Source organism: Nicotiana tabacum, chromosome 23 (genome assembly GCF_000715075.1).
Source record: "Nicotiana tabacum cultivar K326 chromosome 23, ASM71507v2, whole genome shotgun sequence".
NCBI classification, from domain to species: domain Eukaryota; kingdom Viridiplantae; phylum Streptophyta; class Magnoliopsida; order Solanales; family Solanaceae; genus Nicotiana; species Nicotiana tabacum.
The window spans coordinates 5,923,975-5,996,063 of NC_134102.1; the positions used below are offsets into that span (position 1 = coordinate 5,923,975).

Genomic DNA, 72,089 nt, shown 5'->3' on the forward strand with positions numbered 1-72,089 from the left:
TTTTAAACCATTTTTAAATTATTAATAATCAAGGAAACAAAAGTGGAAGCAAAGTTTGAAATATAGTGAAATAATCCATAAAGACAACGGTGTCCAAATACCATCCCAGAATTGGTGTCACAAGTGCGCGAGCTTCTAGAATAAATACAAATAAAGGTCTGAATAAAATAAAGTTGTCTGAAAATAAACACACATCTAAAGTAAAATAGACGGGAACTTCAGAACTGCGAACGCCATGCAGTTATACCTCAAATCTCCTCTAGTAGCTGAAATCCGAGCAAGACTATGGTACTCCACTGGGACCAACTCTAAAATCTGCACAAGAAGTGCAGAGTGTAGTATCAGTACAACCGACCCCATGTACTGGTAAGTGCTGAGCCTAACCTCGACGAAGTAATGACGAGGCTAAGGCGGTTCACTTACATTAACCTGTACGCAATATTAGTAACAACAACAATAATAGAAATAAATCAGGTAACTCATTTATAATAATTGAAGCCAACTCAGCAGTCATAATCCATTATCATTTCAACCAATTCTTTTGCAGCGTGCAACCCGCTCTCACAATATATTCACACTTAATTCAGTTGCAGCGTGCAACCCGCTCTCCCAATATATATTCCTTTTAATCAAGTCTGTCATATATTTATTTTAATCAAGTATATATATATAGACTTTTAAATAAGTCTGTTGCGACGTGCAATCCGATCCCCCAATATTGACTTTTAAATAAGTCTGTTGCGGCGTGCAATCTGATCCCCCAATATTGACTTTTAAATAAGTCTATTGCGGCGTGCAATCCGATCCCCCAATATTGACTTTTAAATAAGTCTATTGCGGCGTGCAATCCGATCCCCCAATATTGATATATTTACTTTCATTTTCATTGCGGCGTGCAACCCGTTCCCCCAATATATATATATATATATATATATATATATATATATATATATATATATATATATATAAACAACATAATAATATAATTAAAAATTACTCCAATAAATACCACGTCCAATGAGAAACTATTAAGCATCAAGGCACACAATAACTATAATTTATTTATGAACCAAACAATGACAAATAACAATTTATTATGAAAATCATAGAGAAAATAGGTAGTTTAATATTTAATATGATAAATTTTAAATAACAATTAAAACACATAATTCAAATAGCATGTAACAATTAATGCATAAATTCAAGAATTAATATTTGACAAAGAATAGGAGAGAAATAATTATAATAATAATTAATTTATGATTTAAAATAATTTATAATTTTTCAAGTAAATAGGAAAATAATTAATTTGACGACGTATAGACGCTCGTCACCTCGCCTATACGTCGTTCACATGCAATTCACATAACAAATAAATTAAGGGTTCTAATCCCTCAAGTCAAGATTAACCACGACACTTACCTCGCTTTGCAAATTCCAATCAATTATTCAACTACAGCTTTTCCTTTTAATTTTGTCTCTGAAAGCATCAAATCTATTCACAAACAATTCGATATATTCAATACTAATCATAGGAATTAATTCCATATGAATTTACAAATTTTCCGGATAAAAATCTAAAATTCATTAAAATATTCGATAATAGAACCCACGTCTCAAATCCCGAAAAAACTCGCGAAATACGAACACCCGTTCCGCTACGAGTTCAACCATACAAAAATTGTCCAATTCCGATATCAAATGGACATTCAAATCTTAACTTTTCGTTTTTGAAAGATTTTATAAAAAGTTCAATTTCTTCCATCTAAATCCGAAATAAATGATGAATATAGATATGGATTTGTGAAATATAATCACTTTTGGTTAAAGAACACTTACCCAATTCAAAGTCGTAAAAATCCCCCTGGAAATCGCCCAAATCCGAGACTTGAATTTCAAAAATGAGTAAAAATGGCTAAGACTCTATTTTATGTATTCTGCCTAGCATTTTCGCATGTGCGGGCTATATTTTCACACCTGTGGTCACGCATTTGTGAGAAAAATCTCGCATTTGCGAAGTAGGGCTGCCAGGCGAGGTTATGCATCTGCGGACATTTCTCTCACACCTGCGACGTCGCAGAAGCGACCAAACGACCGCAGAAGCGGTCTCTTCCGCAGAAGCGATACAGCCTTCGCAGAAGCGGTCGAGCATTTGCGCCCCATTTCTCCGCAGAAGCGATGCAACTGGCCAGTGCCTCTTTTGCAGAAGCGACCAGCTTCTCGCAGATGCGGTTGCGCACTTGCGATCACAATTGCGCAGGTGCGATTACACCAGGTTCTACCAAGAATCTGATGCTTTCAACATGCTCTAAACAATTCGAATTTCGTCCGAAACTCACCCGAGCCCCTCGGGACCTTATCCAAATATTCCAACAAGTCCCGTAACATAATACAGACTTACTCGGGGTCTCAAATCACATCAAATAACATTGAAATTTCAATTCTCACCTCGATTCGGACTTTGAGTTTTAAACTTTTCAATTTGCAAACCTCGTGCCGAAACATATTAAATGAATTCGGATTTACTTCAAATTTGGCATACAAATCATAAATGACATAACGGAGCTGATCAAATTTCTAGAATCGAATTTCGGCTCTGATATCAAAAAGTCAACCCCGTGGTCAAACTTGGAATCTTTAGCCTTTAAATTGCTAGCTCCGTTAAATGGTCATAACTTGAGCTAGTGACCTCCAAATTAAATTTCGGGCATACGCCCAAGTCCCAAATCACGATACGGAGCTACTCGAACTGTCAAAATACTGATCCAGGTTCGTTTGCTAAAAATGTTGACCAAAGTCAACTAAGTTGGGTTTTAAAACTCTATTTCACATTTTAATCCATTTTTCATATGAAAACTTTCCGAAAATTTTTACGGACTGCGCACGCAAGTCGAGAAATAATAAATGGTACTTTTCGAGGTCTTAAAATACATAATTACTTATTAAATTTAAAGATGATATTTTGGGTCATCACAATAACCGTAACCCAAATCACACATCAATTTATATGGATATTACCACGACAACACAAAAAAATAGTTCATATTATAAATTTCCCATAGGCCACAACCAACTCTAAAGATACAGCAAAATTTATTAATTTCGTAGCAAATAGCCCAAGGCTCCACACAACGTATATAAAATATCGAAAACAAAAAGAAGGAAGGAAAAATAACTTGGCATAAGACAACACCTTCTTTAGTCCAAATTTTTGATAAATATATTAATATCTCCATTTAAACGTATTTAATTAATTATTTGCATACTGAAAAATCCATAATATAATTATTTTCAGGAAATATCAAATCAATAAATACACAAAATTCACCTAAAATTTCAAGTCGCAATCACACCAAATTATCATATAAATACAGACTCAACAAACAAAGAATGAGGCATGACAAATCAAGGATTTATTAAGTTTTAATAATTTTCCAATTTAATACATAAGGGTGTCTACGAAATTTTTTATCCGATATAGTTTGCACATATAAACCAAGTACGTACTCGTCACCTCGCGTACATGGTTTTTCGATTACACAATTTTCACATAAGACTCAATGCCTAGGGGAAATTTTCCCACTATAGGTTAGGTAAGATACTTACCTTTTGAATTTATGCCGATATTCTAAAATAACCTTTTTGCTTGAATTGACCTCCGGTACGCTCAAAACAAAGAGCTCCCTTTGAGATTCTCATGCATAGTATTATCATTGTTGCAAATAAAAATATATCCACCAACTGTTTCATTTCTTGGTAATGACTTTGATGCTGGCAATGCCTTGAACCTCTTTTCTACACCATTATTCTTATTCTCATCCTTATAATTACTCTCTCTTAATCTTGTTAGTATTATTTTTCTTCCCAAACTTATTCATAAAATAGTCAATTTCATCCTCATAACCATTTTTTCACTTTTCTTGATAACCCCTTTTGAATTCACCACAATATTTTTATTGTTATTGTTATTTTCACTACTACCCTTACTACTACTGTAACTGAAATTCAAAGGGTTTGTGTAAACCCCTTTATTGCTAAAGAGATTGTAATCTGAATTGAGATATTTTGATGGGATATTAGAACTAATAACAGAATTTATAAGCTCACCACCAACTCTAATATTAAAGTTTCTTCGTTCTTCAGGTTTTCTCTTTGATACATAATTGTTGCTCCAACTTGAATCATTTGAAGACAAATTTGCTCAGTTGGTTGTTTGTAAACGGCTTACCACTGAATTGGTAAAAAGATAATCGAGAATTCTCTATTTTTTTGTCACTTTTTCCTATACCCCAGATGATAGTTTTCTATAAAAAATTCAATCTTGGAGAAAAAGATGAAGGTTTTTCACAAATACCAAGAAGAGAAGTTGTTATAAAAATTGAATCTTGGAATAAAAGGTGAACTTTAGAGATGAACGGTATGAGAGGTTAAAGAAGAGAAATTTTATAGTATAAAGATTGAATCTTGGTCTATGTAGGAGTGCTTACTTTACTTACAGCCGAAGGATATGAGAGTTAGAGGGAGAATAAAATAGGGGGAGGTTGACGCGGTAGAGAAAATTTCGCAGAAATGGAGTTGGAGAGAAAACTTAGTCGAGGCTTAAAATCACATCAACAACGTTAAACACACGAATTTTGCATCGATTCACGCCTAATGTATTTTAAAACCTAAAATTTCTACATTTGATGCCGAAACCTATCAAATCAAGCCCGATTGACCTCAAATTTTGCACACAAAATATAATTGACATTACGGACCTACTCAAACTTTTGGAATTGGAATCCGATCCCGATATCAAAATGACCAAACTCCCGGTCATACTTTCTAAAAATCTTTCATTTTCAAACTTTCGCCAAAATGCGTCAAACTGTCCTAGAGACTTTTAAATCCAAATTCGGACATACTCCTAAGTCCAAAATCACCACACAATGCTATTGGAATCATCAAAACTCTATTTCGGAGTCGTTTGTTCAAAAGTCAAACTCCGGTCAACTCTTTTCATTTAAGTTTCAAAAATATAAATTGTTCTTTCAATTTTAATTTTGAATCTTCCGAAATTCAAACTCGACCGCACACACAAGTCACAATACATATTACGAAGTTGCTTAGGACCTTAAGTCGTTGATGTCACGACCCAAAATTTCACCACATGTGTCGTGATGACACTTAGTCTCTAAGACTAGGTAAGCTAATTACAATTACATTTTGAGCCATTTTTTTGAACATATATAATTTAATACAAATGTCGAAACTAACAGCGAAAATATTCAAACAACCTCCCAAGACTGGTAATACTGAGTCACGAACTCTAACTGAGTACATGCAGTGATCCCAAGGATCGAATATACAATACTGTGCGAATAAGAGTGGACAGTACAATAAAAATAAAAAGACTCCAAGGGGCTGCGACAACCAAGCTGCCCTACCTTTAATCCTTGCGATCACACTCTAATCTCTCTCCGAATCCGATATCTCCAATACCTAGCTCTGCACAAAAACATGCAGAAGTATAATATGAGTAGACCACGGTCGGTACTGTAATGACCCGACAGGTCGTTTTAAGAGTTATGGACCCGATTCCCTATTAACTGCTTCTTTCATATCTATTTATGCTATTGTGACTTTCCAGGAGGTTTCGTTTTGGTTTTTGGAGTGTTTTGGGACACTTAGTCCATAAATGAAAGTTTAAGCCTTAAGTTTTGGACCGTAGTCGGAACTATGTGAGGACGACTCAGGGACATGTCCGGATAGTGTTTTGGAGGTCCGTAGCTTATGTAGGTTTGAAATGGCAAAAGACGAATTTTTAGAGATTCGGACCGGCAGTGAAAATTTTGATATCGGTGTCGGATTCTGATTTTAAAAGTTGGAATAGGCCCTAATGTCGAATATGACTTGTATGCAAAATTTGAGATCAATCGGACGTGGTTTGATAGGTTTAGGCATCGGTTGTGGAAGTTCAAAACTTTCAAGTTCTTTAAGTTTGAATCGAAGGATGATTTATGATTTTAGCGTTGTTTGATGTGGTTTGAGGGCTCGACTAAGTTTGTATGGTGTTTAAGGATTGGTTGGTATATTTGGTTGAGGTCCCAGGGGCCTCGGATGAGTTTCGGGTGCTTAACGGGTGAAAGCTTGGACATAGAAGAATTTCTGTCATGGTGGTTTCTAGTGTTTATGCACCTGCATTGGGGAGTCCGTAGGTGCGGCCCCGCAGAAGCGAGGCTGGGATCGCAGGTGCGCCTTTAGGCCTGGGAGTGAATGGTCGAAGATGCGACGAGTGAGCCGCAAGAGCGGAGTCGCATCTGCAGAAGTGTACTCGCAGATGCGGAGATAAAAATGTCCCAGGGTTCCGCAGATGCAGTCGAGTAGATGCAGAAGCGCATCCACAGATGCGGACTTAGGTGCGCAGGTGAGAACTCTGGAGTTTTAATGAAAACTCGCAGGTGCAGAGTCCTAGCCACAGAAGCGGCACTGCAGGTGCGATGAAGAGGTCACAGGAGCGGGTTCGCTGGGTAGAAAAGAGAGAATTTCGAGGGCTTGATTCATTTCTTCATTTTTGGACTTGGGAGTTCGGAAATTGACGATTCTTTGAAGGATTTTCAGAGAGAGCTTTGGGATAACGATTCCTAACTCGTTTTTGGTTGTATTTCATAAATCTATTGTTATTTTCATCATTTAATTTCGAATTTGGATTGAAAAGTTGGGAAAATGGAGGAAAAGTTCTCTAACCAAATCTCTGAGTTTTGATTGGGATTTATACATCGGATTTGGTTATTTTTGGTACGAGTTAACTCGTGAGTGAACTCGTGTTCATATTTTGTGACTTTTACCCGATTCCGAGATGTGGGCCCGGGTCGACTTTTTAGGACGTATTTCGAAATTTTTATTAAATTTTGATTTCATTAATTAGATTAGTTTATTATAGTTGTATTTATGATATGTAATTATTTTTGGCTAGATTTGGACCATTCAGAGTCGGTTATTCATGGAAAAGGCATTATTACCGATTGATTGAGCTTGGTTCGAGGTAGGTGGCTTGCCTAACCTTGCGTGGGGTAAATTCCCTTAGGATTTGGTACTGTTTTGATATGTGAGCGCCGTGTACGTGAGGTGACGAGAACGTACACGGGCTAATTGTTGTAAAAACCCCGACTTATTTTACTGAGTAGTAATCTATTCTTCTTTTAAATTGAGTTATAACATTTAAATGAGTATTAGCATGTCTTCATTCTTATTTGAACTATCCCAATATGTGTAGCTATCCTGTTTAGTCTAATATCGCATGTTTACATACTTTAGCTGCTTAATTGAACCCTGTGAAGCATGCCTAGTTGATTTTCTATTTTTCCTTAACTTGTACTTAGTCTAATTTGTAAGATTTCGTGTTGTAATTGTCGAGTTCTATTGTTTGAGCTGCATATTTAATTTGGGACTACGGAACGATATTCCGGTAGATCCCCCTGCCCTGCATATTTACTTTGGAACTACGGAATGGTATTCTGGTAGATCCCCCTACTCTGTATATTTACTTTGGGACTACAAAATAGTATTCCGGTAGATCCCCCTGCTCTGCATATTACTTTGGGACTACAAAATGGTATTTTGGTAGATCCCCCTGCTCTGCATATTTACTTTGGGACTACGGAACGGTATTCCGGTAGATCCCCCCCTGTTCTGCATATTTAATTTGGGACTACGGAACGGTATTCCGGTAGACCCCCCTGCACATTTACGTTTGGGACTACGAGACGGTATCTCGGGAGATCCTCTATTGTATTTATGTGTACTGAGCTGTTACCTTCTATGAATTCTTTCTTGTTAAATTTCAGCACTTATTTTATGGCGATATTTCATTCTTTCCTTGCTTTATTATTATATATATACCAGTAGGGCCCTGACCTGACCTCGTCACTACTCGACCGAGGTTAGGCTTGGCACTTACTGGGTACCAATTGTGGTGTACTCATGCTACACTCTACACATGTCTTTTTTGTGTGCAGATCTAGGTGCTCCTTATCAGCCGCGCTATCAGTGAGCCGGGACAAATTTGGAGACTTCAAGGTATATCTGTCGCGTCCGCAGACCTCGGAGTCCCCTTCTATTCTTCCCTATGTCTATTATCTTCAGTATTATTTCTTTGTTAGACTCTGATGTATAGAGACACTAGATTTTCCTTCTCTAGGTTTTGATTCATGATGTTCCGGGTTTTGGGATTGGTTGTGTTTTTTTTTTTGAATAGTTGGTTATTGTACATGCCAAGCGGCATGGGACCCAGTTATGTTGTTATTGCTACAGTTAGTGGTTAATTTATGTTTTTATTTCATTATTCCGCAAAATATTAGGCTTACCTAGTTGTAGAGACTAGGTGTCGTCACGACGTCACACGGAAGGAAAATTGGGTCGTGACAAATTGGTATCAAAGCTCTAGGTTCATAGGTGTCGTGACTCACAAACCGGTTTAGTAGAGTCTCGCGGATCGGTACGGAGACGCCCATACTTATCTTCGGGAGGCTATGGAACTGTTAGGAAAGTTTCACTACTTTGATTCCTTGTCGTGCAAAAATTGTTGACTTCAAAAATTCTGAACTTCTGTATTCTATTCTCTCATAGATGGTGAGGACACTAACTGTAGTTATCGATGATGCTGCTCCCGGAGCAGGTGTCGCTAGAGGCAGAGACAGAGGTAGAGGCCGATAAGTAGTGTGCACCGCATCAAGAGCACCTGCCAGAGGAGCAGTTGAGGGGCCTCCAGTAGCTCCAGTTGGGGGGTAGGTACCGGAGACGCCTGTTGTTACCTCCAGACTTCAGGAAACCTTAGCACAGTTCCTGAACATGTTTGGTACATTGGTTCAGGCGGGGTTGATTCCAGTTGTACCAGCTATTTCACAGACTAGGGAAGGGACCCAGACTCCCACCGCCCACACTCCAGAGTAGCGAGTTCACGTTGGTCAGGTTCTAGGTGTCATGGCGACACAGCCCGTGGTCCCATTTCATCAGATGGGAGGGATCGCTCGCCGGGTAGAGGATAGGTGGGTCCAAGAGAGAGAGTACACGGAGGCGAGGAGACCTCGTAGACCGGGGAGATCCATTGGACCTTATTTTGGATGCAGGGTATATCATGGTAGCGGTTTTGTGGGTCAGCCAGTTCAATTTGCGTTTCAGGCTTCGCACAATGTTTCAGGTGTTCATGGGTCTCAAAGTTCCTGTACCGCAAACTTCCCATAGCCACGTCAGCAGCGAGGTTGTTTTTAGTGTGGCGACACTCGCCATGTGGTGAGGATTTACCCCAGACTTAGGAGCGGTGCACCTCCATAGGCTCCTCAGGCACTGCGTGCCCCACCGGGTCCTCAGGCCATAATTCCAATACCAGTTGCTACCCCACCTGCTCAGCCAGCCTGAGGTGGAGGTTGGGGAGGTAGAGGTCGTCCTAGAGGGGGAGGCCATGCCAGATATTATACCCTTCCTGCTAGTACAAAGGCAGTTGCTTCTCATTCTGTCATTACAGGTATTATTCTAGTCTGTCATAGAGATGTGTCAATATTATTTGACCGAGGCTCTACATATTCCTATGTGTCCTCTTATTTGCCCTGTGTTTGGGCATATCTCAGGATTCTTTGAGTTTCCCTGTTTATGTGTCTACTCCTGTGAGAGATTCTCTTGTTGTGGACCACATGTATCGGTCGTGTTTGATTGATCTTAGTGGTTTTGAGACCAGAGTCGATTTATTATTGCTCAACATAGTAGACTTTGATATTATTTTGGGCATGGACTGGTTGTCCCCCCATTATGCTATTCTTGATTATCACGCTAAGACCGTGACTATGGCTATGCCAGGATTTACGCGATTTGAGTGGAGAGGTACTTTAGAGTATACTCCCAGCAGATTTATTTCATATCTTAAAGCACAACAAATGGATTAGAAGTGGTGTGACGCGTATCTAGATTATGTGAGTGATGTCAGTATTGATACCCATGCAGTTGAGTCAGTTCTAGTAGTGAGGGAGTTTCTAGATGTGTTTCCAGCTAATCTTTCGGGCATGCCGCCCGACAGAGATATTGATTTTGGCATTGATCTGTTATCGGGCATTCAGCCCATCTCTATTCCTCCGTATTGTATGGCTCCTCTAAAATTGAATGAGTTGTTACAGGAGTTTCTTGATAAGGGCTTAATTCGGTCCAGTGTGTCACCTTGGGGTGCTCCTGTCTTATTTGTGAAGAAGAAGGATGGTTCCATGCGGATGTGTATTGATTAACTCCAGTTGAACAAAGTCACAGTGAAGAACAGGTATCCATTGCCTCATATTGATGACTTATTTGATCAATTATAGGGTGCCATAGTGTTTTCCAAGATTGACTTACTTTTAGGATATCATTAGTTGAAGATTCGAGAACCAGATATTCTGAAGACTGCTTTCAAGACCAGATATGGTCACTATGATTTTCTTGTTATGTCTTTTGGACTGACCAATATCCCAACAGCTTTTATGCACTTGATGCACAGTGTGTTCCAGCCTTATCTTGACTCATTCGTCTTTGTGTTTATTGATGACATTCTGGTGTACTCTCGGACTCGAGAAGATCATGAGCAGCACCTGAGGACTGCACTTCAGACCTTGAGAGAAAAGAAGCTATATGCAAAATTTTCAAAGTGTGAGTTTTGGCTAGACTCAGTAACATTCTTGGGTCATATAGTATCGAGTGATGGGATCCAAGTGGATCCGAAGAAGATTGAAGCAGTGCAGAGTTGGTCCAGACCGTCCTCAGCTACAGAGATCCGGAGTTTTCTTGGTTTGGCGGGGTATTATCGTCGCTTTGTAGAGGGATTCTCATCTATTGCAGCACCTATGACCAAGCTAACCCAGAAGGGTGCTCCGTTCATGTGGATAGAGGAATGTGAGGAGAGCTTTCAGAGCTCAAGACAGCTTTGACTACAGCCCAGTATTGGTATTGCCTACAGGTTCAGGGTCTTATATTGTATATTGTGATGCATCTTAGATTGGTCTCGGTGCGGTGTTGATGCAGGACGATAGGGTGATTGCCTACGCGTCCAGACAAATGAAGATACATGAAAAGCACTATCCAGTACATGACCTTGAGTTAGCGACTATTGTTCATGCCTCGAAGATTTGGCGGCATTATTTGTGTGGTGCTCCTTGTGAGATTTACACCGATCATCGGAGTTTGCAGCATCTACTTAAGCAAAAAGATCTTAACTTGCATCAGCGGAGATGGTTGGAGCTACTTAAGGATTATGATATCACTATTTTGTACCATCCTAGGAAGGCCAATGTGGTAGTCGATGCTTTGAGTTACCGGGCAGAGAGTTTGGGGAGTTTAGCATATCTACCAGCAGCAGAGAGGCCCAGGGCATTGGGTGTTCAGGCCTTATCCAGCTAGTTTGTGAGATTGGATATTTCTGAGTCGAGTCGAGTATTGGCTTGTGTGGTCTCTCGGTCTTCTCTTTATGATCGTATCAGGGAGCGTTAGTATGATGACCCCCATCTGCTTGTCCTTAAGGACACGGTTCAGCACGGTGATGCTAAGGAGGTCACTATTGGGGATGATGGCATATTGAGGATGCAAGGTAGGCTTTGTGTGCCTAATGTACATGGTTTGCGTGAGTTGATTCTTCAGGAGGCTTATAGCTCGTGGTACTCTATTTATCCAGGCGCCACGAAGATGTATCAGGACTTGAGGCAGCAGTACTGGTGTAGGAGGATGAAGAAGGACATAGTAGATTATGTGGCCCGATGTCTAAATTGCCAGCAGGTGAAGTATGAGCATCATCGGCCAGGTGGGTTGCTTCAGAAGTTGGAGATTCCGGAGTGGAAATGGGAGCAGATCACTATGGATTTCGTTGTTGGAGTCCCACGGACTCAGCGGAGGTTTGATGCAGTTTGGGTAAATGTGGATAGGCTGACCAAGTCGGTTCATTTCATTCTTGTGATGACTTCATATTCTTTCGAGCAGCTGGCTCGAATCTACATCCGTGAGATCGTCAGGCTTCATGGAGTACCGGTATCTATTATCTCTGACCGGGGTGCGTAGTTTACATCATGATTCTGGAGAGTCGTACAGTAGGAGTTAGGTACTAGAGTGGAGCTAAGCACAACATTTCACCCTCAGATGAACGGACAGTCCGAGCACACTATTCAGATACTGGAGGATATGCTCCCTGCGTGTGTGATAGATTTTGGGGGTGCTTTGGATCAGTTCTTTCTAGTTGCGGAGTTTGCCTACAACAACAGTTATTAGTCCAACATTCAGATGGCACCGTATGAGGCTCTGTATGGTAGGCGGTGTCGGTCCCCAGTGGATTGGTTCGAGCCGGGCGAGGCCAAATTAATGGGTACGAACTTGGTTCAGGATGCCTTGGAGAAGCCTAAGGTGATTCAGGATAGACTTCGCACAGCCCAGTCTATACAGAAGATTTATGTGGATCAAAAGGTTTGCGATGCTGCATTCATGGTTGGAGAGAGGGTCTTGCTTCGGGTTTCGCCTATGAAGGGCATTATGAGGTTCGGAAAGAGGGTCAAGCTGAGCCCAAGGTTTATTGGTCCCTTTGAGGTGTTGCGGCGAGTTGGGGAAGTTTCTTACGAGCTTGCCTTACCTCCCAGCCTAGCAGAAGTTCATCCGGTATTTCATGTTTCGATGCTCCGGAAGTATCATGGCGATCCGTTTCATGTGTTAAATTTCAGCTCAGTCCAATTGGACAAGGATCTATCTTATGTTGAGGAGCCAGTGGCTAATTTAGACAGGCAGGTCATAAAGCTAAGGTCAAAGAACATTGCATCCATGAAGGTTCAGTGGAGGGGACAAATGGTCGAGGAGGCAACTTGGGAGACCGAGCATGTTATGCGCAGCCGTTACTCTCACCTTTTCACCACTTCAGGTATGACTTTATGCTTGTTCGAGGATGAACGATTGTTTTTAGAGGAGAAGGATGTAATGACCCGGCCGGTCGTTTTGAGAGTTATGGCCCCGATCCCCTATTAATTGCTTTTTCCATATCTATTTCTGCTATAGTGACTTGCCATGAGATTTCATTTTGGTTTTTGGAGTGTTTTGGGACACTTAGTCCCTAAATATAGGTTTAAGCCTTAAATTTTGGACCGTAGTCAGAACTGTGTAAAGACGACTCCAGAATGGAGTTCTATCAATTCTGTTAGCCTAGTTAGGTAATTTTGGACTTAGGGGCGTGTCCGAATAGTGTTTTGGAGGTTCGTAGCTTATTTAGGCTCGAAATGGTGAAAGTTAATTTTTTGGAGATTTGGACCGGTAGTGAAAATTTTGATATCGGGGTCGGATTCCAATTCCGGAAGTTGGAGTAGGTTCGTAATGTCGAATATGACTTGTGTGCAAAATTTGAGATCAATCGGACGTGGTTTGATAGGTTTAAGCATCGATCGTGGAAGTTCGAAACTTTCAAGTTCTTTAAGTTTGAATTGGAGGATGATTTGTGATTTTAGCATTGTTTGATGTGGTTTGAGGGCTCGACTAAGTTCGTATGGTGTTTTATGATTGGTTGGTAAGTTTGGTTGAGGTCCCGGGGACCTCAGGTGAATTTCGGGTGCTTAACGGATGAATGCTTCGACTTAGAAGAATTTCTATCATGCTGGTTTCTGGTGTTTTCGCACCTGCGGTGGGGAGTTTGTAGGTGCGGCCCGCAGAAGCGAGGCTGGGATCACAGGTGCGCCTTTAGGCTTGGGAGTCAGTGGTCGCAGATGCGATGAGTGAGCCGCAGGAGCGGAGCCGTATCTGCAGAAGGGTAGTCGCAAATGCGGAGATGAGAAGGACCAAGGGTTCCGCAGAAGCGGACGAGTAGACACAGAAGTGCATCCGCTGATGCGGACTTAGGCGCGCTGGTGCGGACTCTGGAGCTTTAATGAAAACTGACAGGTGCAGAGTCCTAGCCGCAGAAGCGGCACTGCAGGTGCGGTGATGAGGTCGCAGGAGCGACTTCGCTGGGCAGAAAAGAGAGAATTTCGAGGGCTTGATTCATTTCTTCATTTTTGGACTTGGGAGCTCGGAAATTGATGATTCTTTGATGGATTTTCAGAGAGAGCTTTGGGATAACGATTCCTAACTCGTTTTTGGTTGTATTTTATTAATCTATTATTGTTTTCATCATTTAATTTTAGATTTGGATTGAAAAGTTGGGAAAATGGGGGAAGGGTTCCCTAACCGAATCTCTGAGTTTTGATTGGGATTTAGACATCGGATTTGGTTATTTTTGGTACGAGTGAACTCGTGAGTGAATGGGTATTCATATTTTGTGACTTTTACCCGATTCTGAGACATGGGCCTGGGTCGACCTTTTAGGACGAATTTCAGAATTTTTATTAAATTTTTATTTCATTAATTAGATTAGTTTATTATAGTTGTATTTATGATATGTAATTATTTTTGGCTAGATTTGGGCCATTTGGAGTCGGATATTCATGGAAAAGGCATTATTACCGATTGATTGAGCTTGGTTCGAGCTAAGTGGCTTGCCTAACCTTGCGTGGGGGAAATCCCCTTAGGATTTGGTACTGTTTTGATATGTGAGCGTTGTGTACGTGAGGTGACGAGTACGTACATGGGCTAAGTGTTGTAAAAACCTCGACTTATTTTACTGAGTAGTAATCTATTCTTCTTTTAAATTGAGTTATACCATATAAATGAGTATTAGCATATCTTCATTCTTAATTGAGTTATTCCAATATGTGTAGATATCCTGTTTAGTCTAATATCGCATGTCTAAGTGCTTTAGCTGCTTAATTGAACTCTGTGAAGCATGCCTAGTTGATTTCCTGTTTTTCCTTGACTTGTACTTAGTCTAATTTGTAAGATTTTGTGTTGTAATTTTCGAGTTCTATTGTTTGAGCTGCATATTTACTTTGGGACTACGGAACGGTATTCCGATAGATTCACCTGCTCTGCATATTTACTTTGGGACTACGGAATGGTATTCCGTTAGATTCCCCTGCTCTGCATATTTAATTTGGGACTACAGAACGGTATTCTGGTAGATCCCCCTGCTCTGCATATTTACTTTAGGACTACGGAACGGTATTCCGGTAGAACCCCCTGCTCTGCATATTTACTTTCGGATTACGAAACGGTATTCCGGTGGATCCCCCCCTGTTCTACATATTTACTTTGGGACTACGGAACGGTATTCCGGTAGATCCCCCTACACATTTACGTTTGGGACTACGAGACGGTATCTCGGGAGATCCTCTGTTGTATTTTTGTGTACTGAGTTGTTACGTTCTATGAATTCTTTCTTGTTAAATTTCAGCCTTTATTTTACTGCGATATTTCATTCTTGCCTTGCTTTATTATTATATATATACCAGCAGGGCCCTGACCTGACCTCGTCACTACTCGACCGAGGTTAGGCTTAGCACTTACTGGGTACCGATTGTGGTGTACTTATGCTACTCTCTGCACATGTTTTTGTTTGTGTGCAGATCCAGGTGCTCTTATCAGCTGCGCTATCAGTGAGTCGGGATAACTTTGGAGACTTCAACGTATATCTGCCGTGTCCGCAGACCTCAGAGTCCCCTTCTATTCTTCCTTGTGTCTATTATCTTTAGTATTTTTCTTTTGTTAGACTCTGATGTGTAGAGACACTAGATTTTCCTTCTATAGTTTGTGATTCACGGTGTTTCGGGTTTTGGGATTGGTTGTGTATTTTTTTGAATAGTTGGTTATTGTACATGCCAAGCGGCATTGTACCCAGTTATGTTGTTATTGCTACAGTTAGTGGTTAATTTATGTTTTCATTTCATTATTCCGCAAAATGTTAAGGTTACCTAGTTGTAGAGACTAGGTGCCGTCATGACGTCATACGGAGGGGAAATTGGGTCGTGATAGGTACCCAGTAAGTATCAAGACTAACCTCAGTGGGGTAGTGACGAGGTACAGTCAAGACACTCACTAGTCAAATAACATGTGCAATATAGCATACAAAAAATAATAAAAAACAAATAGCAGTGATAACAATAATAATCAATTTGTGATATAAACAGCAAGGCAACAGGAACATCATAAATATTGTTCAAACGAATAATAAATACAAGTACAACCAATTAATCAAGTCCTTCAAAATATACATCTTTTATCTATAAGTTTTTCAAATAAAAATCTTTAGAATGTAACATGTATAATTAAATATATCCCGAATATACTTCCTTCAAATAAATATCTTTCAAATATAATTCTTTCAATTAAATATCTTTCGAATATAATTCTTTCAAATAAATATCTTTCGAATATAATTCTTTCAAGTAAATATCTTTCAAATATAATTCTTTCAAGTAATAGTCACCATGTGACACCTCATTTAACTTTCCTGGTGTGAGAAATATATTCAAGATATCACATCAAATGGCACGGTAACACCTTCGTGCATTTATCTCATTAAATTCATAACTTTGCTGGTGTGAATAATATATTCAACATATCACATCGAATGGCACGGTAATACCTTCGTGCACTTGTCTCATTCTCACCCAATATATATATATATATATATATAGATAAAATCAATTGGCACAGCAACACCCTTCGTGCATTTATCTCTTTCTCACCGTCTATACATATAACAGTACCAACTAGGTGGGGGAAATGCCAATAACAATAAAAGAAATAAAGTGGGGGGCATATAGGAAGCAACAACTACTACAAGTCACATAGAAAACATAGGTGCACAATAACATCTCAAGATAAAGGCATGAATGTATACACAACGAAAAGATATCACAATATAATGTATGTCTCTTGTCCTCGCCTGTACGGAAACACCCTTCGTACCACGAACATATGATAATATAAAAATAATGGCACGACATCACCCTTCGTGCTTTTACTGTCATCCTCACGTGATAATATAATTGAAAAGGCACGGCATCACCCTTCGTACTTTACACTCTCAAATGGCACGACATCACCCTTCATGCTTTACACTCTCAAATGGCATGGCATCACCCTTCGTGCTTTACACTCTCCCTCTGTCACGACCCAAAATCCAACTAGTCGTGATGGAACCTAACCCAACCTGTTAGGTAAGCCAACTATTCACTATCCAATTCCAATTTAATTTAATAAGACAATTAAGTAAAAGAAAATATCTAAATCTTATACATTCCCCAAGAACAGGTAGTACAAATCATGAGCTTCAAAGAATAGAATTTACAAAGCTGATATGAAGTAAATACATCTTCTGTTTGAAAAGTACATAAACAGAGTTTTTATAATTTAAGGCTACCATAAACAAGAGGAAGCTACCATAAGAATGCAGGTACATCTTCAAATCCGGCAACTATCGAGCATAACAACAACAACGGTCAACATCTGCACGCAATGTGCAGAAGTGTAGTATAGTACAACCGACCCCATGTACTGAGTAAGTAGCGAACCTACCTTAGGTTGAAAGCAGTGACGAGCTTTTACCAAGGTCGGGTCCAAAACCAATAACCCACCACAGTCCATAACAACGTAAAGCAAATAATACAAGAAGTAATTCAAAGGCAAAATGCTCAGCTAAATCATGATTTCAAAAACAAAATAGTTCTTCCTTTCAAGTACATCACTGAAACCCAAAAATCATTTACCGAAGTTGCCAAAATCCTCGCAATAATAAATGAGATGTTTCATTTTCTTTCCAAATAACCCGTGTAAAAATAAATGCATCACTATGCCCATCTGTCAACATGTGTGAGAAATCATGAATGATGTGATACTGTACAACATGAGGAAAAATACATCTCTATGCCTGTAAGTTATGTGTGCATGTCAATGTGATGTAACTCAGTGATAAAATCATATGCATACTCTCAGAGTATCATTTCACTCAGTCCTCCCAGTCACTTAGTTCTCACAGTCACCCAGTCCTCAGTCACTCAGCCCTCCCAATCACTTAGTCCTCCCAATCGCTCGGCACTCGCACTCAGTAGGTACCTGTGCTCACTGTGGGTGTGTACAGACTCCGGAGGGGCACCTTCAGCCCAAGCGCTATAATCTGCACGGACAACTCACGTGTTGCACGGACAACTCAATGCTATAATAATATCTGGATCCGCACGGATAACTCACGTGCTGTACTGACAACTCACGTGCTATAATAATATCTGGATCCGTACGGACAACTCACGTGCTATAATTAACCTCACAATCAGGCCCTCGGCCTCACTCAGTCATCAATCTCTCCAGCCTCTCGGGCTCACAATGTCATGAAAATCAGCCCAAAATTGATGATATGATGTATCAATAAATAACAACAGAGACTGAGAGATAATATGAAAAGAAATGAACATGAATATGACTGAGTATGAATTTTCAATTTAAAACAAATAATTCACATCAATATGACCTATGTGGGTCTCATAATAGTTGCACATAACCTCAGCATGATTTTTAATATGCTTTTCAGCTCAATTTCTTTAACACGCAAAACCGCATGGAAATTGCCACGATTATTTAACTACAAAATTTCACAGAAACAATTATGTCACAATTTCTATAGCGCACGCCCACACGCCCGTCACCTAACATGTGCGTCACCTCCCAACAATTCACATAATGCATATATTCAGGGCTCATACCCTCAGCTCTAAGATTAGAAGAGTTGCTTACCTCGAACAAGCCAAATCCAATGACGAGCAAGCTAAGCAATGCTCCAGAAATTTCATTATGCGCATATCAACTTCCAAACGGCTCGAATCTAGTCACAATTAATTTGATTCAGCCCATAAAAATTATAGGAATGAATTGCATATCAAAATACTAATATTTTTCACAAAATCCGAAATTACGCCCCAAAACTCACCCGTGGGGCCCACATCTCGGAATTCGATGAAACTCACAAAATACGATAACCCATCCAATTACAAGTTCAACCATGCTAATTTCACTCAAATCCGACTCCGAATCGGTATTCAAAACTCAAACTTTTGTATTATGAACTTTAGGCCAACACCTCCAATTTCCTCTTTAAATTCATCAATCAATTGGTAAAAATGAATATAGATTCATGGAATATAATCACAAGGGAGTCAAGAACACCTACCCCAAGTTGTGTGGGAATATTCCTCTCCAAAATCGCTCAACCCGAGCTCCAAAATCCGAAAATGGATGAAAAATGTCGAACCCTCGAACTTAAAGGATTCTACCTAGCACTTTCGCAGATAGGGACAAGAGGTCGCACCTGCGACCCTCGCTTCTGCTGAAAACAATTTGCTTCTGCGAGAATAATATTGCCCAGCAACACCCGCACCTGCGGATACCGAATTCCACTTCTGCGATGAGCTTTGCACATGCGCTTCCAAGTCTCGCATCTGTGCGTACGCATGTGCGCTACAAAATCTGCTTCTATGGTCCATTTCAACCAGGACTTCCTTCGCTTTTGCGATCAACTGTCTGCATCTGCGGACTCGCTTCTGCATGCATTCTTCTGCAGATGCGAAAACACAAGAATTAGCAGCAGCAACATGAAGAAGAATGATCCGAAATCAAATCCGAAATACACCCGAGCCCCTCGGGACCCCGTCCAAACATACCAACAAGTTCCATATCATAATACGGGCCTACTCGGGGCCTCAAATCATATCAACCAACATCAAAACGACGAATCACATCTCAAATCAAAAATCAATGAACTTTGAACTTTAAAATTCTATATCTTGTGCCGAAACACATCAAATCAATTCGGAATGACTTCAAATTTTGCACACAAGTCACATTTCACATTACGGGCCTATTCCAATTTCCAGAATCGGATTCCGACCCTGATATCAAAAAGTCAACCCCCGGTCAAACTTCCAAAAAATTCAACTTTCGGCATTTCTAGCCTAATTCTACTACGGACCTCCAAATAATTTTCCAAACATGCTCCAAAGTCCAAAATCACCACACGGAGTACTGGAATCATCATAATTGAATTATGAGGTCGTTTACACATAAGTGAATATCCGGTCAACTTTTCCAACTTAAGCTTTTTTTAAATTATGAGACTAATTGTCTTATTTCACTACGAAATCCTTCCGGACCCAAACCAACTAACCCGATCAGTCATAAATCAACTGTAAGGCATAAATTTAGCAGTAAATAGGAAAACAGGGTTGTAATACTTAAAACGACCTGCCGGGTCGTTACATTCTCCCCCACTTAAACATACGTTAGTCCTCGAATGTGCCAAGAGTTGCCTCCAAGCCATCAAATCACTATTCCATCTTACCACGCACGTACCCGGGGGTGAACCCACGTCATCCTATTCCATATAGGCTTGACAACACAATACAACTGAAATTTAATTTCCAACCTTTAGAATTTCTTTCAAGACACGAATCTTACATTTACAACACTGTATGAGTCTGAACAAGCTGCATCGAGCTATAGCTATAATCACGGATATAATCACCCAGCATATTACACAACGCCCGCTTGTAGCACCATTCCTGATCACAGTAACTTCTCCAAACCAACCAAGTACTAGCATTAAACCCCATATCAAACAAAACCTCATCCCAACACCTTCGTACACCGTTGATAATAAAAGAAACGTGTGAAATCTCATAACATCTTGTTAGATCGACAAGTCATGGAGCTCTCTCGCCCCAACCAGAACCATAATTACTTTCTAAGCTGACTTTCAATATTATCCTCCTGAATATACCGAAATCAAACCTGATAGTACCCATTCTAGGTCTAGTGACCTTATATTATTAAACACAACTATCCCACAGACATGCCACCTCAATATAACTCAGAGCCACAGCTCGTGCCATCCGTGCGCCAATACGCAACGATTCAAATATACCCAGTCATGTAAAGTGACTCAAATGAGAGAACTGCCTCACAAGTTTAACAAGTACCGCCACAATGAAATGCTGAAAATCCATCACACACCGTAGAAACATCACACGATTATAACACAAGGTTCATACCTTAACATAACTCCGTTGCAATGCGTAACCCCATCCAAACTCTGGTCCATATTATATACCTCGAGCCACCCTGCTCAAAATCAATAACCATGGAGAAGCAAATGACACAATACCACTCAAAACCTGAAAGAATATCACCATTACGCAATCAATCATGCAATACTCAAATGCTCATCTTGTTGTATTCTGCCATGAGGCCTCCAATAGAACCGCACCATGTATACATATAACCAATGAATCACAACTCCTAGTAGCATAGAAAAGTAACTCATAGATTATTTCCGACCACGAATAAGTTCAACATCAACTGAATGGCACATCCCTCAACAATAGTAGTGTAGAGCCAACCAATCTGACTCGGTGTAGAATACACATCCTAATTAGGCCTACCAATGGACCCCCAAATCAACTCTGGTCACCCATAAATAGATGCATAACCCTCCTAAAATCTACAACGACTGAGTCATAATACAAAACCATTATCTGGCTAGCTTCAGCCACGACTTCACAGTCCGCAACCATGAAACAATCTGCTCCAAATCCATAGAACACACGAATCACCATTTCTGATTCCATCTCCACTGCCCGAATGTCTAACACATCTCTCATACACAATCATCCCACGAGGAATATTTCTCCCATTCTTTCTTGCCACATAGCAACATCTTAAAATCAGCAGTCGATCAACCAGGAAAATGCCGCAATACCTATAAAATATCCATAATTCAAAACATAGTGCACCTTCTAAAATGTATACTCTACTCACGCAATACCGAATAGTGATAGCATTCATCTAAACATCGAAAACTGTTCATCCCCTCTAAGAATTTATGACCTCCCTTTCAAAGCTAAATCGTGACCTTGCACACGCCAACCTTAATCCCAAACAATACACCGCATCTATCATGCCACCATTTGAAAAATAGGAGAACCTCATAATCATTCTGAGTCACATGTAAAATACATATCCGATCAGCCAGAAGCCTCCCATTTGATCCCATCCGGTAGAAAATCACAATACTCAACATGCTCCTCAAGCCGGTAGGAAAATACCCATCTCAACCCGTGGTAGAAATACTCGAGAATGCTTTGGAATCTATTTTCACATAATCAAGCCATCAGAGTTGAATCTCTCTAGCTCAACCAAGCCACGTAGGTCATCAAACCCAGGTGTATTGCCACAAAGCACTTGTAGAAAACCCCCACATCATAAGTACCCAGAGAACCGATCATATCCATTACCATACCGATCCAACCTACTACCCGTTTGTCTTATTTTCTCCAAGTTTCTTCCGAATATGTCTTCAGATTGATACTTCTCCTTGCTAAAATTCCACGATCTTTAGCCACAACTCACCCCATAAACCTAGCATAGAACCACAATGCCCTACGACCCATAAACAATTGTACTTTTCTTAAGCACCTTCAAAAATACCACAACTGTAACACTCACTTTGAGAATACCTTATGTGAATTTGAAATTGTTCTTCTTACCTTTCTTATACAAAAATATAGAATCCATAGTCATATAGAATTTCTGCAAGTCAAAGCACCATCAAATGTAAATCTCGGATTTTATCCATACACAAGTCCGGTGAAATTCTCAATTGCTATATATAGACCTCGAACTTATTGGAACCTTCTCGAGAGTCACCCACTTTGCTCAATCCAAATTACACCGCCCAAATGGGCCAAAAGATACGTGCCCCAATAGCGCAACAACACTCATCCTACGATTCTCATATACTCATAAGTGCAATATAACCCGTAACCCGAAATTTCTTTATTCGAGTCATTTTCTAACTCCACCTCTACAAGTCATCACTAATTCCCAAGTATACTTCAGACCAAAACAAAATTTGACACATACCTATGAATTAATTTGTCCATAGCAGACTCCCCCACTTGGCTTAAAGCCATAGATTAAAACACTTCATAACTCACAATACTCATACTCTATTACTGTCATAATGCCACAGCCAGTTCAACGAAACTTCTTCTCAAACTTATGCAACGCCAACCATAAAAATACCCCAAATCATCCGCTAAGCTCGCAATCATTTTCTTGACACTCGAGTCAACTTTCTCAATCAGATTCCAATTCAAATCTCCACACATACGCCCTGCTGGCAGAAAAGCATCTCTCCACTCACATATAAGGAACATACCTACGTAGATTACTCAGTAGGGGATAACCCACTTGCTTAGTCTCAAATTGGTATCTTGTTATACCCTTTCGCAGTCACAACTACTACGCCATCACTTAATCTTTCAAAGTCCAAACTTATTAACAAGACATGAGAATTTAGTTTGTCCCAAAATTTAACAATGTAAGAGATCCTTCAAAACATTCATACTCGAGACTGTACGTCACATCAAATCGAAAATCAAGCACCCAATGGCCTTTCCTTTTGTAACGACCCGACCTGTCATTTTAACTATTCCAATCTCATTTCTCCATTTATTGCTCAAATTGTGAATTACAGTTATTATTTGGCTTGCCGGGGTAATTAGTTTGGGTCCGGGGAGGTTTTGAAATGATTTGGAGCACTTAGTTCCAAGGTTTAGAATTTAAGTTAAAAAGGTTGACCGGATGTTAACTTATGTGTAACGACCCCGAAGAAATTTTACTAAGAAAATTAAGGTTTGGTGGTGCCGAGGTAGATCAATTAGTACAAAGATTATAGAAATTTCTCACGGCGAGCTTGCTCGCCGCGGCTCGGACTTTTTGGGTTGAACAATGCATTGAGGTGTAAAGGAAGATTTTGTCGAAAAAAAGTTATTTCTGCGACCACTATGCAGTCGCAGGATCACTCTGCGGATCGCATAATGGTTGCAAAGTGGATCAGGAGAGGGGCAAGATTTGAGGAAAATCTGCGGTGCACTATGCAACCGCAGACCTATTTTGCGGTGCATTATGCGACCGCAGAACAAGTATGCGGACCGCATAATGACCGCAGACCGGGTCAGTAACGCCCAGCTTTGGAGGCCAAATTATGCGGCCAGTATGCGGACCGCATACCTGTTATGCGATCGCATAACTGCATCGGAGCTTCCATTCTTTCTAATTTTTGACCCGACCCAACTTCGATTTATAGCCCTTGAAGCTCATTTTTAGCCGAAATCTGATATTTTAGAGAGATGTGAGAGCATTGTAGAGAGAGAAAGTGAAGACTTAGTCATTTATCCATCAATTCTTGTTCAAGGTTTGAAGATTTCACAAGGATCTTGCTAGGGCTTCAAAGAGGTAAGAATTGCTTTCCCTAATTCTTCAATTTCGGGTTTGGAGTAAAGATGGGTGATTAATAGTATGATTCTTGGATGTAAGAGTATATATATATATATATATATATATATATATATATATATATATATATATATATATATATATATATATATATGCCAATAAGGTTGTGGAAGGATTGTTAAGTTCAAATGGGTAAGGATTGGATTGAAAATGGTAGAAATCTTCATAGGCTTTAATTGAAGATTTGAGGGTCGAGTTGGTGTTGGATTTTGGTGAAATATGCATGGTTGGACTCGTGGTTGGATGAGCATTCATATTCTGTAACTTTTGTCGGCTTCCGAGACGTGGGCCCTACGGGCGATTTTTGAGTTAATTTCGGATTTTATTGGAAACAAATTAGTATTTCCTTGTAGAATTAATTACAATAATTTGTATTGACTGAATCGAATTAATTGTGGATAGATACGAGGCTTTTAGAGGCTAATTCTCATGGCAAGGGCATAGCGGAATAAATAATTACACGGGTTGAGGTAAGTAACCGTTTTAAATCTGGTCCTGAGGGTATGAAATCCCGGATTTTCATATCATGTGATTATTTTGGAGGTGACACACATGCTAGGTGACGGGCGTGTGGGCGTGCACCGAGGGGATTATGACTTGGTCCATCCCGGGAAATTGTAAAGTTGAATAATTTAATTTTTGCTATATGATCTCTATGTGTTGAAGAAATTTGACTATAAATCATGTTAGAAATCATGCTTAGGCTATGTTATAGTACTATTGAGACCCGTAGAGGTCGCGTACTTGTTGAATTATTTGCTAATTGTTGTCTTGTACTCAGTCATGATTTTTCTTGCGTATTATACCTCAATCTTTCTGGATATTTATTGATATACTATGTTATCTTTGTTTGGTCTGATCTTTGTGATTTCTGAGAGCCCGAGAGGCTTGAGAGGTTGAGGACTGAGTAAGGCCGAGGGCCTGTCGGTGAGGTAAGAATATTATGGCATGTGAGTTGTCCGTGCAGGATATTATAGCACGTGAGTTGTCTGTGCAGATTTTGGCGCTTGGGCTGTAGGAGCCCCTCCGGAGTCTGTACACACTCCCAGTGAGCGCGGGTACCCATTGAGTGTGAGTGTTGAGGGCTGAGAGCCGAGTGGTTGAGCTATTTTGATGAGCTGAGTGACTGTTGCCTGAGAGGCTGTACTTGCTTTGCATTTGTTGTTACACTTGGTTGCTATCTATCATTATTGTGAAATCTCTGAAAGAATTTATATCCGGATTACTTGAAATTGAACTATATAAAATTAATTTAACTTAAACTGTCAGATTTGAAAGCATGTCTATTACTTGCTGAGTTGGTTGTACTCATACTACACCCTGTACTTCGTGTGCAAATCCAGGTGTTCCTGAACATAGCAGGTGTTGATCATTTCGCGCAGTTGATTTTCAGGAGATTTTGAGGTAGCTGTCGTGTTCCGCAGACCTTGTCTCTCCTTCTCTATATCCTTGTATATTGTATTTGGTCTCAAACTATTATAGACCATATTTTCCAGACTTGTACTCTTATTAGATATTCATGTACTCAGTGACACCAGGTTTTGGGAGTGTTGTATCGAAAATTGCTAGATTTTTTGGTATTGTATTAAACGTTACGTTTTTAAATTTAAAGGAAATCGTGGGTTATTGATGTTGTCGGCTTGCCTAGTACTGAGATAGGCACCATCACGACAAGTTAGGATTTTTGGGTCGTGGCATCTTTACATTTCAAGGAAACACTTCTCGTCATATTCAAATCATCTTAACACATCCCGCAATTACATCGTACTCATCACAAGGCTATTCCACCGCTCATCGAGCCATAAATTCCACTCGTAGGGACATTGCCAGACATATGAGTCCAAATGTACAAGTTATAACTGAAGCTACCGAGCTTAAACTGCAGTCTAACCATGGCCTCAAATCCTCTAGACTGGCCCATCACCAAAACACAGAATACACATCTTGAACCTCGTTCATAGAATCACAAGTCGGCGATGCGCAGCTGATACCATAAGAACGCAGGTACATCTTATGTTTGAAAAGTATATAAACAAAGTTTTTATACTCTAAGGCTACCATGAACAAGAGGCAGCTACCATAAGAACGCAGGTACATCTTCAAATCTGGCAACTATCGAGAACAGCAACAACAATGGCCAACATCAGCACACAATGTGCAGAAGTGTAGTATCAATACAACCGACCCCATGTACTGAGTAAGTAACAAACCTAACCTTAGGTTGAAAGCAGTGATGAGCATTTACCAAGGTCGGGTCCAAAACCAATAGTCCACCACAGTCCATAACAACGAAAAGCAAATAATACAAGAAGTAATTCAAAGGTAAAATGCTCAGCTAAATCATGATTTCAAAAAAATAGTTCTTCCTTTCAAGTACATCACTGAAACCCAAAAATCGTTTACCGAAGTTGCCAAAAATATGAATAAGTTTGAAAATAATAATTTTTCCAAAATACTCTCAATAATAAATGGGATGTTTCATTTTCTTTCCAGATAACCCGTGTAAAAACAAATGATTCACTATGCACATATGTCTACATGTGTGAGAAATCATGAATGATGTGATACTGTACAACATGAGGAAAAATACATCTCTATGCCTGTAAGTTATGTGTGCATGTCAATGCGATGCAACTCAGTGAAAAAATCATATGCATACTCTCAGAGTATCATTTCACTCAGTCCTCCTAGTCACTCAGTCCTCACAGTCACCCAGGCCTCACAGTCACTCAGCTCTCCCAATCACTTAGCCATCCCAATCGCTCGGCACTCGCACTAAGTAGGTACCTGTGCTCACTAGGGTTTGTACAAACTCCGGAGGGTCTCCTTCATACCAAGCACTATAATCTGCACGGACAACTCACATGTTGCACGGACAACTCACGTGCTATAATAATATCTGGATCCGCACGGACAACTCACGTGTTGTACGAACAACTCACGTGCTATAATAATATATGGATCCGTACGGACAACTCACGTGCTATATTTAACCTCATAATCAGGCCCTCGGCCTCACTCAATCATCAAAATCTCCAGCCTCTCGGGCTCACAATGTCATGAAAATCAGCTCAAAATTGATGATATGATGTATCAATAAATAACAACAGGGACTGAGAGATGATATGAAATGAATGAACATGAATATGACTGAGTATGCATTTTCAATTTAAAACAAATTTCTTTAACACATAAAATCGCATGGAAAATGCCACGATTATTTAACTACAAAATTCCACATAAATAATTATGTCACAATTTCTATAGTGCACGCCCACACGCCCGTCACCTAGCATGTGCGTCACCTCCCAACAATTCACATAATGCATATATTCAAGGTTCATACCCTCAGCTCCAAGATTAGAAGAGTTACTTACCTCGAACAAGCCAAATCCAATGACGAGCAAGCTAAGTAATGCTCCAGAAATTCCATTCTGCGCTTATCAACTTCCAAACGGCTCGAATCTAGTCACAATTAATTTGATTCAGCCCACAAAAATTATAGGAATTAATTCTACATCAATATACTAATATTTTCCACAAAATCCAAAATTACGTCCCAAAAATTACCCGTGGGTCTCACGTCTCAGAATCTGACGAAACTCACAAAATACGACAACCCATCCAATTACAAGTTCAACTATACTAATTTCACTCAAATCCAACTCCGAATCAGTGTTCAAAACTCAAAATTTTGTATTATGAACTTTAGGCCAAACACCCCCAATTTCCTCTTTAAATTCATCAATCAATTGGTAAAAATGAATATAGATTCATGGAATATAATCACAAGGGAGTCAAGAACACTTACCCCAAGTTGTGTGGAAATATTCCTCTCCAAAATCGCTCAACCCGAGCTCCAAAATTCGAAAATTAATGAAAAATGTCGAACCCTCGAACTTAAAGGATTTTGCCCAGCACTTTCGCAGATACGGACAAGAGGTCGCACCTGCGACCCTCGCTTCTGTGGAAAATAACTTGCTACTATGAGATTAACATTGCTCAGCAATACTCGCACCTGCGGATACCGAATTCCGCTTCTGCGATGAGCTTTGCACATACGCTTCCAAGTCTCGCATTTGCACGCACGCATGTGCGCTACAAAATCCGCTTCTGCGGTCCATTCCAACCAGGCCTTCCTTTGCTTCTACGATCAACTGTCTGCATTTGCGGACTCGTATCTGCATGCATTCTTCCGCAGATGCGGAAACATCAGAATCAGCAGCCTTCAACAGCAGCAATATGAAGAAGAATGATCTAAAATCAAATCTGAAACACACCCGAGCCCCTTGGGACCCCGTCCAAACATACCAAGAAGTTCCATATCATAACGTGGACCTACTCGGGGCCTCAAATCATATCAACCAACATCAAAATGATGAACCACACTTCAAATCAAAAATCAATGAACTTTGAACTTTCAAATTCTATATCTTGTGCCGAAACACATCAAATCAATCCGGAATGACTTCAAATTTTGAACACAAGTCACATTTCACATTACGGGCCTATTCCAATTTCCAGAATCGGATTCCGACCCCGATATCAAAAAGTCAACCCCCGGTCAAACTTTCCAAATATTCAACTTTCGTCATTTCAAGCCTAATTCTACTACGGACCTCCAAATAATTTTCCAGACACGCTCCTAAGTCCAAAATAACCACACGGAGCTACTGGAATTATCATAATTCAATTTTGAGGTCGTTTACACATAAGTGAATATCCGGTCAACTTTTTCAACTTAAGTGTTTTTTTAATTATGAGACAAAGTGTCTCATTTCACTCCGAATCCTTCCGGACCCGAACCAACTAACCTGATCAGTCATAAATCAACTGTAAGGCATACATTGAGCAGTAAATAGGGAAACAGGGTTGTAATACTCAAAACGACCGGCCGGGTTGTTACACACTCACATGATAATGTATATGAAATGGCACGGCATCACCCTAAGTGCTTTACACTCTTCCTTACTAAGAACATGTATATCATTAACAAGCAAGGTAGGAAGCATAAATAACATCAGGGAGAGTGTTTAAACGATAACACAATACAACAATTCATATCACAATTTGCCCACAGGCCACAACCAACTCAAAAGATACAACAAAATCAATTAATTTCATAGAAAATAGCCCAAGGCTCCACACAACGTATATAAAACCTCAAAAACAACAACAGAGATGGAAAAGCAACTCAGCATAAGACAACACCTTCTTAATCCAAATTTTTGATAAATATATTAACGCCTCTTTTTAAACTTATTTAATTAATTATTTACAGATGAAAAATCCATAATGAAATTAATTCCAAGAAATATCAAATCAACAAACACACAGAATTCACATAAAAATCCAAGTGGCAATCACACCAAATTATCATATAAAACACAAACTCGACAAATAAGGAATGAGGCATGACAAATCAAGGATTTACTAAGTTCCAACAATTTTCCAATTTAATACATAAGGGCGTCTACGAATTTCAACTGATATAATTTGCATATATAAACCAAGTTCGTACTCGTCACCTCGCGTACATGGTTTTTAATTACACAATTTCCACATAAGACTCAATGACTAAGGGGTAATTCCCCCACTCAAGGTTAGGCAAGATATTTACGTCGACGAAACTAAGTCAATGCTTTAAATGATCTTCGCGAGTGAAGCCACCTCCGGACGGCTCAAATCTAAAATTCGCCCCTTAATAATACTACGATCGTCCACCACACTAAACAAATTTCAATCTGCAACAATGCAACACAATTGCACCAATATTAGTAACAAATTTTCAGATTTTTGGTCATTTAGGCATTTTATCAAACACTTAGAGTACATAGCATTTTACTACCCCTAGTAATGGTATTTCTTCATCCAACAATCCCTCATTCCCACCAACAAGAGATACTAAACCATTATTTGTCTACAAACAACCTTCTTTAGCATCATTAAAATCATCAATGAACTCACATCCACCCAATTATTGCTAATTAATTTATTACAAAATCTTTACAACACGCAATAATCTAGTTTAAGTATTTATGGCTTCCAAGAACCATCCAATAAGTGTTAATACTTATTTCTTGCTCGCATACTCATAATAAATCCATACATATAAGTCTAAGGGTGAAGGATTACCTTTTTTGGAAGAAATCTTGCAAAACCTTCCTTTGAGTTCTTGAAGAAATTTCTTGAAGATCTAAGTATTTTATGTGTAGATTTCATCAATACTAGTGTAGAAATGATGGAATTTCTTACCAAGATAATGTGGATTGCTTACCTTAAAGAAGAGACGAGTTGGTGGTCTTGAGTGAGTGGAGAAGAGCTCCAAAATTCGTCCAAATGAAGTGAGGAAAATGAACCCTGAAATTGTATCTATAGGCCCAGATTTCTGGGTTTCGGATGCTGCCCCGGATGCTGTGGCAGCACTTTACTGCCAGCCCTTCTTTCGGATGCGGCCCTGGATGCTTCGCATCCGCAGTCTCCTCTGCCAACCTTTGGTAATTTGGTCATAACTTCTTGTAGAAATATCCAAATGACAAACGGTTTGAAGCGTTAGAAACTAGACTCGAAGATATTTAATTTTCTAGGTTGTACATCACATAACTCCATATATATATATATATGTATATAATCTTGACCTAAGTTAGGTCTTGTGCCAAAATATAACAAATCGATCCGGAAGGACCTCAAATTTTGCACACAAGTCGTAAATGACATAACGAAGCTATTGGCATCATAAAATTTCCATTCCATAGTCGTTTGCTCAAAAGTCAAACTCCGGTCAATACTTTTCATTTAAGCTTCAAAAATAAGAATTGTTCTTTCAATTAAATTCTAAATCTTCCGAAACCAAACTCGACCGCACATGCAAGTCATAATATATATTACAAAATTGCTTGGGACCTTAAGTCGCTGAACGAAATGTTAATTCTCAAAACGACAAGTTGGGTCGTTACAGTTGAACGGGTCGTTACATTCTCCCCCTCTTAAAACGGGTCGTTACATTCTCCCCCTCTTAAAATATATGTTCGTCCTCGAACGTGCCAAGAATTATTCTGAGAACATTAAATTATTAAGTGTATTCTTACACACATATTCGTGGTGATTCTACGTCACCTAAAGTTTAACATGTTCTGACAATACCATCTCAGTTGAGATTATTTCTTTTAATCCACATTTATAACTTTAAAGTCAAATTTCTCACACCCCAATTAATTTCAAAAGGTTCGCTTTCCACATCAACACACTGTGTTAGTCTCATCCGGCTGTAGCAATTTCGTGCCTACACACATATTATACGTATGCCCATAACCATATCTCTGGTCATAATAGTTGTTCATAATTAATTCCAGTATCCTCAATTAATCTCATATTAACCAAAATCATGTTCAATGTTTTACAACACTGACAACAACACGCGAGGCATGAAGACCTCGTAATTATTTTTTCGAATTAACGAGTCACATTTTAACGCCACCCGGGCACTCGCCTCGTAGGCTAAAACTCAATAATCATAGCATGAATATGGCTAAATATGCACAGAAAATACGTACAAGAATTAATTAAATAAGCATAACATGCATGACTCCCTATTAATACTATGGTACAAATTTAATTTCACAAAGGGAGAATTTAAACTCATAAATTTTTTACCGCAAGGACCTCGTCCTTATATAACTTTCACCGCGGCTTGTAGCCCAGTTTAAATATTTTACATCATATAAAATGTGAGGATCTCGTCCTCAACTCTGAATCACAAGTATTTTGCACATTGTGCCAACTGAAATTTGCCATTTCATTTCTTTCTTCTTTTTAATAAATTTTGTAAACAATTTTCTTCATAACACATAATGAATCTCCATACCAATAGGGCATATAATTCATAAAATTGAAATCAATTATTCCGAAATCACATAAAAAATCACTGTAGAGAGTATTAGAATGTCACATTTGGACTTATAGTCCTCAATAGTGTACAAAATAAAAATGATAGACACGGGCTAACATCATCGAATCTCCCAACAGGGATAACATATAAGTGGGTCACAAAATTACGAAGCTCACCCATAAGTAGAGCATAATAGGAGGACTCGCCTCAATATTCAGAACCGAATCAAATTAAGGAAAAATATCCTTTTATAATAAATCGGGATCGTACATGCTAGGGTGCCCTAGACGCGCCTATCCTCCACCTCTAACTGGCTGTGCACGTGGGGTAGTAACTGTATTGGAGCCTATAGCCTGAATGTTCTGATAAAATCCACCCCTCCCAAGTCTGAGACAATCTCTCATGATGTGCCTAGTATCACCACACTCATAACAACCCCTCTGAGGTCGCGGCTGATCGTACTGAGTCTGTGCCGGATAACTGGAATAACCACTGTAAGAATTTTGTGTCAGTGGTGCACTATAGGAACTTACTGGAGCACCCCGAGTAATCTGATATGCAGACTGAGCTAGCCGACTGCTCGAGCCTCCGCCATAATGGGTCATAGCTGAAGAGTAAAATCCACTGAACCCTCCAGAGCTTTGAGAACTTTTGGCCTCCTTAAACTCCCTTTTCTCTCCTAGAACATCCTCAATCCTCCTAGCAATCTCCACTACTTGTTAAAATGGAGTATCAGTTTGCAACTCTCTAGCCATGCATATTTTAAGATCATAATCGAGCCCCTCAATGAATTTGCGGACCCGCTCTCTGACTGTAGGCACCAAGATAGGTGCGTGTGGGGCTAACTCACTAAATTTGATAACATATTATGACACCGTCATGGACTGAGGCCGGCCTCTACCTCAATCTCGGCCTCTTGCGACCCTAGCAGTATGTGGGGGTGCCTGCTCAGCTGACCGGGTAGTAGTGCCCTCATCATATGTGAGAGAATAGATATACAAAGGTTCAAATTCCACAATCAACAAATCCGCACGATAGGAATGAAAGAAGTGGAAATTTCTTAACAGTTTTGTATCCTCACGAAGATAAGTACAAACGTCTCTGTACCGATCCGCAAAACTCTACTAGACTCGTTCGTGACTCGTAGAACTGATGAACCTAGAGCTCTGATACCAACTTGTCACGACCCAAAATCCAACCACATGCGTCGTGATGACACTTAGTTTCTAAGACTGAGTAAGACGATCATAATTACAATTCAAGCCATTTTTTAATCAAAACTAACAACGGAAATAATTATAAACAACCTCCCAAGACTGGTAATACTGAGTCACGAGCTCTAACTGAATACATGAAATGATCTCAAGGATTGAATACTCAATACTGTTTGATTAATAATTAACAGTACAATAAAATGGAAAGACTCCAAGGGACTGCGACGACCAAGCAGCTCTACCTTGAATCCTTGCGATCACACTCTAACTCTGTCCCAGTCTGATATCTCCAATATCTGGCTCTGCACAAAAATGTGTAGAAGTGTAGTATGAGTACACCACAGTCGGTACCTAGTTAGTATCAAGACTAACCTCAGTGGAGTAGTGACGAGGTACAATCAAGACACTCACTAGTCTAATAACCTACACAATATAGTGTACCAAAATAATAGGAAGCAAATAACAATGATGGCAACAATAATCAAAAAGTGATATAAACTACAGGGCAACAAGAACACCATAAATAGTTCTCAATAAATAATGAATACAAGTACATCCAATTAATCAAGTCCTTCAAATATAAATCTTTCGCCTATATGTGTTTCAAATAATAATCTTTAAGATATAATACTTTCAAATAAATATCTTTCGAATATAATTCTTTTAAATAAATATCTTTCGAATATAATTCTTTCAAATAAAAGTCACCATGTGACACCTCATTTCATAATCATAAAATACGAGTCTCAGTCCACTTTCATATTTTCAGGGCACCTCGTGCCAATTTCTCTATCACAACCGCACGGATAACTCAGTGCTAATATCATCATCATTTACTCACGACACCTCGTGCCCACATTTCATATTACAAATACACGGACAATTCATGTGCCAGTAAAAGAAGTCACAAGAAAATCATAACATCACATAAAAATCACCAATACATTAATCCCACATCATTACATATCACCTCTGACAATAGCCACCCTTATCCCTCCGCCCTGACAATATCAATAGCCACCCTTATCCCTCCGCTCTGACAATATCAATTGCCACCCTTATCCCTCCGCCCTGACAATATCAATAACCACCCTTATCACTCCTATAATAGCCACCCATATCGCTCCTATAATAGCCTCCCTTATCGCTCCGTTTAATAGCCACCCTTATCGCTCCACCCAGACAATATCCCAACACACATAACCACAGTGAAATGCCACCCTTACACCTGCATAATATCAACAGTGGAATGTCACCCTTATCCACCGCATAACCGTAACCCAAATCACACAACAATTTATACGGATATTATCACGACAACACAAAATAACAGTTCATATTATAAATTTCCCATAGGCCACAACCAACTCCAAAGATACAACAAAATCAATTAATTTCGCAGAAAATAGCCCCAAGGCTCAACACAACGTATATAAAATATCGAAAACAACAATAAGGAAGGAAAATTAACTCTGCATAAGACAACACCTTCTTTAGTCCATATTTTGATAAATATATTAATATCTCCATTTAAACTTATTTAATTAATTATTTGCATATGAAAAAATTCATAATATAATTATTTTCAGGAAATATCAAATCAACAAACACACGAAATTCACCTAAAATTTCAAGTCGCAATCACACCAAATTATCATATAAATACAAACTCAACAAACAAAGAATGAGGCATGACAAATCAAGAATTTACTAAGTTTCCACAATTTTCCAATTTAATATATAAGGGTGTCTACGAATTTTTTTAACCGATATAGTTTGCACATATAAATCAAGTACGCACTCATCACCTCACGTACATGGTTTTCCAATCACACAATTTTCACATAAGACTCAATGCCTAGGAAAAATTCCCCCACTCAAGATTAGGCAAGATACTTACCTTTTGAAGTTTTGTCGATATTCCAAGACCTCCGAATCGCTCAAATCAAAGAGCTCCCTTTTGAGATTCTCATGCAAAGTATCACTGTTGCAAACAAAAATATATCCACCAACTGTTTCATTTCTTGGAAATGACTCTGATGCTGGCAATGTCTTGAACCTCTTTTCTACACCAATATTCTTATTCTCGTCCTTATAATTACTCTCTCTATTAATCTTGTTATTATTTTTCTTTCCAAACTTATTCATAAAATAGCCACTTTCATCCTCATAACCATTTTTTCACTTTTCTTGATAACCCCTTTTGAATTCACCACAATATTGTTATTTATATTGTTATTTTTACTACTACCCTTACTACTACTACTATAACTGAAATTCAAAGGATTTGTGTAAACCCCTTTATTGCTAAAGAGATTGTAATCTGAATTGAGATATTTTGATGGGATATTAGAACAAATAACAGAATTTATAAGCTCACCACAAACTCTAATATCAAAGTTTCTTCGTTCTTCAGGCTTTCTTTTTGATACATAATTGTTGCTCCAATTTGAATCATTTGAAGACAAATTTGCTAAGTTGGTTGTTTGTAAACGGCTTACCACTGAATTGGTAAAAAGATGATCGAGAATTCTCCATTTGTTTGTCACTTTTTCCTATACCCAGATGATAGTTTTCTATAAAAATTCAATCTTGGAGAAAAAGATGAAGGTTTTTCACAAATACCAAGAAGAGAAATTGTTATAAAAATTGAATCTTGTAATAAGAGGTGAACTTTAGAGATGAACGGTATGATATGATAAAGAAGAGAAATTTTATACTATAAAGATTGAATCTTGGTCTATGTAGGAGTGATTACTTTACTTACAGCTGAAGGATATGAGAGTTAGAGGGGAGAATAAAATAGGGGGAGGTTGACGCGGTAGAGGAAATTTAGCAGAAATGGAGTTGGGAGAAAAAATTTAGTAGAGGCTTTAAATCACATCAAATAACGTTAAACACACGAATTGCACATTGATTCAAGCTTAATGTATTTTAAAACCTCAAACTTCTACATCAGACGCCGAAATCTATCAAATCAAGTCCGATTGACCTCAAATTTTGTACACAAGTCTTAATTGACATTACGGACTTACTCCAACTTTCAAAATCGAAATCCGACCCCGATATCAAAAAGTCAAACTCCCGGTCAAACTTTCTTAAAATCTTCTATTTTCTAACTTTCGCCAAAATGCGTCAAATTGTCCTAGAGACTTTCAAATCCAAATCTGGACATACGCCTAAGTCCGAAATCACTAGACGAAACTATTGTAATCATCAAAACTCTATTCCGGAATCGTTTGCTCAAAATTCAAACTCCGATCAACTCTTTTTATTTAAGCTTCAAAAATGAGAATTGTTCTTTCAATTTTAATTCTGAATCTTCCGAAAATCAAAGTCGGTCGCACACACAAGTCACAATACATATTACGATATTTTTCGGGACCTTAAGTTGTTCAATAAGGCATAAATTCATAAAACGACAAGTCGGGTCGTTACACGACCATTCGATATCGAGTCCAACCATACAAGAATTATCCAAATCTGACCCCATTTAGCCTTTCAAAACCCAAAAATTCAGTCTAAGAACTTTTACAATTTTTTTCAATTCGTCCACCCCAAATCTCTAATTAGATGAAGAAATTGAATATAGATTAGTGAAAATTCATCAAAAACGAGTTAGGAACTCTTATCCCAACAATCCCTCTAGACATCTCCCAAAATATCGCCTAAATCCGAGCTCTCAAGTCCAAATGGTAAAAAATGACATAAACCCTCGATTTTGAAATTTAATGTGCTGCCTAGTTAAATCCTTCCCCGCAAACGCGGAAGTTGCCTCGCATTTGCGAAGCACAAAAAATTTTACTGCCCAAATTCCTCTTATGCGAATGCGATGACCAGTGATCCCAGGTCCCGGCGAACACAGAACCTCACTCGCGAACACGTAGGCCAACGTGAGAGGTCCACCTAGTTGTTTCTCTTCTTCGTGAACGCGTGACTCAGTACACGATCGCATAGCACCAAGACCTGACCCCTTCGCAAACGCATGACCATCTTCGCGAATGTGAAGGGTAAATTTCCAGCCATCTCTGAAGATTCTACGTGAACGCAAGAGAACCTTCGCGAACGCGTAGAAGGAAACCAGAAGCACGAGATTTCAGCAATCAAATTATTCCGAAATACGCCGAACCTGGCCTGAATCACACCCGAGGCCCCCGGTACCTCAACCAATTATACCAACAAGTACTAAGATATCATACGAACTTAGTTGAGCCTTCAAATCACAACAAACAATGCTAAAACAATGAATTCTGCATCGATTCAGCCTACTGAATTTTGGAACTCCTAACTTCAACATTCGATACCGAACCCTATCAAATCAAGTCCGATTGACCTCAAATTTTGCACACAAGTCACATTTGATATTATGGACCTACTCTAACTTCCAGAATTGGAATCCGACCTCGATATAAAAAATTTCACTCCTGGTCAAAATTTCCAAAAATCTTTCAACTTTCGCCAATTAACGCCAGAACGACCTACGGACCTTCAAATCAACACCCGGACATGCTCTGAAGACCAAAATCAATATACGGAGATATTGGAATCGACGAAACTTCATTCCGGAGTCTTCTACACACAAGTCAAACTATGGATAACTCCTACGACTTAGACTTCCAATTTAGAGACTATGAGTCTCATTTCACTCCGAAACTCTCCCGAACCCGACACCAAGTACCCCGACAAGTCAAGTAGCCAAAAATGAAACCTAGGGAGAAATAAATAAGGGATCAGGACTCATACTCTCAAAACGACCGTCCAGGTCGTTACACAAAATTTCATGCCAGAAAGTAAAAAAGAAGGATATTTAACTAAGGAAATATGCATCTTTTTCCTCTATCAAAAAGAAACGCCATTACTTTCAGCAAAAAGAAAAAAGCCATTAAATGGTAGTTTTGTATCACTCGATAGAGAAGTAAAATTTGGTAAAATCGTACTTCTTTTCTTATTATCAGGAATTTTAGGTGATCTAATAGTATAAAAAATTCTTACACTAATGATATATATAACTTAAATCTCATAAAAATATTTCTGTATAGTAGAACAGTTTTCTCTTCCTATCACTTCACTTCGTTCTAGAAATCTGATCTCATCAGGCCGGGCGAAGGGGAAGAAAGAGATGGGTGATCCGAAATGAAAAAAGAAAAATCATTTGGAAGTGTTTACCATGAAAGGTTTATAATCTTGCCTTAGTTAAAACCCAAATCAGTAACTTATGAAAAAATCCAGACCTTCAGAAATCCCTTTTGAAATTAGACTAGAAATGAGTTAACAAACAATTCTAAAATCATTTGCTTAATATATATTGTAGGAAATATTGGGTCCACCCATAAGGGGTGCTCTAAGGCCCAATAAGGTTATTAGTTAACCCTAATATTCCTTATATAAGTACACTTAATGTGTACACAAAGAGAAGACTCTAAGCAGTATTTTTTCACGCGCTCTTTCTCTCTCTTAATCCAAACAAGGGTTTAGACTGTGAAATTGGGGGTTGTTCCAACACACCGTCACAACCACCGCCGACCAGTAATTCCAGCCGCAGTTCAATCCGTTTTCGCTTCCGCTTTACGAAGAACAAGTAAGTTCTCATTTTACGATTTACAAACTAATCTAATGTGTTTAGATTAATGTGTTCATTGGTATCAGAGCCACATGCTGGTTTTTCGGTCCGAAAAATTGATAGAATAGTTCTAATTCTTTTCTACGTGAAACTGGAACTATGTGTTTATTTATTTTGAATTTTCTGTGCCAATAGAATGGTTAATAAGTTTAATCCATTTTATTTGACAATGTCTCTGAAATTAGTTTTCGGAACTTACGGATGGAATTTCTATGGCATTTATCTTGGCTATACAAACTTGGATAACTGCAAAGTAATTGCCATAATTTTTTAACAACTTGGCAGATTAGTTTTTCTTTTAAACGACATTCTTAATTTTTTTCTGGTTTGGATCTGTCCAAAAGAAGAACAACACCACTGCCAACAATCATTTTTTTCTGCCAAAACGCTACCAAAAGAACATCATTGTCGCCACTGTTAAACTCCAGAGAGCATCGTGCTCCAATAACAATGGCGGAGCGGAGCTTGGTGCACCAGTGGTGATGGCAAAGACAAATAAGAAAAAGGAAGGAGAGAAGAAAAGTCTTTTCTTTTTCAAATCACAAATAAATAAAAGGGAGCTTTGTGCTCTCATGGAAATGGCAGAGGCGGCTGAGAAATAAAATTGAAGAAGAAGACTAGGGTTTTCTCTTTTTAATTTGATTTACTAATTTAGTTTTTTAACGGCGTACTCCATGGCTAACGGCGACAAAGTAGGACAAAAACCCTATGAATTCTTTAATTATTTTAGTGTTTAAAATAAAATAAAGATTTCTTTTAAAAGGAAAAATGCTCAAAGTGCTGGCAGCACTAGTGAATTGGGCTGAAGGCCTAGTTTCATTAAAAATAAATTGCTTTATTAATTTATAGGTCATGAGATAAAGGCCCACTTCGAAAAAGCAATAATTTCTGCAATTTCTTAACTGAGCAGATTTAAGACTTTGGGATTATGGCCCATTTTAAAAGTTGTCATTTTATTTTGGGATAATGGCCTAAATAAAATTGAAATTTAGTTCTATTATTTCAATAACTAAATTTCAGATTATAAAATTAGTCATATGGACTTAGTATTTAGAATATAAATTTAGTATTTGTATTCTTTTAATGAAAACTATAATTATTTTATTATCCCAATTTCTTGAAATGTTAATTGTTTTAACATTACTTTGGCTAATTAGTTTAACACATGCTTTATGTTAATTTATTTAGCATGAAATCAATATTAATTAGTTTAATATTAACAATACTTGTTAATTTGTTTAACATGTATAATATGTTAATTAGTTTAACATTAAAATAAATTTTATGTGAATTTATATAGCATGTAATAAATGTTAATTAGTTTGACATTAATTTTATTCGCATGCTAATATAAGTTATTTGTTAACTTATGATCCACATGGGATTATAAAATCATGGAAGGTGATTATGTTGTCTTAAATATGATTAAGACACTTAGCTAGATAATTGAATAGGTTAATTTTTATAATATTTTAATTCTTGGACGATGATTGGGAACGTAATGAACTTTCGACTCCATAATTAATATATATATATATATATATATATATATATATATATATATATATATATATATATATATATATATATATATATATATATATATATATATTTATTAACTTAATCAATTGATGTTTAGTGTCATAATATGTATGTATGTAGAATATCGTGCCTTGCGTTATTTTTTTTTTAATCATGATCCTCATTTTATTTTTTATTTTGTTAAAGAATGACTACTGTTTCGAAAAATATTGTTGCTGAGATCAACAAAGGGTTGAAACTCAATGGTGACAACTATGAAACCTGGAGCTTGAAAGTCCAGTATGTGCTAAAGGAGCAAGAGGCTCTGGAGGCCATTAACAATGTCATGAATGAGCCTGAGGAAGACGACACTTCTCAGCCTAGGCGTGAGCGTGAAGCCTATGACAGTTGGAATAAAAAGAACTCCATTGCTCGCATTACGTTGTTGAGCACCTTAGATGATGACATTATAAGGGAGTTTAAGGATCACCAAAGAGCTTTGGATCTTTGGAATGCTTTGAGGAAAAGGTTTGGTACTTGTTCCACTGCAAGGTTGCGATCCTTAATGATCAAATTTGACTCATTTAAGAAACGCCCAGAACATTCAATGAAAACACATCTGAGGCAAATGGCAAATATGATCGAGGAGTTGAAAGATGCTGGTCATGTGTTGACTGATGAACAACAAATACAAGCTGTCATACGCTCTTTACCTAGTTCTTAAGATCATATGAAAATGCATTTGACCCATAATGAAAGAATCACAACTCTGGAAGATGTCCGGAGACACCTTGAGTTAGAGGAGGAACGACTTGAGGCTGCAAAGCCAATAGCTGAGTTGCACATGAAAACAACCTCCAAAACCAAGAGTGATTCAAAGAGAAGAAACTGGGGAAAGAAGAGAGGGCCACCTCAAGTTCAGCCTGCTAAAAGAGCAAAGACTGAAAACGGCAAGAACATATGTCCCAAATGTGTCAAAGTTGCTAAAGTGAAATGCTATAATTGTGACAAGATGGGTCACTATGCCATAGATTGCTCTAAGCCTCCTAGAAAGGTATTTCACAATGCTCGAATTAGTGAACTTTGTGTTTCTAGTTCTGTTTTCTAACTGAATCTAATCCTTTGTGGATTGTAGACTCAGGAGCAACAGACCACATAGGCTGAGAACGTAGTGCCTTTGTTGAATTTCGGCGAGTTTCACGTGGAGTAAAGTGGATATATGTGGGCAACAACAATAAAGTTGTTGTTGAAGGGATCAGTACATGCAAGTTAGTCTTGCGTGGTGATCGAGACCTAATACTACATGATGTTCTCTTTGCACCAACAATTTGCCAGAATGTTATTTCAGTTTCAGTTTTTCTTAAGCTAGGATTTGACTTATTTTGTCATGGCAATTCTGCCAAGTTGACTTTTGGTTCAACTTTATTTGGTTTTGGTCATGTGACCAGAGATTTAATTATTATGGATTTGGATTATGATTTATTTAATAATAATGCTAGTTTTTTTATGTTTGTTTCTTCACATAAATATGATAGTGATGTAAACATATGGCATGCTAGACTTGGTCATATTGGCCAACAAAGAATGCAAAGGTTAGAAAAACAAGGTTTGCTTTCTAGCATTGAACATGTGGAATTGTCCACTTGTGAAAATTGTCTAGCTGGAAAATCTGCAAGAAAACCTTTTGGTCAGGCGACTAGAGCTGAATATCCTTTGCAATTAATCCATTCAGATATCTGTGAGCCTATGAATGTTAGGGCTAGGCATGGAGCAAGTTATTTCATCATATGTATTGATGACTTTACACGTTTTAGTTATGTCTATTTAATTTCCCACAAATCAGAAGCAATAAGTTGCTTCAAACGCTATATGAGCTTAGTGAAAAATCAATTAGACAAGAAGATAAAAGATCTTCGAACTGACCATGGTCGTGAATACTTATCAACCCAGTTTAATAATTTATCTGATAAAATGGGAATAGTTCATCAGTTGACTATCCCAAATACTCCATAAAAAAATGGTGTTGCGGAGAGAAGAAATAGAACGCTCCTAGAAATGGTTAGGTCAATGATGGCATAAGCTAACCTCCCAATTAGTTACTGGGGTGATGCGTTGCTTATTGCCACCTTTGTACTTAACCGAGTACCTACAAAATCAGTTACTACTACTCCATATGAGTTATGGATTGGAAGACAACCCGACCTGAGTATATTAAAACCTTGGAATTGTGCTGCCTATACACATGATTCCTCTCACAAATATGGCAAATTGGGCCCGAGGGGAAAGAAAAGTATCTTTATAAGATACTCTGAAACCTCAAAGGGTTATGTGTTTATAGGTCAACAAGATAGTGGGAGTGTAACTGAGTTTGAATCACGAGATGTCACATTCTTAGAGGATGAATTCCCTAAGAAGGGAGAGGTAGGTCAAGACCTAACCTTATTTGAGATAATGGATCAAGAAGTACAAGGATCACTTCATTCGAGTGGGAGAATTTTAGCAGATGATGAGTTAGTTTCTCATCAAATACCTCATTCATCATCAAATACGAATGAAAATGATCCTTCTATATTTAGTGGAAGTGACCAAACGGATCTTGTTCCAAGTGGGAGCGAGATGGTCACAGATCTTGTTCCAAGTGGGAGCAGAGTGAATGATCTTGATCCGAGTAGGAGCAACATTGATCCAAATGGGAACAATGATGAATCAAAAATAAGACGTGGTTCTCGTAAAAATATTCCCCGCCGATGATTTGATGTTGAAGGCGGCGAACTATTTATGATGCTTCTACAAGAAGAAAACAAGCCTAAAAATGTAAAAGAGGCTCTCACATTCCCTTTTAAGGATATATGGACAAAAGCAATGGAAGACGAATTGGAGTCTATGAGAGTCAACAAAGTTTGGGAACTAGTTGACCTCCTTGAAGGACGCAAAGCAATTGGGAGCAAATGGGTTCTCAAAATTAAGCTCAAGGCTGATGGCACAGTTGAGAGATATAAGGATCGGCTAGTGGAGAAACGGTATACACAACAAAAAAGAATAGGCTACGAAGAGACTTTCTCGCCTGCTGTACGATTTACCTCAGTTCGCCTGGTTCTAGCTTGTTGTATACCTGGATCTTGAATTACATTATATGGATGTAAAGACTGCCTTTCTCAATGGAGAACTAGATGAAAAATCTATATGGAACAACCTGAGTGTTTCATTGAAAAGGGCCACGAACAAAAGGTTTGTAGACTTTTGAGGTCTATTTATGGCCTCAAACAATCTTCAAGGCAGTGGTATATACGCTTTCAGAATGTTCTTGTATCCAATGGTTTTACCATGATGGATGAAGACCATTGTGTTTATACCAAGAGATCAAGAAACAAGCTTGTGATTTTAACATTGTATGTAGATGACATACTTATAGCTGAAAATGATAAGGAGTTTATAACCGAGATAAAGTCATGGTTATCATCTCAATTTGAGATGAAAGATATGGGCGAAGCTGCATATATTCTTGGAGTTAAGATTTCAAGAGATCGTCCAAAGAAACTATTGTATCTCTCACAAGAGAATTACATTAGAAAAGTTCTTGAACGATTCAATATGCAAAATAGTAGCCTAGTTTAAGCTCCTATCAGTAAAGGCCATACCTTAGGAAGTCATATGTGTCCTAAGACTCCTGAAGAGACAGAAAGAATGAGCCGAGTTCCTTATAGGAGCGCAGTCGGAAGTCTAATGTATGCTAATCACTAGACCTGATATCTGTCAAGCAGTTGGCTTGGTAAGTAGATATCAAACCAACCCGGGTTTAGCACATTGGCAAGAAGTAAAGAGGATCATGAGATATTTGAAGGGAACTGCTGATTATGCCATTTGTTATCAAGGCGGCAAGGATTTGCGATTAGTTGGATACAGTGATGCTGATCATGGAGGAGATCCAGACGAGAGGAAGTCTACCTCAAGATATGTTTTCTTACTCAGTGATGGCACCATATTATGGAGTAGTAAGGAACAATCATGTGTATCACTATCTACGATAGAAGTTGAATACGTGGCGCTCGCATCAGCATCACAAGAAGTTGTTTTGTTGAAAAAGTTCTTGGAGCACTTGTTGGGTATCACTGAAAATACTGAACCAATATTAGTCTACTGTGACAGCGAGGCTGCAATATCCTCCACAAGGACCGACAGTTTCATTGTAAAACCAAACATATAAATATTAAGTATAACTATGCGAGAGACATGGTTAGACGCAAGGTAGTGAATGCGAAGTATGTGTCTACAAAAGATATGTTAGCAGATCCATTGACAGCCTTTGTCTAGAGATATATTTGTGAGACACACTAGGTCTCAAGGCTTGCATAGACTTTGAGATACTTTATTTTGTTATTTGTTTTCTCGTGTTCTCAAAACTGATGTTCTCTAATTATCAATAAAGTTGATTTACATACATACATATTTTTAATGTTAAATGTTATGTGCATTCTTTATTTTTAGTTTTTTTATTAGTATGTCGGGTTGACAAGAGGTTGGCCTTCTCACACAGGCAACTGCCTCCTTATCTTAGTGATGTGAGGAGATGAGACATGATTTTAAGAAAAATTATCATAAGGGTAATTTGAGAGCTATTCGCTTAAATGTCGCTTAAATAATGACATAAGGTCATTAGGGTGAAAAACATTCACCAAGTCTACTTTGTGAGCCAGATGTGAGTTAAATATGATTTTGTAGATCAAGGAACTAAAATTTAGATACTTATGGTGTCTAAATATCATCTGTACAACATTCTTTATGAGATAAAGACATACGCTCATTGGGAAAAGGGAGAAAATGCTGTAGCACATGTTTCATACCATGTGTGCTAATATCGACCAATGAGGTTAACATAAGTCCATTCTCAACTTATTGTTGTGTGAGACCAGAGCCTTTATGATGGCTCAAGACTTTGTACCCTGAGAGACTCCAATCGGATACTTGAGACTTAGTGTGATGTTAACTATCTTAGTGTGTTTCCAAAAGACAATGTACACAGATTCCGTCTTGTCACACCTCCTTTTTTCCGCGGGGGGTAGGGAATAAGGGAGTTTTTTCAATTAAAGTGACATTAATCGAAATAGAATTATTTATTAAATTCAGAGTCGCCACTTGGAATAAGTTATGGTGTCCCAAGTCACCGGTTTATTTTAAATCCCAAATTGAGAAAATTTGACTCTATTTATGGTCTGCAAACACAAAAGACCGGGTAAGGAATTCTGTTAACCTGGGAGAAGGTGTGAGGCACTCCCGAGTTTCGTGATTTTAGCACGGTCGCTCAACTATTAATAATTGGCCTAATTATCTGATTTAATACATGTTTTAAAAACCTTTTATGCATTATTTTATATTTTACCCCTTTTTAATTTTTTATGGAATTTAATTGGCCTAATTTTTCTTCTAAATCTAACACCCACCGTGTACCAAATATCAATCACTTAAGCAATAAACCAGAAAAGCTCAATGATAGGATGGAACAAAAGTTTATAAGAGAATTATTTTAATCTCACAAATCACATAAAGACAAAATCATATATCCATGAACTTAGTATTCAATTAAATGCACATCAGAAGAAAGGAACCTCAATGGCAGCCGCTGAGAAGAATACTGAACAAAAGAGCGAAGACCGTCGAACCGGACCTTGGAGCGGCGAGCGGCGACCTCGAAGCCTACCGGTAAAACTCGAAACTCAACAGTGGTTCGGTGTTGAGACGCAACTTATTTTGGGTGGTTTTGACAGAGTTTTCTGCTGCGTTTTACTGCTGGAAATTCGCAGATTTGGATGACATTTTGCCGGTGTTTTTTACTGCGTTTGGTGTTTGTTTGTTGGAGTTTTTGGTGTGGAAACATGGCTGTTTTTGGGTGATCTTAATGGGTGATGGGGGCTGGACTTGAAGGTTATTTTTTAGGGACAAAAATAGCCGGTTTTCATGGAGATTTGAAGTTCGCTTTACTTCTGTATTTTGGGGACTGATTTCAGGTTATTTGTAGTCATTTTGAGAGTGGTTTAATAGAGGCTGGTGGGTGGTTTTCTCTAATTTTTAGAGCTGTTTATGGCTACTTCATGGAGCCGCTACTTTGAGGAAGGAGAAACAGTCCCTTTTCTCTCGTTTCTCCTCTATATTTTTTTTAGATCTCAGGTGCTCTGTTTTTTGTGTAGGTTACGGCCGCTGGTTCTTTTTTTGTGTCTGAAGTGGATGAATTTTTCTAGGGTTTTTGGGTGTTAATTTGGTTTTTATATTATAGTGGCGAGTGAGTATTGTCCCTTAGATGAAAGTAGATCAATGGCTATGATTAAGGGAGGGGTTTGATGGGTGAGAAAAGGGTTTGGGCTAAAAGGGATTGGGAAGAATGGGCATTTGTCTTGCTGGGCCACTAAAATTTGAAAATGAACTCCTAATTGGACCAAACTTAATTCTTTCTTATTGAATAAAAATACTACTAAAATATACTAATTAATAAGAATAAACTACTAAAGTGATCTATATATAAAAATGAAAAAATATTTTTTGGTATTTTTAAAAATGCTATAATAAACTAAAAAGTAGAGAAAATAGGATAAAGTCACGGTAAAATTAAAATTCTATAACATAAATATACTAATTGACCTTAAACTAAAGGTGAAAATATATATATATATATATATATATATATATATATATATATATATATATATATATATATATATATATATTTTTAAATTTTAATTTGGAGTAAAAATTGACTAAAAACTCCATAAAAATTAAAGTTAAATTATATATATATATATATATATATATATATATATATATATATATATATATATATATATATATATATTTTTAAATTTTAATTTGGAGTAAAAATTGACTAAAAACTCCATAAAAATTAAAGTTAAGTTAAATAAATATTTTTTAACACTAAAAATAGCTCAAAAACGTGACGGGTCAAAAATTACGTGCTTACAGCTGCCCCTCATTGCTTGAAAACACAAAGTGTTTTTGAGCAAAGAAACAAGTAAGCGACGTAATTGATTTCTGACCCGACACTAATTCAAAACAAAACAAAGATGAACAAAAGATTGTGACCGAGCCCTGGTATCTGAGTTGCCTACATATCCTTGGCTATAAAGAAATCAGGCCACGTGTAGTTCAGAAGTGATGGAGTGTGTGGAGAGGATGAGAGAATCGAGTAAGGTTCCGTCGAGGTTCCGGTCCGCGGTCCCTGCCATTACATCATAAATTGAAAGCAAAAATTACATCAAAAATAAAAGAAAAATACAAGATCCTATCTACTTCTTGTCTTGAATCTTCCTTGAATCTCCACTTGATCCTTCAACTTGAAACTGAAAATTCACCCTATTCTTCAGGTAGGCATCCTGCTGACTTGAGTTTGAAAAAAACTGGAAGTTAACCATGTTCTTCAGGTGGGCATCATGCTGCTTGCACCTGAAATAAACTTGAACTTGGAGTAGACTTGAGCTTGCAAACCTTGTTCTTCAGGCGGCTCGTGCTACTTCTGATTTGAATTGAAAAGACTGGAGGTTACCCCTATTCTTCAGGAGGGATCCTGCTGTCTCTGACTTGACCTTGAAAACTGACAAGTTGACCCTGTTTTTCAGGCGGGCTCCTGATATCTAACTTGAACTTGAAAATTGAAAGTTGACCCTGTTCTTCAGGCGGGCTCCTGATGCCTCTCTAACTTGAACTTGTAAACTGAAAATTGACCCTGTTCTTCAGGCAGGCTCCTGATGCCTTTCTAACTTGAACTTGAAAATTAAAAGTTGACCCTGTTCTTCAGGCGGGCTCCTGATGCCTCTCTAACTTGAACTTGTAAACTGAAAATTGACCTTGTTCTTCAGGCAGGCTCCTGATGCTTCGCTAACTTGAACTTGATAATTGACCCTGTTCTTCAGGCGGGCTCCTGGTGCCTCTAACTCCAACTTAAAGTGAATTCTGAAATGACTTCCCTCGTTCTCCAAGTGGGCGCCTGATAACTTAAAACTTGAAATAAATTCCCTCATTCTCTAGATGGGCGCCTGCTGACTTAAAACTTGAAATAAATTCTCTCATTCTCCAGGTGGGCGCCTGCTGACTTAAAACTTGAAATACATTCCCTCGTTCTCCAGGTGGGAGCCTGATTTTGACTTATAACTGAAATGAATTCCCTCGTTCTCCAGGTGGGCGCCTGATGACTTAAAACTTGAAGTGAATTCCCTCATTCTCCATGTGGGTGCCTGATGACTTAAAACTTGAAATGAATTCCTTCGTTCTCCAGATGGGCGCCTGATGACTTAAAACTTGAAATAAATTCCCTCGTTCTCCAGGTAGGTACCTGTGACTGACTTGAACTTAAAATAAATTCTCTCATTCTCCAGGTGGGTGCCTGCTGACGTAAAACTTAAAATAAATTTCCTCATTCTCCAGGTGGGCGCCTGATAATTACTTGAAACTTAAAATGAATTCAGGTGGGTTCCTGCTAATGCCTTAAGCTTGAAATAAATTCCCTCATTCTCCAGGTGGGCGCCTGATGACTTAAAACCTGAAATAAATTCCCCATTCTCCAGGTGGGCGCCTGCTGACTTAAAACCGAAATAAATTCCCCCGTTCTCCAGGTGGGCGCCTGATTTTGACTTATAACTGAAATGAATTCCCTCGTTCTCCAGGTGGGCGCCTGATGACTTAAAACTTGAAATAAATTCCCTCGTTCTCCAGGTGGGCGCGTGAGGACTTAAAACTTGAAATAAATTCCCTCGTTCTCTAGGTGGGCGCCTGATGACTTAAAACTTGAAATAAATTCCCTCGTTCTCCAGGTGGGCACCTGCTGACTTAAAACCGAAATAAATTCCCTCGTTCTCCAGTTGGGCGCCTGATTTTGACTTAAACTTGAAATAAATTCCCTCATTCTCTAGGTGGGCACCTGTGCTAACTTAAAATAGAAATAAATTCCCTCATTCTCCAAGTGGGCGCCTGATGTTGACTTAAAACTTGAAATAAATTCCCTCATTCTCCAGGTGGGTGCCTGCTGACTTAAAACTGAAATGAATTCCCTCGTTCTCCAGGTGGGCGCCTGCAATCATGACAACACAGACAAAACAGAGAAAACTTTCTGCCCCAGTTTATACCAGGAATATTCTTGAGTGTTAGTTGAATCCCATTATCTAGGAGGGTCATGAAAAGTTGAAATTAACTCCCATTATCCAGGAGGGTCCTGAATATTTAAGACTGAACTTATCTGGAACATGTTTTCCTCATGGGGATTCCTGGCAAAGCGAACAAGATTTCTTGCCCCTGCTTAAAACAAAGAAAATTTTGTTAGTTTGAAAATGTGGCGGTTAGTTTGTGGCATCCTTGCTGAAAGTGTCTGCTTCTGCCATTATCCCGCTTCATTCTGATTAGCTGCTTCGGGCTACAAAGAATTGTTTGACCTTTCAATCAGACCTCGACCACAAAACCTCTGAATGACTTGAATCCCTTACACTCAACTCGTCGTATGGCACATTCATTCTGACAACTGTTGAACCTTTGAATTTCCTACAAATTCACGAATCACTTGACCACCTGAACTTCAGTTACCACCGCATTGCTCATTCTAAATCATGTCACTTGTGATGTGCCTGGCCGAATTTCACTTGGTGCAAATAAAAATCTTGTAATGAGCTTTGAAGTCCTTTTTTGCTTGCTTAACAAAAGACTAATTTGACAGAGACTTAGAAAAATAGACCCAAAAGAAACGAAGCGAAGTGACTTCGAGAATTAGGAATAAAAAAGAAAAAATAGAGATGACTATTTGAAGAAAAATGGAAAAGAGACATATCTGAATGAAGCAACTGGCTCCCATGATCATGACATGCATTTCGGATTGATCAGCCTAATCTATCCAACTAATCACATTTCAGTTCATGCCATGTCTTCATACTTCAAAACCGGGGTTTCCATAATTCAATTTCTCTGTAAAGTCATGAACCCCATTCGGCTTGTAATTCCCCGAGGGGTTTTCACCAGCAAACCTCTCTCATTTGCTCCTCTCTCAACTCATTGTCGCCTTACAGTGCCCGTAAGGGTTTTCACCAATAAGACTCTCTCATTTGAATTTTCTCTCGACTCACCATCGCCCTATGGTGCCCGTGAGGGTTTTCACCAATAAGACTCTCTCATTTGAATTTTTCCTTGTGCCTATGAACAAAAGTGCTACCCATGATGTGAATAATACCTCTATCTCACTTGACTTGGCATCCTCAAAGTTGACCAGAAGGTCTTTCTTTGGACTGTAGTGTAGGTTTTGGATAGGGTTAGAAAGAAAGGGTGACATGCAGGCTCAAAATAATTTAAGATGAAGGGGTTCAAAATTACAACTTTTGGAATCAGACCTATTGCAAAACTAAAACTTCTGCCCCAGTTTCATCGAATCTGGGGAATTTTAAATTTTTTATTTGATGGGACCGAACCGTGTAAGGCTGCCTACGTATCCTTAAAAGGAATCAGGTCGAACGTAGTTCAAACTAGTAAAAGTTGTTTTGTTTTTGTTACTTTGCTTTTCTTTTTCTTTTTCTTTTTCTTTTTCTTTTTCTTTTTCTCCTTTCTTTTTTTCTTTTCTTTCTTTTGCTTTTCTCTTTTTTTTCTTTTCTTTTTCTTTTCTATTTCCAGCTCTACTTCTGATTCCAAAAGAGGGGTATGAAAGAACATAAATAAGGCTCAAAAAGGGGTAACAAATGATAAAAGTGTTTGGGATAGCAAAATAACATGCCTTCGTCATTCCAACTTTGAACATGCTAGTACAAAATGCGATTGAAGATAAGCAAAGAAATCATACATAATATATCTTGACTGCATCAGAATTGATAGCCATACCCACACATTTACCTTCTATGTCTGTTAAATACAAAGCACCATTGGGCAACACCTTTGTCACAATGAACGACCCCTGCCAGTTTGGGGCGAACTTGCCTTTAGCTTCAGCCTGATGTGGAAGGATGCGTTTCAACACCAGCTGACCCACCTCAAATTTCCAGGGACGCACCTTCTTGTTGTGTGCTCTTGCCATTCTTTTCTGATACAATTGACCGTGACATACTGCTGCCAATCTTTTTCATCAATCAAACTCAATTGCTCTAGCCGGGTCTTGACCCACTCATCATCATCAATTTCAGCTTCAGCAACGATCCACAGGGATGGAATCTCAACTTTCGCAGGTATAACTGCCTCGATTCCATATACCAGCAAATAGGGAGTTGCACCTATTGAAGTGCAAATAGTAGTGCAATAACCAGTAAAGCAAAAGGTAACTTTTCATGCCATTGCCTGGAACCTTACATCATCTTACGAAGTATCTTCTTTATATTCTTGTTAGCAGCCTCAACAGTTCCGTTTGCCTTAGGATGATACGGAGTGGAGTTTCGATGCATAATCTTGAACTGTTGGCATACCTCTTTCATCAAATGACTGTTGAGGTTAGCAGCATTATCTATGATGATTACCTTGGGAATTTCGAACCGGCAAATGATGTTTGAATGAACAAAATCTATCACCGCCTACTTGGTCACGGACTTGAAAGTTACAGCTTCGACCCACTTGGTAAAGTAATCAATGGCCACCAGAATAAACCTATGCCCATTTGACGCTGCCGGCTCAATTGGTCCAATGACATCCATGCCCCAAACAACGAAGGGCCAAGGTGTAGACATTGTGTGCAACTCAGATGGCGGGGAATGAATCAAATCACCATGCACCTGGCATTGATGACATTTGCAAACGAAGCTGATGCAATCTCGTTCCATGGTGAGCCAATAATAACCTGCTCGAAGAATCTTCTTTGCCAAGACATATCCACTCATATGCGGCCCGCAAACTCCGGAATGCACTTCGGCCATGATAGTCGAAGCTTGTTTAGCATCTATGCACCTTAGTAATCCTAGATCTGGAGTTCTCTTGTACAATATTCCCCCACTTAAGAAAAATCCACTAGCCAGACGTCGAATGGTTCTCTTTTGATCACCTGTGGCATGTACCGGATATACCCCCGATTTGATGTATTCCTTGACATCATGGAACCAAGGCTCACCATCAGGTTCCTCCTCAACCACATTGAAATAGGCATGTTGATCATAGATTTGGATCGCAAAGGGTCGACATAAGTCTTATCCGGATGGTGTAACATTGACGCCAGAGTAGCCAAGGCGTCGACAATCTCATTATGAATCCTGGGAATATGCCTGAATTCTACCGACCTGAATCGTTGACAAAGATCATACAGACATTGTCGATACGGTATGAGCTTCAAATCTCGAGTCTCCCATTCTCCCTGAATCTGGTGAACCAACAAATCTGAATCTCCCAAAACTAATATTTCTTGAACTCCCATGTCTATAGCTAGCCTCAAACCCAGAATGCATGCCTCGTATTCATCCATGTTGTTAGTGCAATAAAATCGAAGCTGAGCTGTTACGGGGTAGTAATGCCTTGTTTCAGAAATGAGTACAGCTTTTATTCCGACACCTTTCATGTTAGCAACTCCATCAAATAAGAGTTTCCAACCTGGCTTTTCATCATGATCAACCTCGTCAACATACATCACTTCTTCATCAGGAAATTAAGTCTTCAGTGGCTCATATTTTTCATCCACCGAATTCTCGGCCAAGTAATCGGCGAGGGCTTGGGCTTTCATCACGGTCCGAGTCACATAGATGATGTCAAACCCTGTGAGTAAAATCTGCCACTTTGCCAATCTTCCTATGGGCATTGGCAAGTAGTGTAGGATGACAGATAATGCTTCAACTTTTGTGCCACCCAAGTCAGGGCTCAACATGTACTTTCAAGAAGAGTATACTTAACCTCATAAGGAGTGAAATTCTTGCTGAGATAATAAATGGCTTGCTCTTTCTTGCCCGTGATGTCGTGTTGACCCAACACGTAACCAAAAGAATTATCCACGACCGTCAAATAGAGAATTAAAGGTCTCCTAGGTTCTGGCGGGACCAGCACAGGTGGGTTTGATAGGTAACTCTTGATCTTATCAAATGCTTTCTGACACTCATCAGTCCACTTAACCGTAACATTCTTCTTCCGCAACTTAAAGATGGGCTCACAAGTTGTCGTGAGTTGAGTAATAAACCTGTTGATGTAGTTTAACCTTCCGAGAAGGCTCATCACCTCGGTTTTGTTCTTTGGTGGTGGTAATTCTTGGATGGATTTTATCTTTGATGGGTCCAACTCAATACCGCATCGACTGACTACGAATCCCAACAGTTTCCCGGACGGGACACCAAATGAACATTTTGCCGGATTGAGCTTGAGGTTGTACCTGCGGAGACTTTGGAAAAACTTTCTCAAGTCTCCAACATGGTCGAACTGCTTCTTTGACTTTATGATCACATCATCTACATAAACCTCAATTTCCTTGTGTATTATGTTATGAAATATGGTAGTCATTGCCCTCATGTAAGTTGCCCCAGTATTCTTCAAACCAAATGGCATTACCCGATAGCAGTATGTCTCCATGGTGTGATGAATGCTGTCTTTTCTGCATCTTCCTCATCCATCAAGATCTGGTGATATCCCGTGTAGCAATCCACAAAAGACCCAATCTCATGCTTGGCACAATTGTCGATCAGAATATGGATGTTCGGCAATGGAAAGTTATCTTTTGGACTTGCCTTATTGAGATCACGATAATCAACACAGACCCTGGTCTTACCATCCTTCTTTGGTACTGGCACGACATTAGCTAACCAAGTGGGATATCGAGTGACCCGAATGACCTTTGCGTCAAGCTGCTTTGTGATTTCTTCTTTGATCTTCACACTCATGTCAGTCTTGAACTTCCTTAACTTTTGCTTGACTAGAGGGAACGCCGGATCAGTTGGCAATTTATGAACTACCAAATCAGTGTTCAAACCCGGCATGTCGTCATACGACCATGCAAAAAGATCTTTATATTCAAACAGTGCTTTGATTATTTCTTCCTTGATTTGTGGTTCCAGATGTACACTTATCTTGGTTTCCCTGAAATTATCTTGATCTCCTAAATTGATTGCTTCAGTTTCATTCAGATTAGGCTTGGGTTTTTCTTCAAAGTGATTTAGTTCTCCACTGATTTCCTGAAATGCTGCTTCTTCATCATATTCTGTTTCATCATCACACTCTACTTCTTGGATTGTTATTTCGGAATTAGATTGGCTTTTAAGATTTGGCTGAAAATTCCTCATGCATGTCATGTCATTGAAACCAGCATAAAAAGAATTGTACAGAAAAAAAGAAACAAAACAAAAATGAAACGCTATCAGGAATAATGGAAAACGGAAAATTGTATTTCATTGAAAATAAAAGGATAGAAGGGTTTGTTCATCAAAACAAGCAAAAAATAAAAAATCTGGATTACAACCCTGGAATAACCCAGATAACAGAAAGGAAAACAAAGCAAACTACCAAAACTCCTTCCGAGTGGGGATAGGAGTAGCTTTCCAATTACTAAGCTTCACATTTGGCCCAACGAGCTGCACATCTACATTACTGGAACTTTCCCCGATTTCCACCATATTAACCTCATCAAACAGACTTTGGAACCTCTTGATCAGCTCTTCATCGAAGTCGACCATAGGTTTTGGGACCGCTGATATTGGGCATTTTGCGACCCCTGACTTGACAAAAGACTTGGAGATATGTGGAACAGGCTTAGGAAGTGACCATGCCTTTCTTTTCAAATTTTTAGCCTTTTTCACGTCCTTCCCTGTGAGTGTGAATCCCAAACCAAATGTACCGAAACTTTCACGTTGACACACCGGATGTGCAATACCCTGCAGAGATGAAGCTAGGCCTTTACCCGGCAAAAAACCATTCTTCAACATTTTATTTGCTACCATGACGGACACAGATGGTAGCTTCAGACCTGGAATACATTCTCCTTCAGGAATCTTCTCGACAGACACTGTTTCGAACGTTTGGTAAACCCAAGGCCCTTTGTCATCTTCAACTTCAATAAATGGAACAATTGTGTCATTGCAAGCAGATAAGTTCTCATCACCGTGCACAACTATTTCCTGCCTGTCCCATTCAAACTTTACCATTTGATGCAGAGAAGACAGGATTGCCTTGACAGCATGTATCCAGGGCCTGCCCAACAACAAGTTGTAGGAGACAGGCACATCTAGCACTTGGAACTCCATAGTGAACTCAACTGGCCCTATTGACAATTCGAGCATTATATCACCAACAGAATATTTCCCTCCTCCATCAAAGCCTCGAACACATACATTGTTCATGTGGATCCTTTCAGTGCCGATCTTCAACTTTTGCAAAGTGGACATAGGGCAAATATTTGCACTAGAACCGTTATCAACCAGTACCCTTGAGACAGCAGAATCCTCGCACTTTACTGTGAGATAAAGAGCTCGGTTTTGCTCTGTACCCTCCATAGGAAGTTCATCATCTGAGAAAGTGATCCTGTTTGCTTCGAAAATCTTGTTAGCAATCTTTTCCAAGTGGTTCACTGTGATCTTATCAGGAACATGGGCCTCATTCAAAATCTTCATCAAGGCTTTGCGGTGGTCATCTGAATGTATCAGCAAACACAAAAGAGAGATCTGAGCTGGTGTTTTCCTTAACAGCTCTACAATGGAATAGTATTGCATTTTCATCTTTTTCAAGAACTCTTCAGCATCTTCTTCGGTGACCGGCTTCTTTACTGGAACGTGGCCATCCTTGAATGGCTTGGCTTTCCTCAGTTCTTCTGGGGTAAAATATCTCCCAGAACGAGTCAGTCCTCCGATTTCATTGACTTCTTCCTCTACTTCTTTCCCTTTATATGTTACTATCACCTGTTTGTAATTCCACGGGATAGTTTTTGTGTCAACCATTGGTAACTGGGTCACTGGCTTAATAATAACGGGGGTAATACGAGCCCCTTCCACGATTATGACAGGCTTGCCCGGGACCCCTGGTACAATCACTTTTTGCTTTTCCTGGTTCGCTTCAACATCAATCGGAGGCCCTTTCACAACCAATATAGATGGCTTCACGTTGAGCGTGCTTAGCTTCTCCGACACGCCTTCAACTGTCAAGGGCATTGCTTTTGCAGAATCTGGAGCTTTAACTGGATTATTTTCGCTAGCCCGGATCATCATGAAAGACTTTGAAGAATTCTTGGGCTCCCCATCCTTATGAACTATCTCAATCATATGTGTCTCTGCATGGGCCGACAAAGGATTTTGGTTGATGTTTGGTGCCTCCGGGTTCTGGACCATAATTTGATTTGTATCAATAAGCTCTTGGATCGCCCTCTTCAAATGCCAACACTTCTCTGTGTCGTGCCCTGGGGCATCAGAACAATATGCGCATCTGAGGGAATAGTCAAGGTTCCTTGGAGGTGGATTTAGTACCTTTGGCTCAATCGGCCTCAAAGCGTCCAACTACCTCAACCTTTGAAACAAACTGGTATACGACTCTCCAAGAGGGGTGAAGGTTTCTTTCCGCTGTTGCCTCTCTTTTCTATAATTCGGCCTTGATCGAAAGCTTGGACCAGTAGGGTTTCAGTATGGTTGTGGGGGTGGATAAGGATTTTGTGGAGTTGGAGCATGCCATTACGGGTAAGGAGGGGGTTGCGCATATGACTGTGCTTGGTGAACATGGTATTGGGGTGGTCTGATTGAATATTGAGGGTCTTGTGGTGGGAAATAATGTTGGGATGGATTATATGGAGCTTGGGTGTAGGCTTGAGGTTGGGGTCGAGGTTGGGTGTATTGGTGAGGTGAACCCCTTGGGCCACGCCCTGATCCAGAGACAAACATAGCGATATCATCTTTCTTCTTTTTGCCTAACAGGCTTCTGGTGCCACTTTGAATTGCCTGTGTGCTTGCTTTTATGGCGGAGTAGCTCATGATCTTACTTGACTTGAGTCCCTCTTCCACCATTCCTCCTATCTTTACCACATCATTGAAGGACTTACCTATGGCTGAGATCAAATGGCCAAAATAAGTAAGTTCTAAGGCTTGAAGAAAGTAGTCGACCATCTCATCTTCTTCCATTGGAGGATTGACCCGTGCGGCTTGTTCTCTCCATCTGAAACGATATTCCTTAAATATCTCACTGGGCTTATTCTCTACCTTGGTCAAAGATAGGCGATCCGGGATAATGTCTATATTGTACTGAAAGTGCCAAGCAAAGGCCTGAGCCAAGTAGTCCCATGTGTACCACCTGCTAGCATCTTGGCGGGTGTACCATTCCAAAGCTGCCCCACTCAGACTCTGACTGAAATACGCCATTAATAATTCATCTTTCCTACCGGCGCCTCTCATCTTGCTGCAAAAGCCTCTTAAATGGGCCACGGGATCTCCATGTCCATCGTACAGGTCAAACTTGGGCATCTTGAACCCAGCGGGAAGTTGGACATCAGGGAATAAGCATAAATCCTTGTAAGCCACACTTACTTGGCTTCCTGTCCCTTGCATGTTCTTCAAAGATTGCTCTAGACTCTTCATTTTCATGAATATCTCATCCTGCTCCACGTTCCGGGATGGTTTCTCAGTTTCAACAGGAGGTTCAAAGTGAGGGGTGTAGGAATAAGGATCTGTGACTTGGAAAGTTGGTTCCGGAGCATAATATTGGGTATCTGGAGCTTGGAACGCGGGTTCACTAGAAGATCGGTAGAGGGTAGCTCGCGGAGGGGCTACGAAAATAGGAGCAGATATCAGAGCAGGGTATGCGGTTATTTTGACTAGTGGAGCATGAAAAGTTTGGGACGAGGTGCCGGGGTAGTGGTGGAAAAGGGTAAAACCCGGTGCATGCTGAGGGGAAAGATCAACGGTAGTGGGATTCTGGGCTTGTGCCAATGGTGGGATGAAAGCGGGATTTTCTGTGTAGTTAGCGGGGAATGAGGGTGGAGGATGCCCCCTGATCCAGGCTTGATACATTTCTGCCATTTGATGCTTCAACCTGTGGACCTCCTCTTTCAATTCAGACTCCGATTCTACAATCTCCCTCGGCGGGTCAACAACACCTGTGTCCGACTCTTTGCTAGTCATGACTGCCTTGTGCTTTGATCTGTTATTATAGGGGTGACTTGCCAGGATGCCAACAAACTAACCACCTAAACAGAACTTGTCTTTTTATGCACACATAATAACTTGTTCAGTTTTGAAGCATTTAACAGATAGGGAATCGCATATTGGGGATGCAATGCACCTGAGCAGTTAAACGTTTCTAAATGCTTTGCGACGGCTTATGTGTTTCATCCCGGCTCTTTTCCCAAATTTCGAATCCTGATTTTTTCCTCTCTCCTTTTGCTGTGTTTCGCTCTTTTAATTCTCATTCTCTTTTCTTCCTTTTGTTTGGCCCCTCTTTCCTTTCTTCCCTCCCTTTTTCTTTTCTCTTTTTTTATTTATTTTAAGACTATGATTGAATCCTATGGGGATTTCCTATATATCATGACGCCGCATGAATCCGATCATTACGTAGTTCTAGGATATAAATGCGAAAGGAAAGAAAAGATTTTTTTTTTGGGTTTTTCAATATTTCATTAATAAAAGATATTTTTTGGATTTTCTATAACAAGGACTTAAAAGTAGTGATGACTACAAAAGAAAATCTACAAGCTTGAAATAAAGCAATACACAACCTTGACCAGGACGAACAAAACTCGAGGAAAGTAAAATACAGACTCAAAAACTAACTAAAAAAAATCAAAAATACATAAGAGCCTCCACTGGTACTCCGGGGGCTTGTGGGACATCATCTGGTCTCCGCACGGGCCTACGGGCAATATCTTCTTAAAGGTGGTCTAGGTCAACCATCTCCTGTCGAACGAATGTCATTAGAGAAGCAAAAAATATAGACTTGGTCATGTCTTCACATTCATGGCATTTCATTACAACATAATCAGCTATCTCTTTAATCCTCATTCTGATGACACCTTTTTCCTGAAGCAAACGTCCAATCTGCTGGGCCCGAGCCTCTAACACTTGTGTATCTGTGTTGTTTTGGTCTTGTAACTGTTGCAGGCTTTCTTGTAGTTGGTAAATCAATGCATAGCAATGGTTTCTTTCTGTCTTGAAATCCTTTATTTGCTTGACCATTTCATTTTCCAGGGCAACCAGCTTTTTCTGTAAAATTGCTACTTCTTTGTCATATTTCTGCTTCAACTTGTGGGCTAATCTAGCATGTTCTTCTGCACTTTTGGCCAACTTTGCTTGAGCATTTAACAAGTCCCTTTCGGCCTTTGTCAAATCTAAACCATAATCATGCACTTTTCGCCTTAGGTTGGTTATAATTTTCTCATCTCTCTCACTTCTTACCGGTGTCTCGGCGGCTATTTTCATTCTCTGGATTTGGGCTCGAAGGGCTTCATTTTCCCTAGCCAACCTCTTTTTTTCCCTTTCATCTTCAGCTACCTACAAACTACTATCAAATTTGATTTTTTCAATTTGTTCTTCTAGTTTGTTTATAGTAGTCCGGTATTCCTTTTCTTTAGCTAACCAAACCCATTGCTCTCATGCTCCATCAGTGAATTGTTGGACATGGGGCCTTTTGGCGGGCTGTTCTGGCTCTTGATCGACCCGACTTCTTTTACCATACCACGTGGCGTAGTTGGATCCTACTTCACCCATGGACAAATTTCATACTTGAGTTTGTGGTTCCAGGAACCTACATTGGTGCCAAATCTGGCGAACCCTTTCTTCTGGAAATATGGCTTTTGGGCATAGTTCAATAACCTGTGGACTCAAATCTTCGTCATAAGGGACTGTTTGGTATCTTCCCAATTGGCGTAGGACCCGATGCGGGGCATATGGCTGAATACTCCGAAGACCCATTAATAAAAGAAAGCACACTCCGGCGGACATGTAAATAACTTCATCGACTGGGAGCCAACCGAAAGTCCACTAAATTCGATTTGCGTTTAAAGAACCCAAATACAGGAACTATGCCTCAGTACCTTCTGGCAACTCATGACCGTTTACTCGATTTTCATATTCTTCGATGCAATTGAGTTCGGTCAGACCGTAGTTCATGTAACCTGGGCGATGACAAAGATGTTCTACCAACCACATTTGTAAAAGCAAGTTGCAACCCTCAAAAAACTTTGTCCCGGCTCGACAAGCGGTTAAAGCTCGATAAATTTCTGCGAGAATCATCGGTATGATAGTGCCATTGGCCTTTTTGAACATAAAGTCGGCCACTCCTGCGAGCCCCAATTCTATATATTTGTCACTCCTTGGGCATATCAGAGTGCCTAAAAATGCCACCACAAAGGCCAAACCCCTGCGTGCTTCCCATTTGTCTTTATTTCCCTAATGATTCAAACCAGTGTCCGGAGCCTCAAATCCGTGGGGGTCCCCATACCGGCTGTATAAGAAACGGAATGTGCAGAATCCTCCGGCTAAATTTTTATCTTTAACCTACCGGCTAATACTCAAGAGGTCCAAAAACTTATGAGGGGTTACAGTTCTTGGTGCTACTGGATATTGATGCCTTAGCTTCCCTTCGAAACCAGCATAACCTGCTATCTCCTCTAGTGTAGGGGTCAACTCGAAATGAGAAAAGTGGAAAACATTGTGTGTTGGGTCCCAAAACGGTATCAAAGCTTCGATTATATCAACCCTTGGTTTAATCTCCAGAAGACCAGTGAGCCTACCTAAAGCCTTTGTCACAGAACGCTTGGCGACCTCCCCCAGGTCGTTCCACCACATGTGGAGTCCTAGTGGAATCTCGTCTACGACTCGAAAAGGTATATTTTCAACAGTGCTCATCCTGCACATTTTTATTTAAGGCGACTAGTTAAAAACAAGTGATTTTTGATTTATTTTTTTTGATTTTTGACCCCAAAAGAAAGATTATTTTTTGCAAAATAAAACTCAAATAACTCAAGGCCACCTTTGCAAATATAGCCCTTCAGCCCCTCAGAAATGAAGATTTTAAAGTTGTGCTTGCTAAGTGGCCAAAATTAAAAAAAGATCCATAGGTGGCTATTCTAGTAAAACAAACTTCCTGCGTCCCGTCGGGATATTTCTGGCTATTTGGACAGAAAATGATATCCCCTAAATTTATTTATGACAAAATGACGCATTTTCATATTTTCTGGTTATTTTTGCAAAAAGGGGCCGGATCCGATGAGGGTTGCCTACGTATCTCACATCCGATGAGAATCAAACCTGCGTAGTTCGGTCAATTTTGATGCACTGAAAGATATGATTTGTTTTGAAATGATTTTTTTTTTGAAACTTTGGCAGAGTAACGGGATTTTTTGAATATCGGGATTATCAAAACCGAGCATTTTTCTATCCTATCTCACTCTTAGTTTTTCTTTTTTTTTTTCTTAATTTTCTTTCCTTACTCTAGAAGCCGGTCAACATACAAGCCAAGCAAATTAATGCACAAGTAGCACGTAAAGAATGCATCAGGATGGTCTTTTAATTTTCAGGTGCACCTATCTTAGACGGACCCAACCCCTGTGTTGAGTCCCCTAAGTCAAATGCACGTGATGCAAGAAAACGTACCTGCTAGGGATCCGGCATGAGGCTGTGTTATTCTAAGTTTAAATCTTGGGTGTATTATTCTAGACCTGGCTTACCCGAGCGGACAACTGGAGCCGAGGGGGGCAGCGTACCGGGAATACATAAGCTTCACCGGCTTTGCAACTTGTCCGAACCTCGTTCTAAAATTAGGATATGACTCTAACAGAAAAGAAGCCACACGAAGCGCACGCTCCCCAGAAGATTTAGAAGACTCAGAGAGAAAGAGGGTTTCGTAGCAATTTATATACAGTTCAAACAATATCATAGCAGTAAAAAGCGGCATTTAGCACATTAGGCTCAAACACGTAAAAAATCAGATTATAAACAACAAGTATCACAATTATTCTAAGCTCGAATTTTGAACCCTGAACCAGAGATTCTGGGTTCTTTTTCCCAGTAGAGTCGCCAGAGCTGTCACACCTCCTTTTTCCCGTGGGGGGTAGGGGATAAGGGAGTTTTTCCAATTAAAGTGACATTAATCGAAATGGGATTATTTATTAAATTCAGAGTCGCCACTTGGAATAAGTTATGGTGTCCCAAGTCACCGATTTATTTAAAATCCCAAATCGAGAAAATTTGACTCTATTTATGGTCTGCGAACACAGAAGACCGGGTAAGGAATTCTGTTAACCCGGAAGAAGGTGTGAGGCACTCTCGAGTTCCGTGATTTTAGCACGGTCGCTCAACTATTAATAATTGGCCTAATTATCTGATTTAATACATGTTTTAAAAACCTTTTTATACATTATTTTATCTTTTACCGCTTTTTAATTTTTTATGGAATCATTTTGAACAAGTCGCGATGTCGTACACTTGTCATTTTGGCACACGTCGCAAATCACGCCACATGAAATGCACCCGCGATTTACGACATGCTTATTTTAATTATTATTAGAAGTTGTGGTCGGGTCACATGAAATGCACACCCGAATGGGATTTACGTATCGTGACCATGCCACGGGAACCGTACCCATGGCCACGATGATTCATTATTAATCGCGCCTAAAGCAAGCTACGATGTTCGATAAGTTATTCTTATTTCTATTAATTTACAAGAGATAAAATAACCTTTTCAAATACTTTGAGCCTTAAAAAGATCAAATTATTTCGCCCAAGTTTAATGTTCCAAAATAAAACGATCACTCCATGGCCAAAACAATTGAATAGCCAAACTTACTACTTGAAAGGTTAAGCCAACTTCTACCTAAACCAAATGAACTTAAAAGCTTCATTCTCAAAAGATACTATACGACCCATTAACGAATAAATTAGCTCCTAATTATCAATTGCCAAGCATGAATGTTTCTTCTAAATCTAACACCCACCGTGTACCAAAGATCAACCACTTAAGCAATAAACCAGCAAAGCTCATGATAGGATGGAACAAAAGTTAATAAGAGAATTATTTTAATCTCACAAATTACATAAAGACAAAATCATATATCCATGAACTTAGTATTCAATTAAATGCACATCGGAAGAAAGGAACCTCAATGGCATCCACTGAGAAGAATACTGAATAAAAGAGCGAAGACCGTCGAACCGGACCTCGGAGCGGCGAGCGGCGACCTCGAAGCCTACCGGTAAAACTCGAAACTCAACAGTGGTTCGGTGTTTAGACGCAACTGATTTTGTGTGGTTTTGACAGAGTTTTCTGCTGCGTTTTACTGTTGGAAATTCGCAGATTTGGATGACGTTTTGCTGGTGTTTTTTTACTGCGTTTGGTGTTTGTTTGTTGGAGTGTTTGGTGTGAAAACAGGGCTGTTTTTGGGTGATCTTCATGGGTGATGGGGGATGGACTTGAAAGTTATTTTTTAGGGACGAAAATGGCCGGTTTTTATAGAGATTTGAAGGTCGCTTTACTTCTGCATTTTGGGGACTGATTTCAGGCTATTTGTGGTGGTTTTGAGAGTGGTTTAATGGAGGATGGTGGGTGGTTTTCTCTGATTTTCAGAGCTGTTTATGGCTACTTCATGGAGCTGCTACTTTGAGGAAGGAGAAGCAGTCCCTTTTTCTCTCGTTTCTCCTCTGTATTATTTTTAGATCTCAGGTGCTCTATTTTTTGTGTAGGTTGCGGCTGCTGGTTCTTTTTTTTGTATCTAAAGTGGGGGAATTTTTTTCTTAGGGTTTTTGGGTGTTAATTTGATTTTTATATTATAGTGGGGAGTGAGTATTGGCCCTTGGATGAAAGTAGATCAATGGTTATGATTAATGGAGGGGGTTTGATGGGTGAGAAAAGGGTTTGGGCTAAAAGGGAATGGGAAGAATGAGCATTTGTCTTACTGGGCCACTAAAATTTAAAAATGAACTCCCAATTGGCCCAAACTTAATTCTTTCTTATTGAATAAAAATACTACTAAAATATACTAATTAATAAGAATAAACTACTAAAGTGATCTATATATAAAAATAAAAAAAATATTTTTTGGTATTTTTTAAAACGTTATAATAAAGTAAAAAGTAGAGAAAATAGGCTAAAGTCACGGTAAAATTAAAATTCTATAACATAAATATACTAATTGACCTTAAACTAAAGGTGAAAAAATATATATATATTTTTTAAAATTTTAATTTGGAGTAAAAATTGACTAAAAACTCCATAAAAATTAAAGTTAAGTTAAATAAATATTTTTTAACACTAAAAATAGATCAAAAACGTGACGGGACAAAAATTACGTGCTTACAGGTCTAGCGGAGCATATCTAGAAAAGCAGTCAAACTAATGTTAAGGGGATCGTGAGAAGAGGAAGATTATTGATGCAATCTCATTTATTTGTATTCACTAGTGCATCAATTATAACTTATGAGTTATGATTGTGAATACAAGAAATAATGATATATGAGATTTTGAGACTATATCAAATGTGATTTATATGATCTAGGATATTGCATACTTTATGATCTACTTGCAGGTTTGTGCTCGACGAGAAGCTATATACTCCTAACAGATGTATAGCACTTAACTCTCACAGTATGCTGGTTGCACGGTCTACTTCCCTGTATGAATGATTGAGGAGATGAGTTGAGAATATGTTTCTTAGACAAGATAAGCACTCCCATTATATGTGAATGGGAGATGTAGGAAATATTAGGTCCACCCATAAGGGGTGCTCTAAGGCCCAATAGGGTTATTGGTTAACCTTAATATTCTTTATATAAGTACACTTAGTGTGTACACAAAGAGAAGACTCTAAGCAGTATTTTTTCACGCGCTCTTTCTCTCTCTCAATCCAAACAAGGGTTAGACTGTGGAATTGGAGGTTGCTCCAACAGACCGTGACAACCACCGCCGACCAGTAATTCCAGCCGCGGTTCAAGCCGTTTTCGCTTCCGCTTTACGAAGAACAAGTAAGTTCTCGTTTTACGATTTACAAACTAATCTAATGTGTTTAGATTAACGTGTTCCTTCATATGTATATATATATATATATATATATATATATATATATATATATATATATATATATATATATTAGTGTGGGGGTGATGGCTATTTCTTTGAGTTTATACCGTATGAAACAAGAAGAGAACGAAAACATTGTAACAAAATGTATTAATTACTGACTTTTAAGTTTTAACTTTTTCTTCATTATTTTTTCGTGAAGACCACAAATTAGTGTTTTGTATTTTGTTCAAAGCGTAAGAGCAGATCTAACAATTAAGATTGGCCGTGGAATTTTAAAAAATGGCTCACGGTTAAGTTTTGGTTGTGATTTGGCTCCTGTTGTTGATATAATTTAAATCCAGTGAGTAAATAACAAAAGAGAAAAGGCAACGCAACTATCTTAAACTCGGGCACACTCACCTTAGGCTAAGCGGTGTCACGTGATATTGATTCGCCGGAAAATTTTACTAAATACACATATTATATGATATGCAAAAATTTACAATTCCTTATAAATAATAAATACTGACACTACTTGATAAATCTGTGTTGCTTGGTCCGATGATTAAGGCATTACAATTCTCCAGTTTGGTTAAGTGGTTCGAGCCCAAACCAACACAGTTTTGTTCTTTTAAGTTTTAAAGTCCCTTAGCATCTTTAAAAATGATTGATATGATCTAAATTTTTTATTCTCTCACGACATCGATTCAAGTTTATTTGTTTACTCTTTTAAATATGACACCGCTTATAACAAATCCTGCATACGCCACTGCAGTTTAACTAACAATTGATAACATATGAGTAAAGATGCTCAAAATTACTACCAACTCTTGGACTGGGCCAACAAGAATTAAGACTACATCTAATCCTAAAACATAAGATCAATGGGGAAATAAACTATATATGATAAAAAGCTTGAATATCAAAAGATTCATTGCATGTATATATATGGTCTCAATTACACCAAAAGCCATGTAATGATCATCACGAGAATACCATAGCCAGAGTAAGATGAATTTGCACTTGAATCCCTGTATCCTCCTCGTGCTCCTCCTCCTCTTTCTCCTCCTCCTCCTCCTCCTTCTCCTCCTCCTCGTCCTCGTTTTCCGGCCACTGAAGGTACAAGCAAGGATACAACTAGTACAACAGCGACCATAACCTTAACCATTGCTACAACATTATGCCTATTCTTCTTCATCTCACAATATTGCAAACAAGGAATTCAATAATTGTGAAGAAGGAAACTAAAGATGTGATATAGAGTCAAATTCTCGGCAGCTATATATTGACTATAAACTCTCAGTTTGATGCCAAAATTTTCGCTACCATATTAAAGTTCTAAATTGTAGTATTAACTAAGGGAACGTTTTATTTACTTACCAAAATTAACTTTTATTTCGATCGCGTATTATTAAGTTACCATATACAGATATATTACTATTATCTTTTCTTTTTCATACAGGAAAAATGTTTGCATATTTCCATAAATAAGGATCCTTGTATTTTTCTCATGCATACATATATCTTCTGCAATTAATTTAAGCTACAGGGAAAAAAGGTACAGTGCGTCCTATATCCTAAGATAAACTATATTAGTGCATTTAAGTTAGAGATACACCATCGATATAGTTTAATATGTTGTAATAAATTATTTACCTTGTATTGTAGATTACAAATTAATCCTATTAAATAGAGTTGTCACCAAAAATATCTTTTAAGTCTTCGAAAAAAGTTCATCTTATGTAAACAGTGTAAATCAATTTACACAATCATGTAAAAAATTTAAATCGATTTAATAGCACTAATAATTGGTAGTATCTTAAGAAATCGAGAAATTACAGTTGGCCTTTCCAGTAGTAAAAAACCCTACTGGCACCTTAAACTAACTGAATTTTTGCTATCCTGTCCAAACATTTCTCTTTCAATTAACGCGTGATGGTAAATAAAAAAGAAAAAGACGAACAAAACCATCCATAAGTATATTTACAGAAAGGGACAATAACAGAGAGTCAGAGACCAAGGCGAATGAAAACATCCTAAACTTCCTTTCAAAAAAGTTAATTTTAGGTATTTATCTCACAAAAAACTACTTATTAAAAGAAAAAAAAGAAGAAAATAAGCGTGGACAATTTGATAACCGAGACATGAAAGACTCCATGCCCACTTAACGAAGATCTTAGTCAAAATCGTATGGGCTAATCAGTTTTTTGGATTGATAATTATAAAATAATCAGTGTTTATAATGTAATTGCAAAATAGTCACTATTTAATGTCCTTAGCTGAAATAAGAAAAAATTCAGTATATTATATTGACATTCCAGCACATTATAAATTTCAGCACATGATGCTGGAAATTCATATGTATAAAAATTCAAATTTCCTGACGCTTTGGTCGATCCATTTGTCATGATCTCATTTGGGGATTTGTTGTTCTCCAGTTGTCGTTATTGCATACCAAATTTCTTCGGTCCTCTCTAGATAATAATTTTGGAACATTATTTTTGGAACAATTGTTTTCCCAATATTTAACTTTCTATTTTTTTCATTTAAAACTCTCTAATCCTGAATTTTTGTCCGATAGCAAAAGAGATGAAATGGCCTTTATTTATAGAAGTTTGCAAACTTTTTAATGTAACTAAATCAAAAATCAAATGCGATTTTTGTTGGTATAACTATCTCGTATTCGAAGTCTATTTTCCGGCCCGATTAATACTTCACGCCGGGTAGGTAAAATGCTTCTTACAAGGAACTTCTCCATTTCGAGGGCTTGTATCGAAGAGCTCTAGTTAAGGGTAGAGAAATCACATTCATCCCACCATAATTCTCGACATTAAAAATATGATATGATAGATTTGTAGTGTTTTCTTCTAAGAAAAAAGAAAAATCAAACATGGTAAATTGATAACCTTTAATAAAACCCACTAAACTAGCAATTTAAGCACTACATTATATGTAGCAGCCCAGATATAGCTGTCTGATTTGTTTCCTCCTTTTCTTCTCACCTTTAATTTTACTTCTTTTTTTCTCCTCAAGTGCCATATCTGAGCTGGCCTGAATTATATTCACTAGCAATTTGCAAGAAAGGCTTTTTTCCAAGAACCAACAATGTCAGCCGTGTTTATACCGTTAGTGGAGGCGATTAAAGGTGGCGTAGGACGAGAAGGACGAGGAGGAGGAGGAGGAGGAGGAGGAGGTTATCGCGGATTCACAGGGCGGAAAGATGGTGGTGATTCTAAGAAACAACATTCAAGTGCTTCATCTTACTCTAAGCTTGCTTCAAACACTCTCCTTATTCACCTCCTTGTCGCCTTTTTTAAGATGTAAGTAAAGGCGAATTCACGATCTAGATTCACTATATAGTCAATGTGTTAAAAGAATGTAATTTTCCAATATGCATAGGCGGATTTAGAGAGACTTTAATTTGTGAGTTTAATTGAAACCATTGCTTCTGGCATAATGAATAGGCAAAGAAAATAATTTAAAATATATACATAGAATATTTTTTGCTTGTACGGAAAATAGTGACTCTAGATCTTGAATTTCTCTCATTATATATATATATATATATATATATATATATATATATATATATATATATATATATATATATATATATATATATATATACACACACACACATTTAAAATTAGAAGAAAACTCAATATTTACACTAAAATAGAATAGAATTTGGGTGTGGTCAAAAATTAGGTGTTCATACAAAGAAATTAGGGTTTTGAAACCAAACAAGTTCAAAGATGAAGACACCTAGTCTCTAACACTAGGTAAGCCGATTTTCATTGCATTTTTTTAAAGCCATTTTATTTTTTGAATTAAATAAATAATCAAAACTAACAGCGGAAATAATTACAATATACAACCTCCCAAGACTGGTAGTACTGAGTCACGAACTCTAATTGAAGACGTAGAATGATCACGAGGACCGAATATATAATACTGTTTGATTATAAATTAACAGTACAATGAAATGAAAAGACTCCAAGGAACTACGACAACCAAGCAGTTATACCTTAAATCTTTACGATCCCGCTTTAACTCTGCTCAAGTCCGTTATCTTTAATACCTGGCTCTGCACAAAAATGTGCAGAAGTGTAGAGTGAGCACACCACAGCGGTGCCCAGTAAATATCAAGACTAACCTTAATGGAGTAGAGACGAGGTACAGTCAAGACACTCAGTAGTCTAATAACCTGTGTAATATAATATACAAAATAATAAAAAATAAATAATCATAAAGACAGGATAAAACAACCAGTGATATGCACAATAGACAACAAGAATACCATTAATATCACTCCACAATTAATAAACACAATTACACCCAATTAAATGAAGCCCTTCAAATAAATGTCTTTCACATAGTTCTTCCAAATAACTCTCTTTCAAATATAATTTTTCTCAAATAATTATTTTTCAAATATAATTCTTTCAATAAATCTTTTCAAATACAATTCCTCAAATAAATATCTTTCAAAATACAATTCTTTTATATAATACTTTCAAAGTAAAATCCTTCCAAATAAATATTTTGAATATAATTCTTTCAATTAAAAAGTCACCATGTGACACCTCATTTCAAAATCATCAAAATACGGGTCTCAGCCCATTTTTATATTTTTCGTAAATACGGGTCTCAGCCCATTTTCATATTTCAACGGCACCTCGTGCCCATAATTAAATTATCAAATCTGCCCGGTACCTCGTATCCGCATTTCATATCACAACTGCACGGACAATTTACGTGCCAAATATCATTATCATTTCATCACAGCACCTCGTGCCGACGTTTTATATCACAACTGCACTGACAATTCACGTGCCAATATCCCCATTTTATATCACAATTCACGGCACATCGTGCCCACATTTTATTTTATAAACCGCCTGGCAATAGCCACAGGCTCCCAATTTCAACATAAATCAGATTATTATTAATTTATTAACAACAAGACATGTTGCACAATGTATAAAAATAAATACAAGAAAATCACAACATCACATGAAAATTGTCAACACCACAATCCCACATCATCACATATCGTCCCTGACAATAGCCATCCTTATCGCTCCTATTGCCACCCTTATCGCTCCTATAGCCACCCTTATCGCTCCGCCCAGACAATACCAATAGCCACCTTTATCGCTCCTATTTCCACCCTTATCGCTCCGCCCAGACAATATTCCAACAAACACAGCAGTGAAATGCCACCCTTATAACCACATAATATCAACGGTGAAATGCCACCCTTATCTCCCCAAAATAACAACTCACACAACAGAACAATTTACACGGAAAATTATCACAGCAACATAATAAAATCAATTCATATCAAAATTTGCCCAATGGCCACAACCAAATTCAAAAGATAATGACAAAATCAATTAATTTCACAACAAATAGCCCAAGGCTCCATACAATGTATATAACACCCAAAAATAATCAATGGAGATAGAAATTACTCAACATAAAGCAAAGTCTTCATTAAATTCAAATTTTTAATAATTATATAAACACCTCTTCTTAAGCTCATTTAATTAATTATTTGCAGAGAAAAATTCATATTGGAATTAATTTTCAAGAAATATTAAACCAACAATACTCACGAAATTTCATAAATATTTCAAGTAACAATCACATCAAATTATCATATAAAAACAAATTCAACAATAAGGATTTAGGCATGGTAAACAGATGATTTAATAATTTTCCATAATTTCCCAATTTACTATACAAAAATGCCTAAGACTTTAATTCAATGAATTTTTGCACGTATAATCCCGAGTATGTACTTATCACCTCGCGTACACGTCTTTTCACCTTTCACAAATGGCACATAAGACTCAATGCCTAAGGGGTAATTCCCCCACTCGAGGTTAAGCAAGACACTTACATTTTTGAAGTTAGGCCGATATTTCAAAATAGCCTTCTTGCTTGAATTGACCTCCGTACAGCTCAAATCTATCCAAATTAATTGTATAACTTCATTAAAATTCATCGGAAATAATTTCGGATAATAATGCGTTGACATAAAATTTTATTCCAAAAATCAACAAAAGTCAACGCGGGGCCCGCCCCTAAGAACCTGACAAAATTTTCATGAAATCCGAACACTCATTCCGATACGAGTTCAACCATACCAATTTTATCGAATTCCAATAACAACTCGATTTCCAAATCTTAATTTTTCGTTTTCAAATCCCTAAGTTCAAACTCCCGATTAACACCTCAAAAATATGTAATCTAATCGGATTATTCGATAATAACGCAATATTATGGAGTAGAAATGATTACAAGGGACTTACCTCAAGTTTTCCCGTGAAAACCTTGCCCAAAAATCGCCCAACCCGAGCTTGAAATGCCCTAAAATGGCAAAAGCTCGGAACCCCTATGTTTTTGTATTGCCCAGGGGTTTTCGCATCCGCGGTGATTTCTTCGCACCTGTGGTAAATAATTCGCACCCGTGGCCTTCGCATCCGCGGCCTTCGCATCAGCGGCCAATTTTTCGCACCCGCGGTGCCTGGCCAGCCCATGAATTTTTCGCTTCCGCGACTCATTTCTCGCATCCGCGAGCTCGCACCTGCGGCCCTTTTTCGTGCAGGTGCGATCACACCAGCAGCCCAGCTGCTTCAGCTCCTCCTCCAAATCTAAATTCGATCCGTTAAGCATCTGAAACTCACCCGAGGCCCTCGGGACCCCGTACGAACAT

The 72,089-nt window shown here is 38.6% G+C and overlaps 3 protein-coding genes and 2 pseudogenes across 3 annotated transcripts; 3 read left to right on the top strand and 2 right to left on the bottom strand.

The window, feature by feature from the left end:
* Positions 1-3,398: 3,398 nt before the first annotated feature.
* LOC142177018 (DCD domain-containing protein NRP-B-like) lies at positions 3,399-28,566 on the bottom strand (annotated as a pseudogene).
* Positions 28,567-33,175: 4,609 nt separating this feature from the next.
* On the bottom strand, positions 33,176-36,205 carry LOC142177648 (DCD domain-containing protein NRP-B-like; annotated as a pseudogene).
* A 4,483-nt stretch (positions 36,206-40,688) lies between these two features.
* On the top strand, positions 40,689-41,204 carry LOC142177019 (uncharacterized). The gene has a single exon (XM_075245477.1). It carries the CDS (start codon positions 40,689-40,691, stop codon positions 41,202-41,204), a length of 516 nt encoding a protein of 171 aa, XP_075101578.1.
* Positions 41,205-43,258: 2,054 nt separating this feature from the next.
* LOC142177020 (putative mitochondrial protein AtMg00820) lies at positions 43,259-43,603 on the top strand. Its single transcript, XM_075245478.1, has one exon. It carries the CDS (start codon positions 43,259-43,261, stop codon positions 43,601-43,603), a length of 345 nt encoding a protein of 114 aa, XP_075101579.1.
* A 703-nt stretch (positions 43,604-44,306) lies between these two features.
* On the top strand, positions 44,307-44,684 carry LOC142177021 (secreted RxLR effector protein 161-like). The gene has a single exon (XM_075245479.1). It carries the CDS (start codon positions 44,307-44,309, stop codon positions 44,682-44,684), a length of 378 nt encoding a protein of 125 aa, XP_075101580.1.
* Positions 44,685-72,089: the final 27,405 nt, after the last annotated feature.

What these genes read in the sequence shown, in the direction of transcription:
- LOC142177021 (XM_075245479.1), top strand. Translation starts at nt 44,307, where the DNA reads ATGAGATATTTGAAGGGAACTGCTGATTATGCCATTTGTTATCAAGGC.
- LOC142177020 (XM_075245478.1), top strand. Translation starts at nt 43,259, where the DNA reads ATGATGCTTCTACAAGAAGAAAACAAGCCTAAAAATGTAAAAGAGGCT.
- LOC142177019 (XM_075245477.1), top strand. Translation starts at nt 40,689, where the DNA reads ATGACTACTGTTTCGAAAAATATTGTTGCTGAGATCAACAAAGGGTTG.